Genomic DNA, 69,025 nt, shown 5'->3' with positions numbered 1-69,025 from the left:
GCCCAAAGATTTTACCTAGAATAGAAGTAGGTAGAGAATACGTGAGAAACTGTTGCTATTTTTTTATTGGATATGAATACATCATTCTTGTGATGGTCGGGTTATATATGTCTGTTGGGTATCGTGCACTTTGGGTTCTTTTCTGTTGAATTGTATTTAATTATTTTTTGTATTTTGCATTTGTTATGTTCTTGCTGATGTTAATGTTCTTTTGTGTTTGGTTTAGTTTGCTTTGTTCTTGTTTTTGCTGTTTGTCAAAGCACTTTGTAAACCTGTGTTTTTATATGAAAGTTGCTATATAAATAAAGTTATTATTATTATTATTATTATTATTATTATTATCAATTTCCACTATGTTTACTGGCCAGTTACAGGACTAATTATGACTTAAAGCATCCATTGTCTTATTGTACTTTGACAATTAATCAAGATAATATGTCTACACATGCAATCAAAACAATGATGCAGATGTGATCTCTTAAAAGGCCACAAAGCTAACAACATATTTGCAAACACAAAAGCTTGAAGCATATACTAAAGCTTACACCAGAGAAATTCATGGTCATCTGTCAATGGAACTTTCAGATGTTTCCAGTGAACACATAACTGCTGTGTCCTTTCTTTTACCCATGTCACCTTGAAGACGTGTGCTTGCGGGCTGTGGTGAAGTGAAAATCTCTCTGAAAAAGCGTTGAGCCTCTCACTCACAGGTTTCCAAATGGGCATTTTGAAGATTATGGCTTGGCTTTACCGCTCACTGCCTTCTAATCAGCCAGAAAATCAAAGTTTGCACAGCAATGTTTGATAAAGAAGGAGCATCCACGGTGGCTGAGTGTGTATGCTAGAGGAATCAGTCAGGCAAACATCACACACTAAATGTAGCCATCTTTACTTTTCAAAGTCTTTCTGTGTAATCATTTGTATTGTAAAACTGCCATTAACACATTACAGTTACTGTTCTTGGAGTAAAAGTTAAAAAGGTGCCTGGTGGAGTTAAATGGATAGGAACACTAAGTAGTGTCTTTCTGTATGAAACTAACCCAAATGCATTGTGGGTATACTAAAGCATAAGTCTTACAACACGTAGAAAAATGCTCCGTTTCAAATTTGGTCACTTTGTGATGTCACAGTGGGATTGTGGTAAAAAGAAATGCCCTCCCCTCCCCTGGTATCTACACCCATGGACTCCACCCCCATACTAGAGCAAAACTTTTGCGCAGGTCTGCCATTTTTATTCTCGCTACTGAAGTGAAAACTCCGGGGGGGGGGGGGGGGGGGGTTATACAGGGTCACAAACCTCCTCTGGTGCTTGATTCATGTTATATTTTGACCAAAGCACAGCACAGATGTTTCATTCAGACCACAGGGGACTGTTTGAAAAGGTAGAAAAAGAGTATAATATGTCCTCTTAAAAGAGGACTGTCATGCATAGGGCAATGTTCAACTGGAATAAATCCTGCTACATTTGATCCAGATCACGTATGAGATACATTTTAAAAACAGATTATTAAAATATAAATCATTTTTGGTCTACATATAACATTTTGTATATGAACTAAAATAACATTGGATTGATTGAAGGTAGAAAAAGTGATGCTAAATTACTAATGAGGTAGATTACTGGTTTAACCATGAACAGTGTTGATGGCTGTGATTTGAGGAGTAGGATCAGGTCTTTGTTTGTTTTATTCAGGTTTTTAATTTTGTTTCTTTACTGATGTTGATAATTGTTTGATCTCGTAATTTTGTTTGTTTTTGTATGAACCCCATGGGGGGCTATTTGTTACCGTAGTAACTGCTAATTGGGACCCCATATAAATGAGTAAAACCATTAAAAATTCTACTGCTTCCTGGGGAACATCATTACACAAGTGACAAAAAAACCCCACAATATAGTAGAGGATGTTGAAATAAAAAAAAAAGATCAACCTTCCAACGATGAATAAGACAAGTAGAAGTGCATGATGTTGCAATGTTTCCTCATATCCATCACCAACAGGTACAGTATTGATAATAAGTGGCTCTGGGTTCTTTTTCAGAGCTCAGAGTTTTGAGCTTGTTTAGTCCTAAAGATGGTTAATCTCCAACCTAAAGGTGATGCTTCGCCATCTCAAATGAACCCAATGATGAGGGTGTCATCCACGAACATCAGGGAACTTGACAAACGAATGACTGGTGGTGCAACTGTTTGTGGACATAGAAGAGTAGAAATGATGATGCAGCCTTGGAGGAGGAGAGCTGATGCTACTGGACCAGGAGTCAGATATATATGTTCTCTGAGTTTCATGTGCTTCCTCCAGTCAGAAAGAAAGTCCATGATATATCTGCAGGTGGTATCTGGCACATTCGGCAGACCTTGTTTTGTGATGATTACATTACAGGCAGAGCTGATTCCTGCTTAGTATTCAGAGCAGTCTATGTGCTTCAAGTAGAAACCTGCATTTGTTGCGCCACACTCACATTTCCCCCCTCTTTAAGCAGTTTAGTTCTGATACTTTTAAATTAAATTAAGGCCAATAACTCTCATTTACTACTGCTTTATGAAGTCTGCACATGAGGACACTTTGCCACTTGCAATGTCTACAGGTAACCTGAGCATTTTTCTGTGCCTGCACAGTTGGCCAGATGTTGAACTTGGTTTACTATTTTACAAGGGCCACAAAATGTTTTACCCGGCAAAATGACTGTGTAAAGGAAAACTCAAGTGTGACCTCAAACAAAGCTGCTTTTTTTCTCTTCACAACGATTTAGAGACAGTTTGCCGGGTGGAGGGTAAACATCAATTTTTAGGGCACAAAGAAGAGAGACAGCTGGTGCTGAAAGGTGAAGACATGCTCTTGTGACAGAGACACTCATGTCTGACTTTTTATTTCTGTCTCTTTTGTGCTGGGATGTGCACTCTGCTTTGAGTAATACCTTGGTTAAATCCGTTACATCAGTTTCTGTATAAGTCAAAACACAGCATCATGGAATCAGAGGCTAGTTACCCAAACATGGATAATTGAATATTGCACCAGCTTTACTCCTTATGTGAGACGGTGATAGGTTTTTGATTGAGGCTTTTACTGTTATTCTGGTTTCCATTTCTGGTGGGTTTTTTTTTTATATATCTTCCGTTGTGTTTGTATGAAATTCATGAATACTTAGGCAAGTGAAAAAGATTGAGGTAATGACAGAAAAGGGCCGTGAGCTCAAATAATAGAAGCATTTTGAGAAGTGTTATTGATTTGTGGGTGATCTTGTGCATGATTGTGTTTAATAAAATATGTGAGCACACATGCTACACACGACAAAGGATGTCTGCGAGCAGCTTGATGTAATAGCACGAGGAAGGAAAGATCATTTTTTACACATTAACTCCACTCTGACAGCTTCTACTCTCCAATCCCCCATTTAATATCAGCGTCTCCTTCCTTCTTTTAAATGTAATTCAATAGAAGGTTGCACAATTCACAGCAGTCACCCCCCCCTGAGGTGTTGTGTTTAAAAATGTGGCCTTCTACCTCCTGCACTGATAATCTGGCTAAATTACGGACATACTGCAACTGCAGACATGTGGTGCTCCAGTGATTAGCCACGTCCCGCTGGGAGAGAGAGAGATATTAGACTTGAAGCTGCGTTTTTGTATTACAAGTTAGATACAATGGAGGAAGATTTCTCCCTAAAAATATGTCTATTTTCAAACAAAGCCCCCCCCCCCCCCCCCCCCCCCCCCCCCTTATTTAAAGGAGCTTGCGTCTTTTTTTCCCCCAAAATAATATCAATATGGTGAAAGTGTTGACTTCATAGTCTTTTATTGGCAACAGCTCCTGAAGGTATAATGACTAAAGAAGGTCCTCAACCTTCTTTTTAATGGTGTCACTCAAATCCCTCAATCAGTTAGTGCAGTGACCCAACGCTAGATCAGGGTGAAAAAGTCAGCACAAAATATAAAGATCTGAACATTGGAGAAAAAAAAACTTAAAGTACTAAATACAAATAAATAAAATATGACACTATACATGAGACTGAATATTATATGTTTTTAAAGGATTCCATAACTGAATCCAAATTTGAATTGAATATAATTGTTTTTTTAATTCATCATTTTTCTTGTGTTTAAGATCAAGTTTGACTAATCTCTTAGCTCTGATTTATCTTCCTAGAAAATACACATTAAAGGTTCACAATAAGAAGGACATGTACTTATATATTCACTACAACAAACTTTTTTTCTATTAATCCCACTGAAATGGAAAAGAAAATCAATGGTGTTGAAATGCTAGACAAGATATAAACCTCCCCTTAAAACTTGAAGATCTTCCAAGTTACACTCTGCTGATGTACCTGTGATGAAACACAGAAACACACACACGCACACACTAACTGAGGAAAGAGCCTCCTCACCCTCCCACCCACTTTCCTCACATTCAGTACGTACTGCACACTCGTGGTGTAACTTCCCATAGGGGTGTAATTACGTTTGTGGTGTAAACTGGATAATTAGCCGCGTCTCCACTTAGCTCTCAGCTGGAAACAGGGAGAGGGGGCGAGCAGAGCGGCAGACAGAGACTTCACCACATCTGCTCACTCTGATTCCAACGCAGGATAATACAATACTGAAACAAATCATTACAAAACACATGCCAGCGTAATGAGAATTATCCATATGCTGCACGTACAATCACAAACTTCCTCTCATGCTCAGCTCCTCCGCCCTCCAAGCCGAACACACTGTGAGAAAACAAACAGCACACAGAGACATCTGCAGAATCATGTCAGTCTGGCATTTACGTTTTTCATTGAATTAAATTGTATGCATGCTCTCTTTTAGATTTGAGACAGAATTTCCCGAACTATACTTTGTCATTTCTCTTGTTCGGTTGATTATGTGAATCATGTTGAATTCCTAAAACATGAATAACAAGACATTCATTATGCTTCAGTGTTTTGAATTTGAACAAATTGCTTCAGGGTGTAATGAGTGTGACACTGATGATCGTATAGATTTAGCTTTCAAACCGTGTTCAGCTTACTGTTTCATATATTTGGCTTTTCGGGGGAATGTTGGTTGCTGCTATAGTTCTGTATGTTTCTCTTTTTGTCTGACACTTTATTCCTTTAAAAAAAACTTTTCTTTTGGGCCTTTATGCCTTTATTAATATGAAAGCTAGTGGGTCAGATATGCATCAAAGGGCCGTGGCCCGGAGTCAAACCAGTGGCTTATAAACAGAAGTTTTTGCCTCTGAATATGGGGTGCTTGCTCTACTGCCTGAGCTTAACCAGAGGCCTTTGATCCTAATTTTAAGAGTATGGATAATAACTTTTTGTACACTTAGTAGCCAGTGAACACACCATATTTATAACTTTCCAATTTGGCAATAGGTTTGCATCAGTGGCCCATTTACACATCCAGCAAACACCAAGTGATATATTTTATCATTCAGAGTAGTGTTTTAGCCACAATCTATTTTTAGCTCTATGTTTCTAATAGAAAGATGCAGTAGAGTAAAAACTTCAACATTCCCCTTTAAGATTTAATGGAGAAAAATAAAATAAAATGCTTTATAAATTGAAAGGTACTTCAAAGTACAAGGTCTTTAAACTTGAACTTAAATGCAGCACTTGATAAATAGATCTTGGACACATTTTCCCTCAGATCAAGTGAGACCTGAATGGGTTAAAACCTCAGCATTATTATTATTCATGCATGAGTCCGCCTCTGTCTTCCTCTTTCTACCTGCTAATAGAAAAGTGTCGTCCCAGTGGGGGTATCTAATCCTGCAGATAAGCAAAGCAAACAAGTAAGAGTTATCACAGCCATCTCTCTGCCATCAGATAGCCGGTTATGAAGATAGAGGCTTAGGACAGTTATCTACTGGCTCACACTGACACACTACAGGTGCTCTACGTGTGGCATCATGTGGCATCATGTGGACAGACTGAAAAAGACTGGGCCACTGACTGGGTACAGCTTGTGGACTTCATAGAAATACTAAAAATAAATTCCATTTTCATAGATTTGTTTATATCAGTATCTTTCATGGTTGTCAGCCTCCTACCTGTTAGTGGTGTTTGAATAAAATTGGGGGTTTTGTGGACTCACAAAGGGGGAAAAAATGGTTTTAGAGTGAGCACCTCAGCAAAATGAAGAGCTAAACAAACCGTAGGAACATACGTGCAAAAGAAAAAAAACAGATGTGTAGGTGGTTGTGTGGGTGGCAAAAAAACAGACAAGTCAGGACAACCTGACAAAAGCCAGCAGGCAAAATGTCAGGTACATATAACCGGTACATACAGTGCAGAGGCAGTGTTAAGATATGAGGTGAGGACAACCAACAACCAATGAGGGAGCAGCGACAGGTGTGCAGAGGTGTGGAAACACCAGAGGCGTATGGATGGGTGAGGAACAAACAGTGTTATAGTGTCAAACAGTGAAAATAGTAAAACAAACATTTAAAGATTTGTTTGGTATAGCCTGTTAAAATGGAAGAACAAATATTCCCACTGAGTCCAAGAATCAATGATCTGATCAAACCGGTTGATAGAACTCTTCTCAAGGCTCAAGGTTTGTGAACACTTTCCCAGTAAAAGAGGTGACATCCTCAATCTGCAAGTAAACGTATTTAGATATTCTACATTTTTTCATTAAGAAATCAGAGGTGGATGTGTCGTAAATTAGATGACAAGCAGTTCATATTTGTGGCTAACCTTATTTGTGGCAACAGCAACAAAAAAAACTTATAAGAAATTTTGAATATTTAAGAATGTAAACTGATAGGATGCACAAATGCACAAGCTTATTGCCAAAAAGTTGTTCATCAAAAGATCTTCTCTTTGCAAATTAATTAAGAGAGATACGACGAGCACTACCAGACAAAACAGGTTGAAACATTCTGCTGGGATAATATGCAGTTTAAGAAAACCTGATAAAATATGTAAAAGAGGCGGGAAAGTACGATATCAATTAGTGGATAATGATAATTCTGGCTGGCCAATGCACTCCTCGGAAAGGATGTTCTGTTTCAATTCATAGCATCAGATGTTTTTTTCACATTGAATAACAGTTTTCCAACAACAGCTCATTAGTGTAAACTTTAAATGATTTAAGGCGCCTTACACTCATTCATTCAGCACCTCACACAAGAGAACATCAGTGTCCTCTTCAGAGAAGCTCCAGGAATGAATCCATATCACAGACTGAGCTCCATAAAGCAGAAACCAATCTTTAAAAAAAGAAGCTTATTTGATTGATGATGACTGACGTGAGCCCCTACCCTGTCCTCATAATGTAGTTTTCAAATCACACCCTGTTTCCAAATGCACTTCAGCTGTGCCGCATGCCTTTAGCAATAAAATATCCAAAAGTCAGCTGTCTCACAGAGAGTGCAGCACTCTGCACCATTGACTCTATGAAACTGAGCCCAGAGACACCAATTTATCCATCGACAGCAGCCACAATGCACCAAAATATTACAGTGTTTTGAGTAATGCCTGCTAGTCATGCACAATTGTCTCATACTGCTTCTCTTGAATCTCTTGATATTATCATTGCTGTCTTCACTTACTTCATAAGTGCAACCCATTCTCAGCCTATCCCACCTATAAACATGCAATCAAATCCTCTGTGCACCAATACAGTAGGCAATTTTGAAAAGGATTATGAAGGGGATTATTGTTTATCTGTACTAACTATGCAACTGTGAGGGATTTTGCAGGTAGAAAGCACAGCATGCACTTCAAATTAAACACTAAAAAATGTTTTTTCTCCAACACAACAAATAATAACAAAACTGTTGTTGGGTGCTACACCACAGCTTGTGAGAAAAACAAAGAGTTTGTAAAGGAAAAAGTTTTTATTGTAAAAATGAGAACACACACAGTTTCTATCAGGGGACAACTGCTGCCATGGCTGACAGAAATCATGTTGACAGCCAGGCAGAAACAGGAAAAGAACAGTATGTGACCGTGTTGAAGGCCAACCATTTGTTGACCCATCCGTCCACCTCCTGGAGTAAGCAGCTTTTCAAAATAATGTCACACCACCTACTGCTTTGCCACAGACATAAAAGAGTCCAATATACTTTGTGCTCTTGGATTCTCCGTTTTATCCTAAAAATCCACCCTTCACCATATAGCACTTTATAAAAGCTATTTTGATGTTTCATTAATTGTGGACTGGAGGGTCTTTTACCTTCACTGTCAGAATGATGAATTTGGCCCAATAAATAGTATTCACATTAATTGTTCACAGTTTGCAAGTAAACCAACTTTACTTCTTGTGTCCAGTGGTTTTTAAAATGATTGGTGTATGCATAGATTCAGTATTTCCTAATGAGAGTTAGATTAGACGGGTGGAGAACAAAACATGTTTGATACATTTTAATTCAAGGCAGAGACTCTACATTTTAAAACATGTCTGCAGGGGATCTTTACAAATGTGACATTCATTAGTTTTTGGATACAAACTCAAAGAACTAAATATGTGTACACAGACATGGAGATGATCAGATCTGTGCCAAAATATCCCCAATAAAATACTGCATGCATAAACACATCAATGTATGTTATCCCCAGTGCAATATGTGCATACACATGTCCGTATCAAGCTCCGTGCAATAGGGCTGTGTAATCACACCAGCACGCTAAAGTTATAGACTCCTTCACAAATGCGCAATTTACATCAGTACTGAACATTCATGTGCAATACTTGACGCACTTTAACTGTGAAGGTCACTTTGAACAGCATTGCACTCTCTCTTTTTATGCTTGTGTGTCTCTGTCAACTTATGCACAGTTTATGTTGTTTTTTAGGATTTTGGTTACATGGTTAATGTCAATTTGTATACGTGTGTATAGCAACAACCTGCCAAGGGACTACAAATGGAAACTAAGCCTTTGGCTACAATCTGGCATATATTCATGTTTGTGTTCATAAATGTGCACTGTCCCTGTTTTAAATAAATAATTAATTATAATTTAAAGGATTCATTACAAATTAACCCCTGAATGACAGACTGATGATACCTGATATTATACCAGTAAGTTTTGACAAACCATATGTGCTGATAGTGTATAACAGCACTGGGACTTGTTAATCACTCTGCCTGGGTGGTCTTCATAATGTAAATGAGTATTACAAGATTGCCACAAAAGTGGACATGTTGGCTCAAATTATTTTTGAATTAATATCTGAACAAAAAGATTTGAACAAACAGAAATTAGCATAGCATTAGCAAAAGAACATTTTAGGTTTGTTCTGCTTTACTTCAGTTCCAGCAAAGACGCAAAACTTGTAGAGTTGGTGGAGCCAAATGAAAAATGTTCATCTTCGCTGTAGCTTATCACTGTTTGCTTAAAAAAGCTGCTTTTAGAACTGTTAAAAGCAATAACAGTTGAAAAGTCGTGCTGTTCTATTGAATTGTAGCATTTCTGTGATTTGGTAAGAGCAAAGATAATCAGAGCCGTGCAGATATTCGGTACTGTATCTTACAGTAGGTAAACTATACCTACTGGTATAGATCTACTTGTTATCTGTATGCATTCAATTCAACATTTAGGTCTTGAGTCATGAATTTCCTCAACTTGTAAAGTGGCTAACACTGCATTGATATTTAAAATCTTTGCCTCTCTGAGCAGCTATAATACATAAGTACAGCGACATAGCTTGCACAGTGCATACTGGCCTTGGTGTCAGCATGGCCTCTGGCTCTGCATGTGCAGCCGGCAAAAATGTACAGCAATGCCTTCAGGCAAAATCTGTTCCAGACGGAAAGAGAGGGCCAAAAAGGGTGCGTTTATTTAACTGGTGGTGGGTAGGAGGAAGAAAAGACGGCAGAAGATAAGAGGCAGCGCAGGGTGGAGAAAGAAATCGATCAGCAGCTCAGGAAGAAATGATGACGATGCTGGTGGAAACAGCAAAACAAAACAACAGCTATTGTAGGTTGACAGGGAGATATGGTTGATGAGCATTAGGGGGGCTGGGGTAATTTATGTAAAGAGTAGAAGGAGGCAAGGGAGAAAAAAAAAGAAGGAAGAATGGCCTCTTACAGAAAAGAAAGTTAAGAGAGTAAGAGTGAGGTATCTGCAGCAACAGCTCCCTGCCAGGAACGTGTGACATGAAAGTGCACAGCATGCAGCAGAACACCTGCACAGCTGCCTCTTGAGGCCCCTTTTAACTGGAATAACTGAGATCCTAACACTCATTCATGCACACACTCTTTCACACTAGCACACAGCAAACAGAGCCCATAAATACCCTTTTGAGAGTGAAGTGTCCTTGATAGCACGGTGAAATCCTTGAGCAGAAACAGGCAGTAAAACTGTCTATCAAACTGTTCAGTTAGACCAACAAAGATGAAGATGGACACAGTCCTCGCTGAGCTTCTTCTTTTTACTGCCAGCAAAATGCATATCGTGGATTAAACAAGCATTTTTAAGTTACATGCACATCAAAGCACAACATGTTGATACAGTAGTCGATGGGATTCTGCTGGCTTATTGAATCTGAAACCCTGCAGCACTTTTATGTTCCCATATTTGTTTGAGTCTTTATAAAAAGATATAAAAACAGAGACTGTGAGCCCTTGAACAAATCCAAACTTTTCATATTTGACGTTTCACATTTGCAGACCTGTAAAGATTTAAATGTGTTTAGACGATTATTGACTTGGACGATTATTGACTCCTTCCTATACCTCCTTTTTATTTCATGATTTGTAAATTATTTTCAGTGATTCATGGTTTGGTCCATATTTTTATTAGAACAATTATTAAAATGGAAATTTGAAAAGTGAAAAACCATTACCTGGATATGCAGCCCCCCTCAGCCTTACTCAAGTTTCAGCTTTGATATAGCTGTTCGGCTGTAAAAAAGCGTCGCATAAAAATCGTAGACATATTAAGCAGCTAAAGAACCAGATGTTTCATTCATACGTTTCTAGAGAGTGAAACAGAAGGGATTTGAACCTACATTTGGATATTTCAGCACTGTCCCTTTAAAAATGTACTTTAAACATGATGACCAAAAACTTATTAAAATAACTTACATGCTGCCAAAATTCTGATACTATACAGCTATAATAACACACACTTCCTTCAAGAAATCCCTGAAAACTCACATCTTCAACACTGCCTACAGCCACTAACTCCCATCCTCCCCAATTACATTACTTATTCGTTGTACTGTCCTGGTCGTTTTTGTTAACACACAATCCACTTGTGCTGGATGGATGCAGCATTCTTTTTGGTCAGGGCTGCACCTAGCCAAAGTGGGGCCCTCAGCAGAACTCTTTCAACCTGAATGATGATATTTCTTAAACATTCACCAAAGCTTTCGTTGTCTTATCTCACCCACATACTGAATTATTCGCTCTAATGCAGATTGCTTTGGATTAATGTGTAAATCAGTCAAATCCTCAATAAATGACTAAAACATGACGGGAATCTTTACACAGCTACTTAAAGCCTCTCAAAATCCAGGTCCTCTACAGTGAAGGAGACCTGCATACTAACTATCAATTTCCTATGTATATTTTAACCTTTATTACCCAGAGAGTGAACTTAGCAGGCTCATACTTCATCAGCAATGCAAAAGAGTTAATTGCCCTGGGAATCACACAGCGTTACATTAGATTTACACAAACTTAACGAGCACATGGCTAAATAGGGAATTAAAGAATCTATACTCAACATGAAGGGGTTTATTATCAGTTGATTTTACATTGCTTAAATATGCTTAGAATATATGGAAATCCCATTAGGCCATATATCATGAGCAACTCCTCAACATCCACAGCCCATATTGACACTTCAATGTCTTTGTGTGCATCAGAAGTAGATATGGAAAGAAAACTAAATACATCCAGGGACTTAAACTGGATACACACTCTCAAAATACACATGGCAGCTACTCATCAGTGATTAGGATATCTACTGGAAGCCAAGAAAAGCTGACTGACAGCCTTCTTCCACCTCTATTACTTTTCCCACATTGTACTCTGTACACATTGTTCATTCTTAGAGTTGTACTGATTTTTATATTTGTTTGGTAAAAGCCTCTGGTACAGCCTTAAATGTTTTTGGTTCAGCAACTATGCAAAGCAATGCACAGAGCAATTATCATATTACATAAGCCCAACAAAATTACAGTAATCTTTTTTTTTTTTTTACTGGAAATGAGAACATCTACACTGCTGAAGTACTGCAGATTAAGTCACTTTGTAAAGCCAATATACTGGATATTGTTGCCACGAGCAACAAGTGTTTAAGAGTTGCAAAAAGAGAGGATCCTCATTTTTCTGTGTCTTCTGAGAAATTTGACAGCATGATTTCAGTTGGACCATGTTTACATGTCTCTTAAATGTCCATTTCACAATCAACATTTTTTTTTTATAGTGTGATAACATACTATTTAGACTGTTGTCCTTGCATCGCATCGGAACTTGATATTTTTAGCAAATCCTGTTGCTGTTATTGGGAAAGAGAAAAATAGCAGGAACATCTCCAGTTATATTCCCATTATGTTGTTTCTCGCTTTACTTCACCCAACTTCACCCCTAAACAGAGGTCTAATCAGCCAGAGTGATTGAAAATACGTGTGGGGGTGAGTAGGGCCCTTCATATCAGTGTTATGTGTCTTTTAAACCTAATGACAGCATGAGTCAGAGATCTGAATCTCATGTTCACCAATCACAAACACTTACTAAATCTTTAAATATTGAGGAACATTATCCCTTCTTGTTTCCAAGGCCATGAAAGTGAACATGTTTTTCTTTTTTTTTGTTATTTTGTTTGCTGAATTTTTATTTTGATTATAGTAACTTATATCACTCGTTTCATGATCCAACACCATTTTTTCGGTTCTTTTTTTTCTTCTGTCCATAAAAAGAAAGTAAGTCCTCTTGATGGTGTTACAAATTACAAACAAGATTAAAAAAAAGCACTTAGGACTCTGAAAAATCCAAAATGGATGAATTGAGGAGTTGCCTGTACTGGTCCTTTTACAGTCTCGCACGCACGCACACACACACAGAAAGGCTTAACTGGACTACAGTGTGTTTTAAGATAAGACTACGGTCAGATAGACTGTGATCAGGGCTACGACCTGTGTGATAACAGCGGCTCATTTCCATCGGCTGTCCTTGTAGTGTCTCTCTCTCACACACACACACACACACACATATTGTGCAGATAGACACACACTGCATATTCACCAGACTGGAGGTCCCACATTCCCAAAGAGGAGATATGACAAGCTTACTAGGAATTCAGTTCACTACTGCTTAGCACATCACATTCAGATAAAGTTCTCTGAGGATAATACAAAAAAATGTATTTTTCTTAATCTCTTCACGATGTCCTCCGCTGTCCCATAATGCCTTGGGGTTATTCGGGCTGCAGGCCGACGCGTCTCCATCTTAAGTCTCAATCACCAGCAAGGCTTTAAGTTGGAAATGACTTTCTGATCTCATGGACCCGTTTTTAGGTTTTTTTGAACAAAATAAAGTTACACTTCCTGCACTTGCTTATGCCAGCAAATTAAACACTTCCTTGTTTCTGACCTGGTACAGCTGAAGAGTAAAGCAGACTTAAACATTTGGCAGAATTTAAAAAGATGATGGTGAATTTTTCTGAAGTATTTTAAGTTGGTGTCCTGTGCCACAAGTATCAAAATGAATCTCTATTTTTCGTATCACTTTGGTTTTGAACCCTGTTTGTTTATGCAAATGTTAGACCACTACACCATACTGTGTTGTCTTGAAAATGATCAGAAGCTCAGGCCCTGGACAGCTGGAACAAAGACAAAGCAAGTTAGGCAGAGGTAATGAAAAGTTAGGAGAAAGGTGACACTGGGATGAAAAGATCAGTGTGTGAGTGTTTTCTAATCTCCCAAGCCTCCACACACACACACACACACACACACACACACACACACACACACACACACACACACACACACACACACACACACACACACACACACACACACACACACACACACACACACACACACACACACACACACACACACACACACACACACACACACACACACACACACACACACACACACACACACACACACACACACACACACACACACACACACACACACACTAAGCTCGGCGGGCAGGAGATGGTACTGATGGAGCTCTGAGTGAGCGGAGCAGGCGGCTTGATAACGACATAAATCAGTCGTGCCCTTGAGCCACACCTTTTGTGGGGAGACAACGCCTCGGAAACACTGACCTTGCTTCCCCGTCTCTAAATGTATACTCGCAGTGAACGTAAAGAAGTGTGATAGATGTTCAGACAGAGATTTAAGTGCAGAGTGACTCCCCCACTTCTATGTAACACAGGCATGAGTGGTGCAACTTCGGATGGAAAAATGCTTAAATGATCTGTGAAATGTGTAGGCTACTCAATGAGGGCAATAAATGGATGGTTTAACCAATGACAAACAGTTAATTAAGGTTTGCTCAGAAGACAGCCAATCATTAGGGACTTTATTTGCCACAGGACTGATGATGTTTAAACTCTAATAGCCTCCTGTACACACAATCAGATGATATAACAATCTGAATCTGCTCACTCTTATTGGCTGCTGCTGGTATTTAGATGGAGGAAGTCCGATCTGGAATCGTAAATATCAAACATTTCAGATCAGGGAGGCTCCAACTAGACGAGGAGCAGTAAAATAATTGTAGTGACACCACACACTGGAGGATTGTTTGGACAAATAATCGGTTACCAAAAACCAGAAATCCACCATGCCCCCCCACGATTGTTGGAGGGTGCAAATCGACACCAAAATCGTCTAGTGTGTAGCCAGCTTTACTTGCCCACAACTGCTTATATTTAGAGAACATCCAGGAAGAAGATAACATAATTTTTGTAGGAAACTGTTGAAACAGTGACACAGCTCTACGTGAACTTTCTTTTAATCACTCTTTTCTTGTATGACATTGTTTTGGAAGCCCACAAAGCAAACCCACAGCCTCAACACTCAAATAAAGAATAAGTTGAACAAGCATAAAAGATAATCAGACGTTAAAACAATTGCTAACACGTGCATCTCCCACGCTGTCTTTTTTTAAACAATAAAAATTAAATAAATCTGACTCATCTACATCTCACATATCTCACTCTGGGCAACAACTAATCTGAAACCAAAGACATGAATCATATGAATCAAACAAGAGAAAACCCTGATTTTAGAGTGCATATGAAACATGATAAAAATAATGTATATACATTAAAACAGTCTTATCAAACCTCTTCTTTAAACGGTTATTAAATTAAAAGGTCAAAGTAAAAATTCTGGTGTTTTACAACAGGCCAGTTAAAAAAAAAAAAAAAAAAAATTTAATGTTAGTCTTTTGCTTGGCTGCCATTTAAACATGATGAATCACTGACTACCCATCTGCTGCCTCAGTCAGATATGCTGTTATCTCACTGGTGGAAAAAGTCGAAAACCAGTCAGAGATCAGCGGAAGACTGGTTTAATCATCAGGCGGCTGTTTGGATGACTGGGACCAGTTTACCCGGCCAGTTTGCGGATATTGCTGAGGAGTCTCCTGCTGTATTCCCTGTGGTCGATGGGTTGGACTTCCAGTGCAGTTACCTTCAATCGGACCTCGTCCTGAGGAGCAAAGAGACATCTGGATTAAGCAAAGGCAGTTTCTAATTTACAGTATGTAAGAAGTATAACAGCAAATGTCACATGAGAACATAATTACCGGATCCTATAAAGACAGGGGACCAAAGGAAATACATGATCTTCAATCATATAACAGATTTCCCTAAAGTTGGATCCTCTGCAGTACACTTCAGATTCATGTGAAGATACAGTTCATTGAGGAAGAAGATAGGCACTTGCTTAAATGCCAAAAAAAAAGGTTATTATTAATCGCAACGTTTCAACCAGAGGTCTCCTTCAGGTGATCATTTTTGTTAGTCAATAGTTTTTGCCCTGCTCTGCACCTACGTGATGCGCGTATAACTACCTAACTCAGACTATAACTACCTTTTTCTAAGGTACAGCTCGTTGTCTTCCTTTAGAAGGAATATGTGAGAAACCTGCCTGGAGTCAGTAAGACACAATCCTAACAGGCTCAGGGCTAATTAGACTCAATGTTAACTCTCCAAATGTAAGGATAGCACAACACACACAGGTGAATGCCATTTGTTTGAGGAAAGGAGTGTAACAAGATAAACACTAGGATGGTTGTGATGTAATTTGACTTTTACACGTCATTCTTTTTTTTAAACATACAAAATACTGATATAAGGCCACATAGGTGAATGCATGTAAAAGTTAAGGCCAAACAATTTCACATCATTCAATCTAAAACGTGTGTTTTCTTCAGCCACATATATGTCTCATGATACAATTTTTTCATAGATTGAAGCACTTTCTCCTTTAGACATGAAGCCAAAAACTAATTTCCATTATAATCGCAAGCACTATAAGAAGAAAACTAATTAATCAATTAGGAATTCAGTCAGCACACCCGGCATCAAGGATTTAACAATTCCCCATTATCTCAGTGGTGATTCAACACCTCGATTAGTGTTTTCAATTTGTGCCTACCTGATTACAGCAGGTAAATTAAAGTAATTCAGGGGCACCGAGACAAAGGCTCCACTTGACAAAGGCTGACAACATATAGAAAAAAATAACAGTCTTACAAAGGATGGGGCTACAGCAAGAAAGAGGGCTTCATTTAATGAGCGTCGAATAATATTCTGAACACATCAGGTGAAAACAATTACTCAGTGACGTAAGAGGAAGCTCTATTCTATTACTGGATGTAGAAGGTGGTGATCACCAATGTAGACACACACGTACACATGGAACAAAGAACCAGCACACACCTGACTTTGACAAGGTTCTTTGGTGTTGTTAACAATAAATACATACATTACACAAGGATCCCTGCTGAGAATTATGAATAATGTAATACACTGATGGGGAGGATGTTAATGAGAACTACATGAACATTTCAAATGTACCTTCAACCTTCAGACTCGAGACATACTGGCTGTACGGCTTTATGGTCAGAAGTGTCCAGCGCCACTTTGATCCGGACTGAAATATCTCCAAAACATGAGAGTAAAAACCAGCACAAACATTTACCCTGCACAGGATAAATGTTGACTGAGGCAGTCAAAAAATTCTGGTCATCTACCTCCATGGCAGAAAGATTTTCTTTGATTAATAAATACTTAAAAAAGTTGAACAGTTTCTGTGTAAAGTATTCAGGGATTGATCTGCTGTCAGGTAGCACTGAGCATCTTTTGCATACATTTCAGAGGCTGACAGAATGACTAAGTGGTAATTAGAGGTTTTCAACAACCATCCTCAGCAGCAAGCGAGAAAAAAATGAAATATCAGACCCCTCCAAAATAAAAAATAAAACACATTGAAAGGATTTTTGATGAAGCACTGACATTAATGGTCCCCACAGGATAAATACTTTGGTGATCCACGACTTTTCACCACAAGCCACCGTGCACATTATGCTGGTTGCATGAACAAATATCCGATAGTTTGTCATGAACTTTGGTGCTTTCATGGTCTGCTTAGTATGAACTGAATTCACGCAGCCATTGTCGGCATTTTGTAAAGCAAATGACTTTCCCATGAGCCTCAGCTGTACTTTGTGTCAAGTTGATGTCTAACTGTTGTCACTGTCAACACTGAACATCTACTGCACATACTAGCACTTTCATAATAGCCCTCTGCACTTTGAGATTCCCTGCAGCAAACCTAAAGAAGCTCCCCCTTTGCTCTTTTACATTAAATCATGCAAAGGCATAACACTGGAGTCTTGGTGTGTGATTTTACAAACCCATTTCAGCTTTGGGAAAACATGAGAGGCATGTGTAAACATAGCTTCACATAACACACAGCCTTAGGCCGGCACTCACACAGCGCTGTTCAGCCATGCCAGTTTCAACTGAACACAGTGACGCTGTTTTGCCTCTTTAACATTTCTTTTATGCCGCCGAGCAGCAGAAAAACCTCGCCACACCATTAAAAAATATTAACATTAACAGCAAGGCTTAACAACCCCTCTTGAACCGGCAATGTAAAAGGGGCTACTGTAACATGTATCTGCATTGTACCTAAGAGCAGGCTCAATAGGACTGTGACCCTAGTCTTATACTACACATATTTTATAGTTACATAAAACTGTATTGAACTCGTTAAACGTGTCGAGAACAGAAGAGAAAATACAGAAACAGCATGGAGACTTATTTCTATAGTAACACTAGAAAGTACCTTCTGGAGTTGACATTCCTGTCTCAAAGAAAACCAAAGAATAAAGAAACTTAAAGTCTGTACGTTCTTAAGACTGCGAAAGTTATCAAAGTTTGAATAGCAGCTTTCAGAGTTATTTTAAGCATTTACCTTCACCTACTCACACAAAAGACCTGAATGTGATATTGACACGGTCTGCTAAGAGTGTGGTTTGTCCATGATTTTTAATGAATGTGGCAAGTGTGCGTGCGTGCGTGTGTGTGTGTGTGTGTGTCTGTGTGTGTGCGTGCATGTGTGTGTGTGTGTGCGTGCGGCTTTCAATAGCCTGTCTGTTAATATAAGGCCGGAAAGAACAGGTCCTCTCTGACGTTAATGTATTCATCCAGACAGAATCAATTAACCCACGTCTGATGGGTAGATGTGCACCCCACACAGGCATACAGTTGATTGCCCTTCCACAGACAGCAGGTATACAAACATACACATTTATCACATCTGAACATAATTTATTGAAGCATTATATCACAGATATAAGAAAAAACATCACTCCTGTTAGGAGTAAACTGAAAGACTTTTGATGTGCAAATGTTGCATCCAGTCACTGGTTGGAAATCAGACCGTCTCTCTGAAAGTGCATCAATTGTCTGAAATCGTCTTTTAAACAAATGCAAATTTTATGTTTATGAAGAAAAGTGCACACAGTGAATCCGATCTTGAAGGTCAAATGGGATCTTCACCATCATCTAAATTCTATTAACTCCACCTGTGGCAGAGTGATGAGGGCCTCTACTTCTCTGCAGCTCATTGCACACTCTCCTTTCTCTGAGCAGCTCCACACTGTCAGTACTAAACTTCACAAACTATCACTGCTGAAATTGTGATGTATTTGCTGGTCAATCGGTGTTTCTTTTCGAAATCTTTTGACTGTAGCTTTCTTTTCCCTCTACTCCTCTTCTCTTAAAACACAAAACAAACACGGCCTGAAAGCAAGACGATCACTTTGAAGAGTTACCAACTATGGAAACTTTCAAACCTCTGAATCTAGGGTCACACACAGACTTCAGTGTGACTTCCATCATAAAGTGCTGAAACTAATCTTTCATAAACTATACTCAAACAGTCAATTTAAAAAAAAAAAAACGCCTGAAAATCAAAAGTAGCAGCACATCCTGCAGCAGAATCTGCAGCTTTGTGATTTAATATTTATAGTTGATGGCAGTATTTGGTAGTTTATCTTCTCTGCACTGAACCAAAATATATTCAATAAAGAGTTTATATGCGAGAAGTTCAAACAACAACTTTGAAATATGATCCCAACCACAGCTGTTCTTTCTCCACTGAGTCCTCGTTATGAAAAATGACAAAGCACACATTTTGTAACGTCATTAATCCTGTTAAGCTCCGACATTTCATTAAATTGTTCTATTTTGGTGAAAACACCGAGGTGGATGTCTGATCTTTGCGTCTTGTGTCACACTCACAAGTCTACAGGAAAGAACTGAGGCTGAGGCAGAAAGACGCACTGAGCAAGCGAATCACACGCTCTCCTCTGTGTTCGTCGCTTTGAATTAAAAAGCTTTGAAACAAAAAGTTTGACAAACACCCCGCTGAAAATAAATTCAAGATAATTGATAAGCCCTGGGTAGACTCAGAGCATGTTTTTCTACATTGTGGAATACATAAATGATAAACTTTGCATCTTTCCTGCTGGGCTTCCAACAACATGACGAAAATGTGACACTAAATAGATTAGATATGTAAATCAATCTCAAGGTGGCTTTTCTAGAAATATCACCAACAGCTGTTCAGCACTTCATTTACAGTTTCTCTTCACATCTTCAGTATCACATTAGATGTGTGTTAACATGGGAGGGTTGTTTTTTTTCTACTAATGAATAAAACTGGAGTTGATTTTTTATTGAACACATTTCAACCGTTAGATAACTCGAGCTGACAGATGTCTACAACTCTGGCTGTAGATTTGATATAACTTTATCTATCTGTCTCACTCTGCATTAGATTAAGACATGAAAGCTGCTATAATGACTTGTTATGAAATCCACTAATGAGTTGACCAATTCAAGACCATAAATATCAATGAAAAATAATTATCTTGCGTTAAGGGGGCGTGTCACTCACTTAGAGCGTAACACCGGGAAGGTTATTTGTTCTTTTTGAAAGAGGCATTTTCCTTCTAATCACAGTAACGACTTGGAAAAATAGCCTATCAGTGGCGGTATTGATTTAAAATCCGGAGTCTGCCCCGTCTCAGACCGAGACCGAGACAAGACCAAGTAAAAATGCTTTCGAATCCGAAACTAGACCGAGAAATTAAAAAAGTAATCCCAAGACCGTTCTTGAGACCAAGACCGATCTACTTCTCCTACAATTCTTTCTTTAAAAGAAAACTCAATAGATTGTTGTCATGACAACACGGGATGAACTCACACATCATCTGCGTGTGTTGGTAAGTAGCACTGATACGCTGATCATATCTACGGTCATTATACTTAAAGAACTGAAGACTGCTGCTATACAGACAAAATGCATTTAATGTAAAACTTTTCTGTTGAGGACTTAAACAGTTTTTGAGTTTTTGAAAAGCGGCTTCTGAACACTGCTCGGCGTTCCTCGTAGGTTTTCTGGAGGTCAGGATTCAGCCCGTTTAGAGCTCAATCTACATCTCAATCATTCCACTCAGACTCTCGCTATGTGCCCCAAGTAGCAAATTAGCCTCTGAATAATTACACTAATTAGGCTTAGACAGACAATAGTGAAATGCTAATTAGTGCCTAATTAAGAGCAATGAATTCACAGCTGTATTTGTTTTCTGTAATCCAAAGCACACTGGCTTTAGAACAACTCCCTCGTCACTGAGATACTAATTGAAATGAGTTTGTTTCCTGTGACTGACATTGTGCCGGGGTTATTTAGCATTTTGTACATCTTGTTGTGTGGCAATCGGTTGTTGTTGTTGTTTTTACATTTTGAAGTACGTCCTCGTGCACCTTTATGCAATTCACTATTTGTGAAGCATCCCTCCGCCTCCGCCTGCAACCAGCTCGTCTTAAAGGTTGCTGCTAATCAGAGCGTGGTTTGTGCCAATCAAAATACTAAATCTGTAAACACTGCAGGCTCTGCCATCTCATCTTGTTCAAACCATCAAACTTCATTTGTCACCGAGTCCACAAAGGAGGTGTTACTTGGATCTGACAAGAACAAAATCCTGTGGGGTTGACAAATATGCAGTGCAACAATTTCAAACCACAATGTAATGACTGAAAGGTGTTCTGTGTTGCATGGTAAACTCTGCTTTTACACACAGCCACAGCTGGTGTCTATGTACAGTAGTTGGCTCCCGCTTTGTGGATTTGATTGTGAAATTGACACTAAAGGAGACCATTTACAATTCTTAAAATGCCACTTGTTTGTAACCTTGGTTCATTTGAAAACCCGTTTTTCCAGGACCATTCTAAAAGTCTATGAAATGAAATGCCTGCTGGCGTATTTGTCAAGAGCAGAAATAAGTCAGCCGCAGGTGTCCGGTCATTCTTCCTAGTGTGCTTGCAGCGCCTATGTAGAAGAGTAAATGCTCTTGAACAATCAGACAGAGACTATGGCTTGTGAATTGAGGATCTGTTTATTTCTCTTGGAGCAGTTCTTTTATAGCATCCGAATCATCCCGTTATTGGCAACTCCTCACACTGGGCAATTACAACATTTGTGCTATATAAAGACCATGTCCTAGAAGTTTTTTTGGCCGGACAACTGGTCTATTACCAGGAAAGGGTGGGTGGAATGTGTGTACGTGTATCAGATCATGACCTTATGACCTGGCTAAAGTCTGATGGCTGGTTAGATAACTATTGGTTTGTGCCTGTTGCTGTCCAGATTGCGTGTTTCCGTTATGATTCAACCTTTCAAACTACAACAGTAACAGGTTGGAAGGAGCCAATGATGGGTCGAGGATTCCAGTGAGGCAGAGTGCACTTAAAAAAACAAAGATGAGCGCCATCACGTCATTACATTCTCGTCTATTATTCCTGGAAAACCAAATTGTATTGTATTGTATCACACTCTATTGTGCTCCAGGTTTATAGTCACTTACGTTGTACGTCTCCAGCTTGACTCGGTTTTTGAAGATGTGAGTTGTGAAGTTGGCTTTCTGGAAGACTTCATCAAATGCAGCCTCGTCCTTAAGAACACAAACACACACACACACACAAGATAAGGAAAAAACACAGCCAGGGCCAGCAGTTTACAGGAAGTAGTCCGTTACGGTTAACCCTCCAAACTCAATCGTAAAGGCAATTTTCTTGTCAGATGTGGACAAGCTGGTTCAAGGAGAGCTGTGTGTGGTTGTTAATTGTTTGTATGTGTGTGAGTGTGTGTGTGTGTGTGAGTCTCTCACTGTGTCTCTGAGCTGTCCCAGCGTTTCTGCGCTGTGACCTAACAAGACCTCAGCTGTCTCCTGGAAGCATGTCACCCACTGGTTATCCCCGAAGTCTGCTAAGTTGGCCTGAGAGTCAGACAGACAGACAAGATGATGAAGGGGCCAGAGATTATTCATGTGTATATACGATCACAGAAGTGGCAATTCCTCAAAGTCGGCAGCGCTGTGTTAATGATGTGCAGTGTGTGGACTTACTGAAAGAAGGAGCCTGTATTTGAAGTTGGGGTACTCTCTGTTACACTTTTCGCAACGGTAAAATCCATTCTGCTGGTCTATGACCTTTTTGTTGCAGTCACCGGACGGACAGGCCTGGTACAGACAATTCTCCTTACGAGTGTACACCACGGTTGCCACACAGCTGAAATAGTCCGCCTGAGGAGAGAGCAAAGGATGGGAGAGGAGGAAATCTATTTTTAGGAATGGAGCAGCAAGATCAATAAAAACTAACAATTCAAATCCAACTGAGGCAACTTGAGCGTCCAAGGCGGTGGTGGTTAAAATGCAGGTGCTGCCCCTTTATGTTCTCTATTCTGCTGAAGTGAAACCTAACCTGCAAACCAAATTTCAAAACACTAAATAATATCATATTATTGAAGATAATTGTTGCACTACATTGCATATATTATTTTCTGTACAAAACTGGTGGTTCCTGTCTTAATGCAAAATAATTCAACCCTGAACATTATTTCCAGCATGCTGCGTTAAATGTACCACTTTGAAAACTGGAGCTGCATCTGTGAAACCACCCCCACCGGAGCTGGAAGAGAGAAGACAATGTAACAGTATGATTCACCAGCTTATTACCATTGGCCCTCAAAAGCATGATTCAAGTCACTGAAAATGTGAGATATTGATAGAAGACAAGACAACAGCCGGAAGGAGGAAGGAAATGATGATAGAGGAAGAGCTAGGGCACCAGTGTGATGGATCGTCTCATTCCCCTGTTTAACAGGCAGTTCTCTTCTCTGTGCTTCCTGAATATGTGGTTCATGCTGGTCGTACCAGCATACATTAAAAACATGAAGCTAGCTCTAGCTGTTATGGAGACGGCATTGTTTAATCAAAATTTTAGAGTAGACTCGTCTAGTTACTTTATGGGAAGATTGTTTCAGTTGCATTTCAAATGAGAAACCAAATTAATTTGAATGAAGAGTTCAAGCCCTTACCACTGCACATAGGCAGAATCTCATGTTATGTTTTTATAATCAAGGCTGGCAGACTACAACACAAAAAATACAGCCAGTGTGTAAGAGACTGACTTTCTATTTCATACACAGACCCTTTACCGTTTAAATTAAAGAACCAACACTCTGTTTTAATCTTCAAACTATTTTACTTTCACATACTAATAAAGATCATCGAGCCTGGAACAAGTCCCGTCTCTGTCTCATTTTGACTTGCATAACAAAAAAAACGGTGAATCCTCTCTATTCTCGGTGTTGAGAGTATTGCTAGGACTGTCACTAATCTTTTCAAAAGGTATGAATCCTATAGAAGGTGTACACAAAGTGGACAAGAACAAGAAACTTCAGAGAACTTGTTATGGAGGAGGCTGCGACTTGGTCGATGTACAAGACGCCAGGTGGCTCAGGCAGTAAGAACACGATGAGTAATCTCTAGTCCAAACTGAAGAGTCAAACTGCATGACAATGGTCGGGCTACGATGACCAATTTCACAACAAGCAATGTGTCAAGCTATTTTTGTTTGGGTACAACAGACGATTACTTCAAAGGGTAGCTCCATGGCCCACCATAATCAAAAACATGTTTCATGTGGGCTTAGAAACTTTAGTAAAAAAACAGCTGATTTCGAGGAAACTTTGTCTGCTCTGATGGATCACAATGTGTTGATTTTTTATTTCCACAGGTTTGTAAAAGTATTTGGAAATAGAAACTTAGCGGCAGTACACATAGAACAGTGGTGCACTAGACTGTCACAGCCAGTAGTGAAACTTCAGCACAATGATAATATCCAGCTTCTTTGAGCACTCGTCAAGTGCATTCAAGTATAAAGGTAAAAAACAGTTACCGGTACCCAATTACAGTGTTTGCTGGCCTAGAGGAGGGAACCTGGTTTATTTCTAATCCTCTATGAACTTGGACAAAACGTTTTAAACGTTTTTCACAACTGTCGAGCCATGGTCGTTCATTCATGACTTAACTTATTGCTTCAGGTGATGGATACGATGATCAAGGTAATACTATCATCAGAACAGAAAGTATGTAGGACTTTTTGATGACATATTTTTAATGAGTCCCATTTCAAATTTCTGGGAGGAAGTAAAATGAACAAATATTCGAGAGAAAAATCATTAAACCTTTGGGTGAGACATCTCTGACAGATGGTCTGTTCTCAACCAGATATCTTGGTATGATCTGGCATTTTTCTTGTCTCGTCAATATTGGTATTTTTAAATCCTAACTTTGTAGTAAATGCCATGAAAATAAAGTCGATCAAACTGGAGGGACACAAAAATGAAAGAGAGATAATGGAGCAAAAGTGCTCGACAGTGCACATTTTAAAGAATACGAATAAGTAGCTTATGGTGAAAGAGAAACATAAAAATAAAAGGAAAATAAAAGGAAAATACTTCAGATGAGGCTTGGCATCATCAGTAAAAATGGTGCCAACAAGTCAGTCCAGCTGGTAGATGCATGCTGTTTACACATCTCTATTTGACTTCCAAACAATCTTGGAACAGTTTAAAAAGAGAGCAGAGGGAGTTTGAGAATTCTATGCATAATAGATGTGAGATGAGACGAATTTCTCTCTCCCCCTCTAATACATAAATTGTGCTCATATTCACACACACCACACATGCCACACACACAAGGTTATATGCAAAGACCCAAACTTAAACATTTGCAATACAGATACAATGAGCCTCGTTTGAGTTCAGAATTTAAATTAGCGTGTACGCAGTCAATCAGAATGATATTAAAATGCAGCAATGCTACCATAATTTAAACAGATATTAGCACCTTAAGCGTCAGAACTCACACTGCTAAAATCAACAGCTAAGAAGGAAAGAAATGCTAATTCCGATGGAAAAAGGCTACTCTCTCATCCTGTGGAGGGGCACAGCATTCCATCTCTATAAATATAAACATAAAGAATGCACACAGCAGATGAACCGGGTCTCACTGGAGGGGAGCATGCACGTGTACACGCCTGCATGCACACACACACACACACACACACACACTGTAGCAAATTAACTGACACACGTGCAAGCACAAAAGAATAAATGTGCTACACATGCTCAAATAAGAAACCCCAGAAAAACCCTTTTTCCTTTCCTCGAATCACCAAGAGAGTATTTCTGCTACCAGGAGAACCGGCCTTAGACAAGATGTTGGAATTACAGCCAGAATTTCAAATGAAATGCTTTAAAATGCATTCTAAAACAACAACTACAAGCTAGAGCTGGGCCAGACTCATTACTAATGTTGGCCTAAATGAGTCTATCAAAGAGCCTCTCTAGGACGCTGGCCAGAATTCACAAACACACTGTGCATTGCTGTTCCTTGGTTTTGCAGCCCACACTTCATGTTCAGAGTTCAGTAAGGGTGGTAGATGCGAAAAGGCCATTGTGTTCTCTGCATCCCTTGTGAGATGGATGACGCTCTTCTTAGTCCCCATGACCTCCACAGATACTGTCAGTCAGACTTAGAGCTCTGTGACACTTCCTTCCCGCTAGCTAACAATGACTCACAGCCTCATAATCTGTCCACCCATCCATCTACCCAGTGCCCATGCCACACAGCAAGAACCCCCCCTTCGAAACACTTACTAAGGAGCTTTTTTTAATTAGGAGAACTTTTCCCGTTAGCAACAGCCCTCTACCCCGTCAGCGTTGCACTCCCATGTTTCCGCCCGCCTGCCTGCCTCATCATATTTCACAAACTTGGGTAGATTGGAGCGCTGCAAGGCTGGAGAGGTGGGAAGGCGACGGGTAGGGAAGGTGGTAAGGAGGGAGGGTGCATGTGGTGGGGATTGTCAAGGGCTCATGATGTTGGCAGAGGCTACACAGAATGTGAAGACAGAGGTCAGTGGGATCTGGACCATAGCAATTCAATCGCAACTAGACCACTCGAAATAAATCCCCCTGCATTTGCCATCATCTCTCCCCTTCTCCCTGCTCCTTCTGTGGTGTTTTCTCTCCCCCTCTGTATTCCAGTGTGTACACAGAAGCCTTGGGGCAAAGTCTTAACCTTAAGCACACTGAGGAGAACCTGGAGGAGCAGCATGACTAATGCTGCACACAAAAACAGATACACAAAAACGCTCAGAGACACACTTACGCACAACTACGTGCCCAGACTTACCTAGAGTCATACACACACACCTCAGATATTCTGAAAATATATTTTTTTATTCTTATCACACCAAATCCCTGTGTCACCTCTGGCACCTAAATGCAATTAAAATTTGTATGTGGAAGGGCAACCAAGTGAAAATCTACTTCACATAATTGACGTGGCTGCACATGCCAACCCTAATGCTTGTCCCAAAACCCCAAAATACACACACATTGGCGTTTTAATTAGAAGTGGGCTCGTACACCTTCACACACCCAAAAAGAGTCACAGTCACGTACAAACATGGAGGGAAACAGGTAGAATGTCAAATTAGGTTCCTTCAAAAATATAAGCTAATGAGTTGGATTCCATAAATAGAGGCAAAGCTGCAGCCTCAGAGTATGTGATAGACGGCCTCCTCAAAGCTGTTCAATTACAGAAACGGTTGGGGATACACAGGCACAGAGAGAGAAAAGAGGAGAACACAAAGAGAATAAGAAGAGGGGGGGAGGCATGAAAAAAGGGAAGGAGAAAAAAAATCATAGCCTGAATCATTTACACATTCTCACCTTTCAGCCTACTTTTCACACATCTGCCAGCTGATCTGAACTGTGTGCTTTTTTTCTCCAATCCCCAACTTCCTTTTTCTGTGGATCTTTTTCCACTTCTTTTCTTTTAGTTTGACCTTTTCCCCCTTCCATCTTGTAATGTAGGTTTGTAAGTGACAAAGTTCTCAGCCTGCCTTTACTACCAGTAATCTAAACAAGGAGCGTTCTTGAGCCGAGTGTTCGACCCTGTAGGGCGTCCTCCACCTCACACACATAATTAGAAGTTTTTTTATTAGAAACAAAACTGATCTTGAAGCTTCTTGTTAGTGGCTTCTAATTAAACGTGAGGGCCGAGAGAGACTAGCTGGAAGTGTACCAAATTAATTAGACAGAAAGTTTGGAAGTGGTGTACCACTTACATGCAGTTTACTTTTACTGCAGCGTAAAGATAATACTCGCTGATAACACGTCGTTAAATAGGACAAGGATCAATTTCAGAGTTCTCACGTGTTCCTGAAAAAAAGATCTATGGCAGTTTAAATTTGTACAGCTAATATGTGAGCCTCTCTATCAGCCTCCCACAGCTAAAACAAGAGAAAGAGAACTCTAATCCATGAAGTCATAGTGAGGCACAGCCTGGAGCTGCTCTGTTTGAAACGAGCAGGAGACTGACTGGATTTGTGTTCAGCTAAAACACTTACATTCAAATGAGACAGTGTTTGAAAAAAGGCTGAATCCATGTCTGCTCACAGAAAAGGCTTCCCAGATGGCTTTAAAGAAGACACTTTGTATTGTTTATGGTAGTAAGGTTTGATTTTGTAGAATGAATCATGTAAATCTCCTTTTTGATTTTCTAAAGTGTTCTTAATGCTTGTTAACAAAGAAACACCACCGATGGTTATAAAGTAAGTGATCGTTACAGTTAGGAAAGTAAGGAAAGGGGGGGAAGTGAAATAAGTCAAGAAAACACGAGAGACACATTTCTGCTGTAAAAGCCTGTCACCATGATGGATCTGTTCCTGCTTGGCGTCTAAACTTTGTGTAAAAGACCGTGAAGCTCAGGGACACACGCCCAAACCTGGTGTTTACTGTGTTTGTCTAAGACCACTGAAGGATTTTCTCAAACTCTGCCATAATCTGTACTCTTCTTCCAAGTGAAGAAGGTTTTCCTGACTGACACTTTAATCTGCTTGCAGCCAAAGTTTTCATCAAGAACCGGCTACAGGATCCAATCAAGGATATCAAGGTTTACCTTTGCAGCAAAACACCCCCGGGCTACCAACTGTTCTACGATACAGGCTCTAGCTCAGATGCATGCATTGTCTTCTCAAAAGCCAAGAGTAATTTAAGTTGTTAAAAATACTAAAACTCCACGTCATCCGACTGAAGCGGCTGATAAATAAAGATTAATGAATGGGAAATTAGCCATTTGTTGTTCCGTCCTAACTTCAGAAGATAACCAGTGGCGAGTTGTTGTCATGTCCCTTTGCATTAACTTTCTTACAAGCGTCTCACCTCTGTGAGCACATAGGATAGCTAGCGAATTAGCTTATGAGTTTGTGTTATGAGCATTCAGGTTTTAAGGAAAGATATCAAACATCAGCAGCCGTCCCCAAAAAGTGGACTGCAGTGTTTAGATCCAGTCAACCACAGATATTTGTGTCCCGTTAGTGAATATGTTGGTAGAAGAGAGCTGGTGATGTGATCACTGATTAATGTAAGCCTGCTAGCGTAAGCTGCGGTTTGCTCACATGCAACGTAAGTCCATTTATGTTTTTTCTTCCGCAATGAAAAGTGGGAACTCACTGCAGAATCAGCAGTGTTTAAGAACTTAAAAGGCAACCGTTGCACCCAGTGTTTTTTTTCAGTGTTTGTTTAATGTTTGTTTAGCTGCTCTGGGCGCGACTACTCAGCAGCTCACTCGGTACTGTTCAGCAATGTGCTGATGCCGCTGTTGTGGTCGCCCAGGTAACAGAGAAAACAGACAGCTTGTCAGATGATCATCACAGAAAATATGAGTTTGTGGGAACAGATCGCCTTCATGTAGCAGCTGAATGTTTGACAGATAGAAAATCAATAGATTTCTATTTGACCTTCAATTTGTAGTTATGTGTCGTATGTATCTTTGGAACGCTGTATCTCCTGTCTGCACAATAAATGTACCTTTTTAGGTAACAATAAAGACACCTTCAACTTTGAAATAAAGACTGACGAACATTTGACGTGCATTGTTTTTAGAAATGCAACTCATGACATTGAATTTTTCTCCTATTGTTTGAGGGAGCTTCTGTTTTTGATTAAAAAGGAAAGAAAGGGAACAATTTGCATGAATCGCAATGCTTGTTGTTGTATAACAATACACTTATCTTTGGAGTCGAGGCAGAAGCATATTGTCCCAGCTGTACGTTAAGTGCACCACGTTAAATCAATTCTTGTTTTTTTGAAGAGCAACATCATTCAAAGCTTGTATGAATACAAAATGATTTAAATCAGTGGTTCTCAAACTTCTTAGACTGTGTACCACCTCCGAAAATATTTGGCTCTCCAAGTATCACCATTATGGTAGACGTTAAAATACACTGTGGACCTATTTCTACACACATTTTACGCAGGAGGCAAATATGTTCATAAAAAGAATATTATTTATTATAGGACTAGTAAGGGATAGCGCTAGAACTGGCACTTAAACTCCACACAACACTGACGTTTGCCCAAATCAAAAAAGTGCAGAACAATAAAAATGACATCTTTATACCAACAACCTGTTTGAGAATATTTAGTCTCCAGTGTTTCCCACACAAAGAAGATACCTGGGCCCAAGTATATTTCCGGCCTGTTGTTATTTAATTTTTCATTTATTCATAAAATTGCTGCGTGCCTGAGAGAGAGACAGAGAGAGCGGGGGAGAGTGCAGGCTACGTGCAACCAGAGCCTCTGTATTATAAGGCTCTGCGTTCAACAGAGCAAAACTCCCTTTAAAAAAAAATCCTTCTCGACTCCTGCACATAGTTAAGACACAGCAAAAGAGAATAATTAATGTAGGCCTACAGCTGCTTTCTGTTGATTCAGTACTGAATTCCTCTAAATAATGGAATATCGAGTGGAACTTTTCAAAACGCGAGGCGTACTCTATGGTGCTTTTGTCGGTGCGCGCGCGAGCATAAATTGAGAAGATTAACGTTGTTTGTTGCAAAAACTAGATTAATTTATAGGGGGAAACCCATTTGATATAAATACAACCCAATAAGAGTACGGCAAAAAGTATGTTTTTTTTTTTATATTGCGGAGATTTCTTTGCGTACCACCACAGGGAGCCCACGTACGTACCATAGTTTGAGAACCACTGATTTAAATAATGTAATAAATGAAAAGTCATCTGTTTAACGGGTATTTGTCATAGTTTAAATCTAGTAGTTTAAATAGTTTAAATCTGCAACTTTTTACAAGCAACGACTACAAAAAAAACAAAAACATATTTTTTTGTCACACATTGAAAATATCTTTGGGTTTCAGACAGTGGGGAGGAAAACTGATGCGTCTTAATAAAATGTTGAGCTTAGAGAATTTCTTACCAGCATTGTTGTCCTACTTTATTTCTGACATTTTAGAGAATGATTAATTGCTTACCAAAATAAAAAAAAGATTGTTATCAATAAAAGGGAGAACTCATTAGTAGCAGCCCAACTTCCCTGTGAGGCCGATTATCCTTGAGAACATAGTTTCTGATTTCAAAGAGGAGCAGAATATCAAAAGAATACCAACTTTTAATAGTAGTCTTTCACTAAAACACTTTAAAATGTTCTCACTTAAGTGTAAAAGCCCTTTACCAGGGAAGTAATTTAGGTTTATTCTTCTCAATGTTAAAATGTTCTGCTTCTGGTTTTCATTGTCAATTCTGTCTCCTTCATTTAAGTGTCAGTGCTGATAATACTCTCTAAGAGATAGATGTTTTCTGCATGGCTGTGTGAGGCCTTATGCATGTGTAAACAGAGTATACTGTATGTACTGCACCTTCTCTCCATGTCCCATGTGTTCCTCTTTAACATCGCTCAGTGATTTCCAGTTTGTTTTTGCTCTGCTTCCCGATGACCTCATCTCTGTCAGGGATTGGCTGTTGAGCTTACAGCCTTCCTGGTCAAACCTATAGAAACACAGCACATATGTTGGATCAATGGATGTGGAAACATAGCTGAACACCACAACAACAGCACATACATGTGAAAAATGCCATGCATCATTTAAAGAGAAGACTGAAAGGAGGGTGTGTTGAGTTAAATAAAAAGACAAACAGAGCGTGCCTAAGAGCGCGGCTAATGATCCGTGTCTAACGATGAAACTACACAAGATACAACATTAATACAATTCATCTGTGGCATTTTCAGGGATGTACCTATCTCGAAGCATGTGTGTGTTTACAAGTAGGAAAGTATTTTCTATTCATTTTTTATCTGCAATGAAGAAGATTCTGTGCCTTCTAAACCCTGCACCGGCTGCTATTATCTAAAGAAACCTTCTTCAGCCATGACTAAATTACTCCCTTAATCCCTTAACTGATTTAAATCCACTGCATCTGTCTGTATACTGCTAACTTTTCTCACCAACATATGGCTGTCTATCAAACAAATACCTTTGCATATCAATCAGCTTTAAGATCTATTTTTTTACATTTCTGTCCACACACACACGTTTTATTCACAGAGGGGGAAAAAAAAAAGAAAAACAAAACTTATCCGTCTTTGTTCTTTTCTACCCACTCAATCTTTTCATTTATCTACCTTTTTAATATTCTCTTTAAAAATCTTAACACATCGCTGTGACTCCTGCTCTGTATTCAAGCCGAGCCGAGGAATCTAATCAAGGCATCATCCAAATTCATCGGTTTCCTTCAATTATGCGAGCAAGCCTGGTCCAAACAATCCCACAACGCAGCACGTCGCCACAGGAGCTCGAGTCAGAGAGGCGCTCTTTGTCTATGTAGAATGCTGACCCAAACTTTGAAAGGAGTCAAAACAGTGTGTCTGCTTTCTGAATAACATTTATTGTGATTTTCTCGCACTTGTCAGCATGTACACCAGAGAGAGGACCAAACAGCAGCTCAGATCAGAGACAATGTTTTTTTTTAGTTATTTAGCTCTTTGACTGTCAGGATGAGACGGTGTATTGACCAGAGACTAATAAGACCCAAGATTAAAGCTGGAGCAATGGAGCTGCGTCCTCCTCTCTCTCTCTCTCTCCCTTTTAACACACAAACACAAGTAACTGCTCCTACTAATGCGACACACACAAACGTGGCAAACTAAAAACTACAGCTCCTTGAAGAGTAAGACAAATTCATGAACCAAACATTTGAAAGTTTGAAAGATATAACACAATAATGCCCACAGGTACTTCAAAACACAAGCTGTGAGTGCCCTGCAACTTTCAGCCCAAGAATAGCTTTCAATTGAACACACAGGCAATCATATGCACACTCAGGCTTTGTTATGTACACACACACACACAGACACACAGACACACAGACACACACACACACACACACACACACACACACACACACACAAAGAAGAAAAACTGCATTTATATTTTAGCGGTGAAACTACTTGGGGAACAGCCTTAATGAGTGAATGAGTCATAATTTAAAATCCCTCCACAGGAGCTGCTAATAAGAATCCAGTTTGATGCAGCTCAGTGTCCCCTCGTTTTCAGTTCATATAAAGAAAAAAAGTTCAGAGAAGGAATCCAGATTTATCCGTGTTCTGCTTTCCGTTTTTTTCCCCCCTCAAGCTGGTCCTGTCTACACCTTCTCCCACTGGGACCGAGGAAGCACATGTAACCAGTCTCCTGACACGTGATCATCAGCGCGTTGCACCGTGTGCCTTTGGTGTGTATATGCATGAATTACCATATCATGTGTTTGTAATTTGTAATTTATTTCAAGGATAGCCCCTTGAGATGCATCATCCCATTTTTAAGGGGGTCCTTACAAAACATAAATTAATCATAATAATACAAAATCAAAATAAAAGGTAAATCCAAAACATAATACCAAACATTTAAACACAGAGACACCCACACCACAAACACACACACACTCACATTCACTCACACTTAATGTTCCCCCAAGCCTAGCCACCCACCAACCAGCCAGTATTACACAATCAGAAAAAATCTGAAGAGAAAAAAAAAAAATATATATAATAATAATAATTTAAAATTAAGGCACAAGGTACAGAACAGTACATACATGTAGATATGAGGTACACGAGCGCAAGCAAGAGGAGAGCAGGTCCAGACAAACTAAGTCCAACAGAGAAAGAAAATCAAAAGCAAGAGCAGGATGTTTGACAATGAGTAAGTAGAGGTGATTTAAAGATATGAAAAGAGGTGATAGATCTAAGTGAGCGAGGGAGGTTATTCCAGTCTGATGGAGCTTTAAATTTAAATGCACGGCGACCAATTTCTTTCCTGATTCTTGGTGTGAGGACAAATAGATGATCAGTATGCCTTAGGCTATACTGTGAACTGAAAGGGATTAGAAATTGTTTCAAGTACGGAGGAAAATTAAAATAGATACATTTAAAAGTAAATAGCGACCAATGAAATGTCCGTCTGGACTTGCGAGCCAGCCAATTCAAGGACTCATACATTAGGCAGTGACGGGTCCTATATGGACACCTCAGAACAAATCTACAGAGACTGTTATATAAGACAGTGAGAGGTCGAAGATTTGTCTCTGAGGTGTTCCCATAGATAACATCAGCATAATCAAGGATTGGCAGCACCAATTGTGTCACGAATAGAGGACCTGAAGATGAACCTTGTGGCACACCTTTATCAATAATCTTGAAGTCTGACTGGCTGCCCTGAAAAAAAAACACATTGACTTCTATAATGAAGAAAAGAGTTGAAAAACAACAAAGAGTCTGTAGAGAGACCAATAGCATGTAGTTTATCTAAAAGTAGATAGTGATCAACCATGTCAAATGCTTTAGCAAGGTCAATAAATATAGCACCTGTAGACATATTGCTGTCAGATGCTGACTGTATGTCATTGGTGAATTTTAGGAGAGCAGTGGTGGTCGAGGCGTTTGGTCTAAAACCAGATTGGTGTGTTGATAATAAGTTGTGATCATTAAGATATTTAGATAATTGATTAAAGATGAGTTTTTCAAATATTTTTGCAATGCTATTAATAATTGAGATAGGTCTATAATTATTGATGTCTGTGGGGTCACCCCCTTTATGGAGAGGGGTTAACTCTGGCACATTTCCAGGAGGAGGGAGTTTTACCAGTTGCAAGAGATAAATTAAATAAATCAGCCAGGGGAAATGATAAAATATGAGAGGCAAGTTTAAAGAACTTAATCTCCAGACCATCTGGACCAGCACTGCATCCAGAGCTTAGACCATCAGTGACCTGTTGGACATCGGTTGGTGTGACAGTTCTGCAGGAAAAGGAACTGCCACATCTGTTCTGAGTCGGGGTAAAGTCAGAGTGAGACTAACCGGACAGGGAGCTACCAATTGTTGAGAAGTGTTGGCTAAATGCCGCTGCAATTAATGATGGTTCACTGACAGTTTCATTGTTTATTCTGGTACGAGTAGTAGGATTTTTTTGTGGGTTTATTGGTTATACTATTGAGTCTCTTCCAAAATTGCTTTGGGTTCTTAAAATCAGTTGACAGACGGTCTTTGTAATAATTTGACTTTGCATTTCTAGTATTGGTTTTACATTTCTTCCTCAGCTCTTTATAAGCATTCAAGTCAGAAGAATTATTTGTTGCACGGTATTTTTTCCAAGCATTGACTCTTTGTTTGAATAAGTGTATAAGATCTCCTTTTATCCAATGTAAATGTCGACCCTTGACTTTAATTGTTGTCCAGGGAGCATGTTTATTAATCATCTCAACAAGCTCAGTATAAAAGTAATTCCAGGCATCTTCAACGAATGGTATTAGTTGAAATCTTTCCCAGTTGATGTTGAAGATATCTTGAATATAAAGTTCAGAGTTAATATTATTAGTTTTCCTTACTTTGATGAATTTAGGAGGAAGATGAGGCACTTTGATTTTCCAAACACAAAAAAACAATAGAATGGTCACTGAAAGAGTCAGGTAATACCCCAGATTGTATGATTCTGTCGGGATGGGAAACTAGGATCCAATCAAGTAGAGAAGACGAAATGGGACCAACTCTGGTAGGTTCACTTATAAGTTGGGTTAAATTTATGCCGTTGAAGAGATTGCGATCATTACGAGGTGAGCGATCTGCCCAATTGGAGTTGAAATCACCTAATATGATTTTTTCACTTGTGCAGTCTAAAGAATTAATGGTTGATAGGATACATTCAGTTGTTTCAGCAGGAGCATTGGGAGGTTTATAGATATTTCCTATGATAAGTCGTTTGTTCTCATGTAAAATAATTTTAACAAAAAGGCATTCAAAACGCGAGGGATTCTCAGTTGGTAAAATAAGTTCTGCAGTCAAATTTGAGGATACATATGTCAAAAGACCACCTCCTCTTGAGCCCCTGTCTTTTCTATAAAGGACATTGTTATCAATTGTGACTTCATCATCAGACATATTGCTGTTTAACCAGGTTTCAATTACATGAGGTTTATTATAGGTGAGCCAGGCTCTCAATAAGTACATTTTAGGTGACAAACTCCTAATGTTCAAGTGAATAACATGCATACCTTTAATAGAGTTCATTATTCCGAGATGATGCGAAAATAAATATGCATATGTTTAGAATTTGTTGTATGTTTGTTAATGTATATGGACAGTTCAGCAGTAAGACGATTCATTCCACATGTGTAGTGTGAAGACATTAAATATCGATGTGCACACTTAACTCTGTAAAAAATGAGTGTGCGCATGCAGAACACTGACTCACCAGCCCCTCAGTCTGAAGGCCTCGGGTATGTCCGGGTTTACCAAGACTGTTGAACTGAACAAAGCGGAGAGAGATCTCCCCCCAAAATCAGACACGCGAGCTGCTTTGATTGCAACCACTGGCTGCCCTGAGCCGTCAAACTTCTCAGCCTGAAGGGAGAAGAGAAAAAAAAAAAAAAACGACGTTGAAGACAGTAACAGAGACAAGAAAATGAAGAAAAAAGAGACTACAAAAGCAGTGGTATTACTGTTCCAGATATGTTCAGTCTGTTTCTGCAGCTTGGATAGACCAGAAAGTGATACAGGGTATGGTTTTCTTTTATAATTGGACAACCTACGAGTTAATTTGAAAGTCATTTTTGGATTTTGGCAAAAAGGAGGGATTAGCTCTTACAGATTGAATGAGCTTAGAGAAGAATAGTGCCATTTCATGCACATTCGAGAGTTATTTAGCCGGCCGTCTCAAATCAAGGACTCCGGTCCAAAACACTCCTGAAGGTCACTGGAATGACTCGACCCATCCAAATTTTACAGCCCTGAAATCCCCCACCCCCCCTAAAAACAGCTCTATGCAGCAGCACACAGAGACTCATGGGCACATGCACGGCTGGGCATCTTCATGAACACACGACTAATTATAGCCTGCTCTGCATGAGTTTTTTTGTTAAAATCCCAGAATCCATTCCTGGATAGAGAGAGAGAAAAAATAGAGTGAGAGAGATTATAGTTATTACCTCCTCTCCCCACAATGTGGCCGTCACCACTTTGCCAGTTGTGTCTATTAAGCTGAGGGCCCTCTTGGAGACTTCTCTGCTGCTCTTAGTGGTGATCCGGGACACGTCCTCTGCACTCTTACACACTCCAATCACATCTGCAGGCAGAGAGAGTCATTTTAAATCCCCAATCTATAAATGGCTTATGAGCACGACAGAGGTAGCTAACTTAGAGGTAAAAAAAGCATATGATGAGAAAGTAGCCGCTTCAAACGTCTCGATATGATGTGAAGTATAAAATGCATCCGCTACATAATATGAGGTAGTATCACGTTTTAAACTGTTAAAACATGCAACCCAGCAGAGGCATGACATCACTCTAATTATACTGAGTCATAACAGACAGACATTCAGTCACACGGTGGATAACAATAAGGCCCATCCTCCAAATCACAACAAACACAGTCCCTCCTCATTCAAGTTTCCTGCCATGCTCAGGGCCTGAAAACTTCATTCAGGAGTGCTGCCCAGTAAAGGTGAAGAGCCTGGCGTACGCTGACGAACATTCAAATCAATGGCAGAACAAGGAAAATTTATTTAGGGAGTGCTTATCGTACAACAAACTGGATTGTCACAAGGACACTGATAACGAAACGAATAAAACAAAAGGCAGAATAAATATGTCCAGGTGATAAGTGTAAATGTTTGTTCAGTTTAATTTCAATGATTCATTCTTCTACTTATGAAACAATAAAAAAATGAGTTTTCTTGAAAATAAACAAACTGTTTACTCTCACTGTTACCACCCAAACACATTTAGTGCAAACATACGACTGTGTTTAATACAGCCCCTTTATCATACAAGGAGCACATTTGAAATACAGTAAATGGTGAATTGTTTCCAATCATGTTTTCAAGGTTGCAAGCTGCTGTGCTAGAATGAAAAGGTAGCAGATGTCTGCTGCACCTTATTATGTCTGTAAGAGACTCTATGGTGAAAATATTGTTCGAATGTTTGAGTCTTTACTGCTGGACCTGCTGGGTCACAATCCAATTAACACTAGAAGAAATGATGACCCTGCGCATTTAAACATTACACTTTTGATTTTCTTTACTTTTATCACTTTAGCAAAATAATTGCTCTGTTTGGTCTTCATGAGCCATCTATGTAAATCTGTGGCACCATGCTCAGGTTCAGTCATGGTTCACAGTAACCATTGTGTTTATACTGACTCACATAAAAGATAAAAGGGGTCTGTTCAACAGTAAACCTGCGGGACCAAAGTCCTTCTAAAACCTGTAGTCAAAAACATGACATCATCTCAGTTCTGTTGTTTGACTTTCTGTCCTTCATTTTATGATGTTTGAAGTAGTGCCCATGTCCTAATATGGGACCATCACATAAAGTTATTGGTCAGAATTGCAATAAAGATTTTGTCAAACAGTCAGTTTCTGAACTGTCTGCTACCTCTGCTAACCTTTTTCCTTAGCTCCTCCCCCCCCCCCCCCTCCTCCTCTCTTACTCCTCTCTCTCTGTCTGTGCTCTCTCTCTCTCTCTCTCAGCCCTCCTTAATTCCATTATGATTGAGACGATGTCATCCACCTCTGAACTCCATTATCACCACTGGAACAGGCTGACAGTTCTCATTACCATGTTATAATCCCCTATTTAACAAAGGGGCAGAGAGAGAAGCAGCGCAGAGGGAGAGAGCGGAGAGACAACAGATGACACACACATCATGTAACACTGCCCTCTGCCACAGACACAAACACACTCCTGCAGGTAATCTGTGTGGTGTGTTCATACATGATACTAGCTTTATCATGCATTATTACTTCACAGCTCTGAACGTAACCCTACATGAATGTTCCACTCTGCAGGTTGTAGTATGATGTTTACACTTATTTATGAGCAGTCATCTGTTCTCTAATACTGTGTGTCCGACACTTAAATGAAGTGAGAGCGCTGCTTGTGCTTCTACTCTGCTAACCCAAAGCAGTGCAAGCTCGCATTACAGACCAATTCAAAATCACATCTGAAGTATAAGTGGATATACAGACACCGTGCAACTGGATGTAAGTAAGAAAGGCAACAGATTTCATAACTGAAACTCACAGAGGTCAGTGCATTATTTTTTATTCTAAGAAAGATTCAGTGTGAAATTGCTCTTTCATTTTCAGCTGCAGCTCTACTGCACTCTACAATTACCATCCCCTTCTTTTATAAAGACTGACATGTGATTGAACACCTCAAAGAATCAAAAACTGTCATCTCATCAGGAAGTCTGGTAAGACTTATTTTTTAATTATTGCTGATTCTGTTATCAGATACTCACTGATTTAAATCTCTTTGTAAAGTTTAAGTTTGTATGCCTTCTTGAATTTGGACTACTTGGACTATTTGGACAACTTAATACAAAGGAAGAGTGAGAAATAAAGAAATGTATACTTTTGCAAATCGTTTTCGTTTATGATGGCTCAACTACTGAAACATCACTGTCATCCCACAAATAATATCGAGCAGTCGGCCGAAAAGCATGATGTTGAATCAGTAATTTTAACCCCAATCTACACTTGGACCATCCCAATTTACATTACGCAGAGATAAGACTAGCTGTCTGGCACAGAGGGCAGGCACGGCAACTAACTTTTAATAAAACAGTGGAATGAGCATTATCCTTTGTTTTATCTTTACACGTCACTGTGTGCTTGTATTAACCTTCACTCTGACCCTGTCATAATATTTCCTTCAAGGACACCTCAAACATGACTGACATACATGTGAACACGTCTATAAGCGCTGTTTCTTCCCTATCTTAATCTGAAACATATAATTGAATGAGTTTTTAGAGATAATGAAGCTGATAACTCAAATATTCGTATACTGTCAGCTTCTCTTATACTATCCTGAACATGCCAGCCCACTTGTTGGTTAGCTAATGGAGAGTTTGGTCATAAGAGTGATGAACAAGTCATTTAAAGATCAGTGTTTCCCACACATAGACGAAAGCGCCCTCTCTCTCTCTCTCTCTCTCTCTCTCTCTCAAGCTTCTCATGGCTTAAAAATGTAATGTACGGCTGCTTGCTGATGATGCTGTGCTGGACTCCTATAAATAACGGAATATCGAGTGGAACTTTTCAAAACGCGAGGCGTAGTCTTCGTGTCTGTGCGCATGCGTGGATAAATTGAGCAGATTAAAGTTGTCGGTTGCTAAAACAAAATTAATTTAGAGGGCAAAACACATTTGATATAAATCCAAACCTTATATTAAAATGAACCGTAAGATAAGAGTAAGAAAAAGAGTATGTCGACCCCCCTCTGCCCGTATTTTGCCCTCTGCCATTTTCTTTGCAGCCGTCTGTTGGGGCAGCAGCATCAGGGCTTGTGACTCTAAAAAGCTTAACAAGCTGATTAGGAGGGCTGGCTCTGTGCTGGGGACTGCTGTGGAGCCCCTGGAGGTGGTGATGATTATGGACAATAACATGCTGCAAAAAGGACAGATTTAAAAATACTTTTTTACCTACTGCAATTGCACTTTATAACGACTCCTCTTTAAGTAAGGACAGAAGACATTTAAACTTTTAAACTTTAGCCTGAGTTGCATATATCATATATCAAACTGTATCGTGGGCTCATGTTTTTTTGTATGGGTGGGATATGTATGTATATATGTGTTGTGTGTTTGTATGTATGCTGGCTGCTGGAACACCTAAATTTCCCTGCTGGGATGAATAAAGTATATCTTATCTTATCTTATCTATTCCACCGCCCAGGTATCTCGTCATTCTGTGGGAAACACTGAGGATGTTACATTTTGGCTCACAAACACGGGCTAAAACATTCTCAAAACACTAAATTAACGTGTTCTACTGATTCACTCTGTGTTTGTGTGAAAGCACAGGATTACTCAGTAGACTTTGACAACTGCAATTTTAATATTTTATATGATTTTTATGTAACAGTTTCAAGTCCTCAAAAACCACTTCTGTCAGTTTTGAAAGTAGGACTTTAGGCTCCACAGTGTGAAATTCTTCTGTATCCAACATTACAAGCAGCAGCATGAGTCTTGTGTAAGAGTGTTTCTTCATTGTTTCAGTGATTTCAGTGTACATCCTATCCTCACAATAGTTTTCTAATGGGTTTGATACATGCTTATCAACCTCAGTTGATCAATGTTTTTTTAGCTTGATGCAGAAATTAGAGTTTATGATATTTATTCTGACTCTGAGAGTTAAACATTCCGGTATCTATGTCTTCTGCTTTTCCCTTTTGCCCTTGCTCCCCCATCCATACAGTATATGATGACCCACTGTTAGTTGTTCTTCAAATGGTTAAATCTAAAAGTGCAAAAATAAATTCTCATCAAGGAACTCAATCTCTTACCAACAATGTCGTTATTGTCTCTGTTCTCCAGCTCTGCGATGGGCACAAAGTCACAGTGCACCGCAGGGATGCCCTGACCATCATCACATGGCACGATGGACGAGTTGGAGTGGAGGGTCATCTCGTAGTCGTTGTTCAGTGAGCTGTACTGTTTGTTGGCCACCTTCAGCGTCGCCTTGGTGATGTAGTACACCTACAGAGAAAGAGTGGGCAATGTGTCTGCATTGTAAAATTCAACCTAATGAGACTGGTTACAAAACAACTATAGAACAATATGCAATGTTCAATTACATTTTTTTAATAGTGCTAAAAATATATTAATAAATCTGAAAATGTATTTTTTCACCGCTTAATTTTAAAACAAATCTGAGGTTAGCTGACAGCTAGCTTAGCTTCATCTGACTGCATCAAAACAGTGTGAACTTTCAGGTCCAACTAGGATGTGGTGTCACAGCAGCACAATTACTTCTCTTGTTGACCAGATAATAAAACGAAGCTGCGATGGACTCGGCTAAACTGGCCAATTTAAACTTGATATGCAAGGCACACTTCTTCATTTACACTTTACAACTTTCTCTCTCTCTCTCTTCCTCTTGTCTTTATAGCTGTCTTTATTTCCTCTCCTCTCCTCCTCCTTCTCTTTGATTTATTCCACACAGAGATAGTAGCATGAAACTAATGTGATGAGCATTCAGAGCACTCAGAGTCAGTCACACCTACTCAATGTTCTGTCAATACTCAGATCACGACAGGAAGACAGATTCATTCCTTTATTTATCTTCAGAGGGCAGGGGGCACAAATTGGATCCAGGGCTGTGTGAGGAGTCACTGCAAGTGGCTGATACCTGAGCCGGAGTGACTAGCAGATGATGACCGGGGTTAATTGACTTATTATGCTCAGTGGAACAGACTGAGCAGAGTGTGTTCTACCTTTCTGCAGCTGAAAAGGTAAACAGGAACATGCAGAGGGCATGTTTTGGGGGGGGGTAGACAAGAGCATGGTCTCTGCATGAATATTGAGGACCTCTGTTAAAGCTTGAAAAAATTAAGACCACATTTTTCGCTTGCGTTGACAGTAAAATGTAGATGTTCTTTTTAATTTCACTTAAATTATGTTTTATCAGATAAACCAGATGAATGTAATATATAATTGAATAACTCGTACATTTCATTAGAGGCTTGTACTTAATCTGTGTCCTGCATGAATGAGGATTTTTTAAAATATGAATCATACCTTAATATTTATGAATATTTAAAGGATCCCAAGGAATATGCTTAAGTCCTTCCATTAAAATCTCCTCATTTGCAGCCTTGCAGCAAAGGGCAGAGGTCACCGTCTGTGTCAGTTATGAAAGAAGGAGCTGGAGCTGCTAGGCATCACACATCGCACAAAAAGGGCAGAAAAGCAGATGCTTGCTTACACGAGGTCTTGAACCGGGGGCCCTCCGGTTGAAAGATGATCCTATTAACAGAAGTTACATCTACGACCCTTAAAGGGCAAAAGTGGGCCAAGTGTAATGGCTTTTGACTGAATTATGAATGAGTCTCACTCTACAAATAAAATTGCTTTGTGAATATCTGAACTGATATTTTGATATCAAAATGATTCATCAATGGTGATCATCTCTTTTTTTCCCACCAAGACAACTATAACGATCATGAGGAAGTGAAATCTGTTTTCTTTGATCTTTAGAACCAGATTATGTAAACCAGAGCACACTTTTTATTAAGCTATTATTACAGCTTCTGCAAAAAGGGTTTAACTTTGTCTAATTTTGATATCTCTTTTTTATTACATTTTTTTGAGAAACATAAAAATCTACAAATACAAGCTAAGCTTAAAAATTGGCTGCTCTCTCCATTTTAAACAGTTAAATGGACTCTACCAGCCATGACTCCTTCATGAAGCATGCAGGCTTTCGCTCCTTCCAGTTAAAAAAAACAGCAGTCTTTTTAACTGAGAGACAGCCCAACGCCCAAAGGTGTGAGACAACTGGGCTAGTTATGCTCTCAGGCTTACTGCCTAAAATGCAAACAGTAAGGGATAAGGGATCATTTTGACAATATCTCAATTATATGTTAAAACTTTTTTCCACAGTGCTGAAATACAGTATGGCAGCCCTGTGATTGACCGGCGACCAGTGATTGACCGGCGACCAGTACAGGATGTACCCCGCCTCTTGTCCAATAACAGCTAGGTATCGATAATGGCTGGATTGGATGGATGGTCTTTCTTCTTATGTCCTACTTCTGAACAGAACTGTGAGTGGACTTTCAGCCAAAGCTTAGTTTCAGCAGTCAGAGTTGCTCAAACAGAGTGGATATATTCCAAACTCTGGACAGTCCCTTTCGCAGCTGACACGATGAATCCTTGTAGAAACATTGCCAATGCAATAACACAGAGTTTTCCTAATTAAGTCTTTTTTTTTCATGTAGGATTATTATCAGACATCTGAAGCGTTTCTCTTGCTTTGGCCAAACTTCGAAAAACATTCTAGCACAGAAGACTATTGTTTCCATTTCATACACTGTTGTTACTAAAATGTGATTGCTTTACTTCCAGTATAAAGTTTGAACGTATCAGTTACTAAGCCAGAAAAGAAGCTTTACAAACACATCTGACCACAGCTTGTAGTTCTTACAGTCATTTCTAATAAAATGTAAATAAACCATTAGACAAGTTTTCTTAAACTGTTCTCAGCAGCGAGCACACCCTCTGTCTCATGTACCCCCCCCCCCCCCTCCCCCCGTGCAAAATATGTCTCAAACATATACATTTCAGTAAAGTATGACTTAATAAATCCCTTCTGCAAATCCTCTAATACTTGCCTCCAGCTCATTCATTGGCCTAAAGTCCTGCAGGCAGGAGAAGATTTTGTAGAGGGGTTTATTAGGCACTACTTTAACAATGATACAATTATTTGAAGCGCCATGAGCTTACAAAAAGTATACCTGAGAGTAAGTCTTATGTCTTATAGCCTTTAGATATTGTTTTACTATTGTCAAAATAAGACATAAGCCAACCTTAAAAATGACAACCATGTTTCGGAGCTTCCTTTTAAAGAATGTGAGAAAAAACATGTCCCTGCAGCACTTGAAGCTATTGTACAAAATACAAAAACGATAACATGTTTCGGTGATGGTTTCAGGAGCCTTCATGTGAGGACTGAAATGGGTGAGTAGGATATGCTAACCTTGCCTTGCTCCACTAGAGAGTAGAACTTGTCAACTTCCTTGTTGAAGGCCGTGATCTTGATTTCCCCCTGTTGACCGAAACAACAATTAGTTCTGGGATAAAAAGTGGCCATGTGTGACGTACTGTACTGACGGATATTCAAGCCTCTGCACTCCTCTACTCACACTCTCGTCCACTGTATCAAAGGAAAAGAGCTTGCCCTCTCCTTTAGAGTTACTCCAGTTGCGGATGCTGGACTTGTTTGTGACTCGGGCTCTGATGGTCCACCTACAGATAAACACAGTAGATATTTGCATTAATGAATCAGCATATGTAAAGTCGACACAATGACAATATAACCCAACATGAAAAAAAGAGGGTTTGAAGGGAATCTAAACCAAGTACTTGGACATAGTTGTTCTGTTGCCAATACCTGCACCAGTTTCAGTCTAAAATGCAGTACAGGCAAGGCATCAACCCCATACAATAACCAACAAGCCCCCCCAAAAAAATGTAGCGGTTGTGGGTAAATTATTGCATGACTATAACAAATATCAACAGTGTGGTGCTACCAGAGAGCAATACTAGTCAAAATGTTAGCAAACAGGGTTTATCATGCACGTTATTTAAACCGTACTTGCATGGGACAGATACTCTGTATTAGCCAACACTCAAGTATCAGAATCCGAATTGGGAAAGGGGAAAAATGATAGCAAATGTCTGAAAAGTCAAAATCAAAACAATTCCAAAAACAATCACTGAACAAAATGTTATGTTTTGCAGATGTTTTGCCTGAAAGAAGTCAATAATATACCTTCAATCATGGAATGGTATTTCTCCAAAAACATCTGCAAATGACTATCATGTGTATGGACAGTGAAGCTTCTTTTAATTAGTAGTTCAAAAGAGAATTACAAAAAACATGCTTGACCAACACAGTTCTGTTCAACTTCACTTAAGTAATTGCATTCTAGAGGTCTGCACCAGGAAAGCTGCAGAGACACTTCAAAAAGCTTCGTCTTATGTTAATGCGCATCCCAACTTAGCTCACATCAGTCACGAATGAGAGACCCAACTGTGCAACAGAACAATTCCCAAGGAGATTGGATGAGTGTCTTTTTAGTCTTTTTTAAAGTTCCATGAAAGCAAAACGCAAAATAAAACATCCGGCAACTTTCTTTTCAAAGAGTGAACTAGGTGTTGCATCTGCCAATTCCTGGATGCATTCAAAATGTGCTTCTTGTTTCTGTTTTTAACACCAGCCAGCCGAGCTCGGCAGTTTATGCAGCAGTGAGCTTTTGACTGCGTTGATAATTGTGCAGCGGAGGATATTCATACTATAACTTTGCCTGCAATTAAATCCCCTATCATGAGAGCAGCTGCTGGCCCAGAGTGAACCCCATTCCCTGCTCAGTATGGATAAGACTGCTACACCGAGGTTTATGGCAGCCAAAAGCCAATTATAGTCTGCTCTAGATGCTATGACTTAACAAAGGGCGAATGGGCTGAGAGTCATGCAAACAGCAATAAAAGACCTAGTGCACATGCACACATATCATCCCTATACAACCTACTGTATGTCACACTATGTCACACACACAGGCACACAACTCCACTTTTCATTTGGCACAAACATACAGAGAAGAGCAGCTGCTGAAGTCATCCCTTTTTACTCACTGTAGGTACTCCCCAACTTCAAAGTTGGAACAGTCATCAGTTTATTACAACACCTAGAGGCACAGTTATCTTTACAGCTTGCAATTTCAAACAGGGCTACGTTATCAAAGCCCAAACACTGAGAGAGTATTGACGGGGTGCCTTAACTCAAATCTGGAACACTACATCTTGTAGTGCTCCTGTCTATTTCTGGACCACTTTAAAGGTCAGAGACAGAGACTTAAACCAAATGAAATAATAAGAAGCGAAAAGGGGGGAAAAAGCAGTAAAATTGAACCCCGAGGCAGGGGAAGAAATTGTGAAAGGGAAGGGAAGGAGGGAGGGGAGAAAAAACTTGGTAGGCCAAATCCCCACCAGGCCAAATCAGAATCAAAACCTCAGCAGTCATAAAGACCCAGCAGTACCTGCCATTAAAGTGCCCCATTTCCCAGGCAGGATCGGTCATTTCATTTCCATGCAGATGGGCTGACTAACATGCACCATAGGAAATACACACAGCCACATGCATTGATACCGGGAAAAAAAAAAAAAGTTCACATGTGCATACAAACACACACCCACAGATTTCCAAACATGCCCTAAAGAGCCACTCAAAAATGGCAGCAAACAGGGAAGCAGCAACAGCTCGAAAATAGATAGTTTAGCTGATGAATAAGCAGAGAGGGAGTCAAATCTGAGCTAAATCATCAGTAAACGTGAGCAGTACTGTACTGAGGTGCTTGAAACTTGGGATGAAATGCATGTAGGTCAGGTTCTGTGCGTTTTAGCTATTCAATATAAAATCCAAGATGTGTTTAGATTTCCTCACAGATCCTATACCAGTGTTTATGGCAGCTATTTTAGATTTAGTCAGTTATTGAAAATATTATGCATTTTCAATGTCCGACAGCCAACCTCTAACATATAGTCCGGTCTCCTCTCATCAAGTTAATGAAAACAAAGCGTAAATGTTTTTATTAACAGAGATCTATTTTTAGCTGGCCAACGTCTCGTGTTCGTCATGGAGAGACAGTCATGGATGAACATTTATCACCATTTCTTTCGTGAATGAAATGAACACTGTACCATACATGTACTGCATGTTTAAGCAGGCGCACACACACTTTGACACACACATTTTACTTACTTGCTTTGGTACGGGTTCAGTTGAGCGATAGGAATCACTTTTGTCGAAGAGCCTGGAGAAGTGCTGGCAGCCTTCATGGGGGAAACTTTCATTGGGGAAGCTTTAAAGGGTGAAGCCTTCATAGGTGAAGCTTTCATCGGGGAAGCCGCCATTGTAGAAACCTTGATTGGTGAAGCCTTCATGGGGGAAAACTTCATAGGTGAAGTCTTCATTGGTGAAGCCTTCATGGGGGAAAACTTCATAGGTGAAGTCTTCATGGGTGAAGTATTCATGGGTGAAGTATTCACTTTCATGGTTGACTTTCCTGCAAAGCCTCCTCCGTGACCTGGGGAAGAAGAAAAGAACATTTAAAACCAAGTCAAATACTTGAAGGATAACTCTGAGCAACAAGATTGTATATCAATACTGCTGAAATGTGTTCAAGTTAATCATCAAACGTAAAAAAGTTATCTTTCTTTAATTTTACTTAACAACAGTTCATTCAGTAAACTGCCTATCTTGCAGAAATGTTGCTGAGAATCAAAGAAAGGAATTGTCTTTAAAGTAGACTCTTAACAGACTCGGATGTGTAAACAGATGGGGTTCCATACAAACAGAGATTGCATATACCTCAAAGTCTTCTAAAGTTCTTAGTTAGAGTTGATATGGACACATAACTTTACTGATACAAAACTGATAGAGCACCTAAAAGTTTGCCAACAGGAAGTAAAAACTTAAAGGCTTAATATGCGATTTTTCACACTTAAATGTAATAGAAATAAAGTATATCCTTATAAAAATAACTCTGTGAGTAATGACTGTCGACAATGGGTGTAACACCCGAGTCCCATTGTCTGTGATGCTTTACGAGTTTTCCGAGTCCTATCTTCACTTTGTTTACATCGCCAGGACGGCGGCTGACTCCTCCCCTCGCAAAGTTGTTTAATTGAGGGACTACAGAAAAGAATAACATTCTGTACTCACTGCTTAATTGAATGTCACATAAGCGTTTCTAGATCACGCTCATTTCAGGTAAATATACATGCAGTGTGAAGATACGAGCATAATAAAGATCGCTAGCATTAGCATGCTAACACAACAATGCAGCGCGAGTTGTTTTGGTTTCATGCTGGTGCTCAAGGGCGACATCTGCTGGATCAAATTTTTTTTTTAAAAGCATATAAAGCCTTTAATTGTGCCCTGAACAAATGTCTCAGCTCTATTTAAAAAAAATATTTATCTGATCTTGTGAGCAGCCCAAAACTCTCCCCACAGTCCTCTTTGTGAAGTAACTAATTCACCTGTTAGATCAATGTGTGCCAATGAACATCTCCTTGACTTATCTTGAGTAAAACGTATGATTAGTTATTAGAAGTTATTGGTCCAAAGCACCAGTCATAAATCAGTAAAAAACTACTCTTAACCATATAAATGCTTCATGAACATTTTATATTCAGACTGAGAATTAATGAGTTTCACCTACTACGCCTTTTTAAAAGGAAGAGTGATCACTGAACATTGGAATGATTGAACATTTTTCATATTGTGTAGGACCTCACATATAGGTAAGGTATACACTCTGAACGCTCTTCAGCCTCTCAAGGTGCCGGCCACAGGATGCATTTTTCAGACATTACAAGATGATTGCCTGATAATATTTATTAAAGTATAATATTATATTTATTATCAGCTCTCAATGCCCATGGCAATGATTGACAAGAGAACAACATGTCCTACTTTTTCAAAATTATAATCAAAATGCTGATGTGGTAGTAGCAGCAATTGTGTGTTTGTGTGTGTGTGTGTGTGAGAGAGAGAGAGAGAGAGAGAGAGAGAAAGCCAGTCTACACAACACCAAAACATTGGATGAACCAAAGCTGGCCTTAAAACAACAAACAGCCAATTGATTGAAGCAATTTATTGTCGTATCATACACCAAAGATAATCCAGAGGAATGGAAAATAAAAGTCGGAACTTCACTTGAATCTAGCCTGCAACATATTTAATGCAAGAGTGTTTAACTTGTGTGTCATTTAATCATACTGAAACATTATAGGGCCACGCATAGAGACCTTATAGAATACTACATAAAATGGCACAAATGTCTGGACCACCAAAAAGCAACAGATTATCACAAATCATTTTGAACATAAAACAGGAGTCCAGATTGTGTGAGTATGAAGAATTTTGAAGATCTGAAATTCTGTTGTAAAAAACCTGTTGTTTTAGAGGTTTTTCTGTGATTATGTAAAAATCTGCTAACGTAAGAAAAACAGGCGCTGTAGCCTTATACCTTGACGGATCTCAAAACTTTGAATTGATTTGTTCTGAGCTCAGCTGGTACTATAAGTACTGTAAAGGAAATCATCACATTCCACTGTGAACATTCATGGGTGAATCATTCCTAGTGTTTTTATTATTATTATTAAAAAATAATGCTGTGATGTTTTGAACAACTGTGGCTATAATTTACAAGATCAATCTTCCACTTACTCAACTCATACCAGAAATATAAAACTCACAAACAAACTTTAGCTTAGAAATACTGCGGTGAAAAAAGAAAAGTTAAGAATAAGCTCCTTCTGTTTATAAAGCAACTGTTCAGCATTAATCACTTTTGTTTCAAGTTTCAATGCCAGAAAACTTGAAAAGTTTGGACCCATCCGCAAAATCACAAGGTGTTATCTCACTTCCCACAATACAGACGCATCGACCCCCCCAGCAGTGATTCAGGCCAGAGAGTTGTCTGTTGTCAGGATATATTTTTATGCAATGGATGACGCCTGGTTTTGGCATGAATGAGCCACCATATTGAGCAACAGCATTCAAGAGGAGAATTGTCAGGAATTCAAAAAAGAGATGTGATTCCATGGAGACCCCTTCCTCTGATTTAAGCTCCAACAAACACTACCCTCTGTGATCCCCTCTTTTGCGGGTGTGTGTGTGTGTGTGTGTGTGTGTGTGCAATGAGCAAATTCATCTGGGAAATCACAGACTGAACTGCTTTTTTTCAGGTAAGGGGTAATTAACATCAATATTCATCCACACGCTGAGAGACGCTGAGAGAGGAAGCATTGCAAGACAAAAAGAGGAGATGATAGGTGTAGTTTGGGTGGAGGCAGGGGGTTGAGAGGAGAGATGGGTGCGAGAGGTTTATAAAGGATCCTCATTTTATATGATTAAGATCAGTACAGAGTCCTAATATGTATGCTGGTTACGTCTTCAACAGCTGCTGTGTGTTTGTAGAATGGTTGTGGGGAGAATACTGTAGCAGAGAAAGATAAAGACTAAAAAAAAGATCATAAATAAGGGAAGTGATCAAGGAAGCGAGTATGTAAAGAAAGAGAGAGAGAGATTGAGAGAGAGAAAGGAGGAGATGGAAAGAGTTGTGAAGACAGAAAACCTGCAGAGAATGGTTAGTGATGAATAATGAATTTTTTGTTAAACTGCACTTCAGCGAGGGCAAATCTCTTTTTGGAATTCAAATGGATCATCCACAAAGCAGTTTGAAGGTAGTCCATTTCAAGGAGAGCTGCTGATGAATATTTAAATGAGCACATAGAGATGCTGGTGAGTGCTGTGACATGACCTTTGATTCCACGCCTGCTGCCGAAGGACTAATTTTGGAAGATTCCTTTTTTAATATTGTGATGTATTTGCCTTTCTTTTTGACGGCATAGTAAAATATCATCTGATCACATCTTCCCACTGTGAGGATGTCAGTGTTCACTACTTTAAAGAATACCGGGAGCAGAATGAGGGGCTTTTCATTCAGCTTATTACACATCGCCTTTGCTTTGCTCCTCTGTCCTCTGGTCACCATGACCTGGGAATGGATCAAGGTCCTCCAGAACTTAAGGTGTTACAATCCTCAAATGTGTCTAGAAAAGACAAGAAGGTAAAAGCAGAGAACCACATGGACTTCCAACGTGGACATTTTTCTCTGGACAGTAACTACCTATCACCCATTCAATTTTCATTTAGCAAAAAAGAGCCATAAGAATCATCAGTAGAAGTCGGTATAGAGATCCATCAAACCCACTATTCATTCAGAAAAAGTTGTTGAAATTTCATGAATTAGTTGATTACAGTATTCTGCAAATTATGTTTAAAGCTCACCAGAAAACGTTGCCAAAAAACATCCAAAACAGATTTGAAAAAAGGGAAAGCCGTTATAATTTAAAAGGAACAGAGATCTTTAATAAACCAAGATTCACAACCAAATTGAGGGAATGTTGTTTTACTATAAAAGGAATCGGTTTATGGAACAATCTCAACAGAGAAACTAAAGAATCCAAATCAAACAAGATATTTAAAAGAAAAATTAAAGCCAGTTTGTTGAAGAAATATGTGGAAATATGTCAATGAGATGTATTGTTCTGTTTTGTGATGCTGTGACAAAAAAGTATAGTGATATGCTTTGTACGGTGTAAAATAAATTGAAAATGAGGACCTATGATGGGGCTGCCAGTGGCTGTGTTTGCCTGCAGCCAATTTATTTGATTTGAATTGTTTTTGAATTAAGTGTTTTGTTTTGTTTTAATTAATGCTTTGTGAAAGAGGGGCAGATATTATAAGAGTAGTCTTCTTTCTGCTCATTTTCATTCAAAATTTTAGATTTTATGTTTGTTTGTGTCTCTTAACTTTATTGTTTGAATTAAATAAAATTTACAAATAAAACAAATAAATAAATATCAAAAAGAAAAAAGTCATTTTACTTACCAGGAAAGTGAGTGCCTTGACTGATGTATTGTTGTAGAAACATCAGTCTTGTATTATGAATCCTTTTGCATGGTTGCAATATTTAGACTGAGAGAGCTAACAATAGAAAAACAATAACAGCACCAACAGACGCTCGTGTTGATCCAGACAATATCTACAATTACCATCCGGCTGTTGTTTGTCTCCAACAACAAGTTGAGTTAAAATCTATCAGCGCTCCCACAGAATAAAAGTGTGAATGTGGCACAGACAGACACATATATCTGTATGTTCAAAATAATTAAAATAATAAATTACCCTATAAACTAAAGGCATACACGGGCTACATTAACACAAGGGGGGTCTCAGCACAATCATTTATAGGAGGTAATAATAACAGAGAACTTCTGTCTCTGCGTTTGATTATGAAGAAGGTTCTATAAAATGCCCTCAAACAAACAAACTATCCTAAAAAATAAACCTGATGTTAAAAAAAAATACCTCCAGGTGTAGCTAAGATATGGTCATTATGGAAATCATTAAATAAGTGTTAAGTCAGAATAAGGCTAGAATCATTCAAAAATGTTTTCATTTGCTTCACCACAAAAATGTTAAAGGTCACATATTATGCAAAATATACTTAACCATGTTTTTTTAACGCTAATATGTGTCTCTAGCCTGTCTATGAACCCCCAAATTATGAGAAAAGTCCATCCTCTCTGTCTCCTGCCTGCTCCACTTTACAGAAAATGTGTGCTCAAACAGTCCGTTTGGAGATTTTCCCTTCATGACATCACAAAGGGCAGTAACCCCTCCCCCTGTCAAGCTGGTGACACTCCCACAGCTCAGGGTTTGTTCTGCACTCTGAGTCTGCCTTCTCAATGTAATCGATTGGGAATGGTTTCAAAAGAAGCCTGAGCCACCAAAGTTTTTCTAGAGGGGTGTGGTCTTACACAGCTCATTTGCATTTAAAGCTACAGAAACAGAAACAGCCTGTTCTGAGCACCCTTATACATGTATTTGTGCTTCAAAGTTATTTCTTCCATTCTCTGACACAATAATAGATTTATGTTTGCTACTAGCAGCAGGCGGTCTCTTCGAGCCATCCAACATGGCTGCTACGTGCATCAACAGTAACGTTTAAGCTGTAACTATTTTGTTTATTACAGCTGAGTCCTCTTTTTGTATAATCAAATCAATAACACTGAAAGCATTGTGTTGTTATTTTCACTATCACGTAGTGTGTTGTCATCATCTGGTTTTAGCTAACAAAACAAAGCTACTCCTGGAGGTGTGCCATGTTGCTTGTCCGACTTGCAATTGGAACGTGGTTAACACAGGTGTGACTTCATTCCCAGCTCTGAGATCCCAGTTCCGAGGTAAATGTAACGCACCATAAACATTGACGCGGTATTAGTGACGTCATCCATCTGACTTTGGAAGCCAATCAATGGCGGTCACCATTTTTGAAATGCTGCCTCTATCTAACTTTCCGTCAATCTAGTAACAAGCAAAGAGCAGAAGCTGAAGCGGGCCTCAAGTCCCCAAACAAACACCGACCACACGCCAGCCTGTCACCCAGGGCAGCCACGTGCCTTATAATGTCGACATTTGTTGTTGCAGCTTGGTCACGAGTAGGAACCATCTTGTGTAAATTGCACTGGAGTAAGCGGAGATGTCCTATTTTCTCTTACAGGAACTGGGAGGGGCCAAGATCGGAGGAAAAGATGCAGGCAGCCTCCAAATTCTTTTTTTAGCCCAAAACTATCAAGTACCTGGATTTGTGATTTCAGATGTTTCTATTTCAAGTGACAGAAATATCAATAAACAAGGAAACATACCATTTTAGTAAGAGACAACATGCAGGACTGTTTCATCAGCCAGACAATTAAACAGAGCAGAAGGTTCTGTGTATCTGGCAAAAACCTCTGAGGTGACGTGATTCAAAGGGTACAACGCAGAGAGCGTTGCATGGACTATTTAATGCAGCGCCATCATCTTTGCTGAGTCAAATGAGTTGACTTTCCCTCCCTCTCTTCCTTCATCTATGCATCACTACGAGGGGATAGAGTCCACAACACAATATTCATGAAGCCATGAACTAGAGGAGCCATCGGCCCACACAAGCTCCCTCAGTCTCAACACGCACATACAGACACACACCTACACATGCACAAACACACAACATATACCGAGCACTCATTATCCACCCACATGCCTACATCCTCCACTGAGGTGGACTGTTGGTATGTTTCTGCCACATAACAAAATCGATGAGGATGCTGGGGGCAGTCGGTGGAATAAAACAACTGGGTGAAACAAAGGCTAAGCTAATAAAAGCAGATTCAATAAAGCTGGGGCTACTTTAGAAGTGATACATGGCACCGGCTATTCTGGCAGAAAACCAACAATCATTTGGAGGTCCTTTTGTTAGAAGAATCTGGTCGCTGGTAAAACATTGAAAGATGAGAGTTATGGACTCTAACAGCCACAGTGGCCAGCGGGTAACAACATAGTTTTCAGTGCTTACAGCTGAGCAGTAAATATAATAAAAAAAAGGGGTCACTCTGACATGTTGAATTATGGCACTTATAATAAAAGAATGTCAGAACCCCATTAATCTAGCCCACCTTTGTGGCTAACTTATAATGTCTGAAAACCCCCCTGAGCCTTATTATCCCCTTTAATCTAGTTCTTAACCCACACTCAAGACTACAGGCTTCAAACACTGAAGTTCTGGGAACATCAAAGGAATGAAAACCGGGATTTACTTTTCAGTCCATAGCGCTGCTCAAAGTGTGGTACGCTAAATGAGATTGAAAAACCAAACACCAAAGAGTTCGTTTGTCCCAAATTTTTGGCTTCAAAACAACAGTATCTAAGAGAAAAACCTTAGAGGGGTTACTGCAAATCATTCATCAGCCCTCTTCAAAGGTAAAGGGCTCCCTCTGTTGGTGGGATTAGGCGTGGTCAATTATTTAAATGTTTACTACAATGACTGGGCCAGAACCAAGAGATATTTTACCAGCTCCTACTAGATCATTCTGTAACAGCCAATCAAATCTTACCACAATGCAAAACACTTATTTTGATCAATAATAATTTACACAAGTTATAAATCTGTTAGTATAACATACTAACAGATTTATAACTTTGGGGATTAAAGGATGAGCCTGAGAAGGCAGAGGGTTTGTAAAAATTAAAAGACACACAAACTGAGAAACTCCCATTCTACAAAGTCCATGATGACTTAAAATAACTTATCCGGATCTTGAAAATAAATCCTATTTTCAAACCTGGGATCCTGTTATTGTTATCGTTAATATAGTGTTAACTCCCTTCTGAGAACTAACATCATACATATATATATATATATATATATACACACATATATATATCTGCCACAGGCTGCTAATCTGTTCATGTATAAGCAAAGGTTTAGTTTTTTTTAACTGTTGCAATAACTAAATGTCAGCGCTAATATCAATTAGTGCTTGAGGAGAAACACACATTAGTTTGTTTATGCTTATTTTATTCAAGTTGGAAACTATCAGTATCACTGGTGCTGAAAATAAGACAACCTTAAAAACATTTTTTCCTTGTAAATGACTGATAAACAAGGAAGACAATATAAATTTTGTCCTATTTAAAAACAAATTTGGAATGAAAAAGTAAACTTTCTATAATTACGCTAACATAACTGTCCAATTATGATGTATTTGTAAAGACAAAGAGGAGAATAACTTATAAAGAGCTCATTTGCAAAATATATATATAAGCATTGTTTAAGAAGATAAAACAACATTTGGATTCATGTTTCATTGTTTTTACTAATTTATGAAAATGAATACATTCTGTGACACTTCATTAAACAGCCAAAAGAAAACCTTGTTAAATATTCCCTGGCTAACGCACAATTTTTGAGGAAAATAAATCAAAGGGAGATATTAGGGACTCTCACACATCAATATGAAATCATATAACAAAATACAAAAGACATGTTACTTACTGCTGTTGTTCCTATAGGACGGTCCAGGTACTGCAGCAGGTGGGGGGGAAGCTGAGACAGAAGAGTCCGGATCCTGCTGAGGTGAAGTCATACCTGCAGATTAAACAAACAACATGAGGGATTTACAGAGTCTCTTTATTACTGTTTCTCACATCTTGCGTGCACATTTTAAAAGAGGCATACCATCTGTATTATATGGAATGGGATCGCCAATCTTCCCTCCTGCTTCCTCTGCAGAATGCAATATCTCCATGTCCACCACGACTAACACAGATCTGGGAGAGGGTAAGACGATATTATGAAGTTTACACAAACAGAAAGAAGGGGGATAGAGGAAAGACAAGTGAGAGAAAGAATGAAAAACATACCGGCCATCTGACATTGTGTTGCGGACAGCCTTCTTCACCTTACACACACAGTTTGGTTCCAGGAGGTTCTCCTCTGGCAGATGGTTTAACTGTGTCGCTAGCAGGAAAGCTGAACACAAAAACATATTCATCGATTCAGAAATGAATGAAGAAGAAAGCATGTGTATCCTTGGTGAACCAAACTCATGGTCCTACAGGTCTCTGGTATCCGGGAGATACTTACAAGCGTACGAGTGCCGACTGTCGCTCATCATGAGCCGGAACCTCGGCGGACCAGAGGCATTACTGACCATTCGCATTTTCTGAAAAACCAAGAAGGAAGAAAGGCTTTTACAAGCAGTGCAACAAATAGTTTGTTTCCAAATGTATCTGCAGTTCCACCTGAATCTTCATTCTGTATTGAAGCACGATGCGGAAACCTGAAAACATGTGTTAATGCGCACGCAGAAAGGTAAACAAGTTTCAATTCTAATTTTCAGTGAGGTGCAAAAATGTGGTCCCGGGAAAAGTTTTAACTATTATAAAGATAATTTTGAATCCATTAAAACATGTTTTAAAGGGTATTTAAAGTAACATCAAATCATCAATCATAAAGTAACTCATCCAAAGATTTTGTGAATTCCTGACTGCTTTAATTAAGATACTTGATTTCAACATCACTGAGATGAAGTACCCCATCAAATGTCCCTATTTGGATTCACTGCATGGGTCCAAACCGGGTGACCGGGCCTTTTCAGTCAGGGCCCCTCGACTTTGGAACGACCTCCCTGAGGAGATAAGACTTGCAGATTCCCTAAATTCTTTTAAATCCCTTCTTAAAACATACTTTTACAGACTTGCTTTTATGTGATTTCGCCTTCTTAATGTCTTTCCTTACTGGTTTTACTATTTTTATCTTCTTTTACTTCTTACTGTTCTTTTATTTATGGTCTTATCTCGTATCTATGCTCATATCTTAATCTCCTCTTGTGTTTTAACTTGGTAATTTCTTATCTTACTTACTTAAGTCTATTTATGTTTCATATTTATATTTACTTTTTATTTTTATTAATATTATAGTTTTGGGTTTTTTGATCCACTTGTTTCTATTTCTTTTACTGCTCGTACCTTCTTATTGCTGTTATCTTTTTATTTATTTTCTTCAGCTCTTTTAGTTTCTTACATATTTTTAAATCTTTGGTTCCTCTTGGTCTCAGCTCATGTTGTTGGGTTCTTGTGTTGCCTGGGTTCTTATAATGGTTCTTGTGATGGTCGGGTTATATATGTCTGTTGGGTATCGTGCACTTTGGGTTCTCTTCTGTTGAATTGTATTTAATTATTTTAGTTAGTTGTTAATGTTCTTCTGTGTTTGGTTTAGTTTGCTTTGTTCTTGTTTTTGCTGTTTGTCAAAGCACTTTGTAATCCTGTGTTTTTAAAAGGTGCTATATAAATAAAGTTATTATCATTATTATTATTAATAAACATTACATTTCACCCGGTTATTTTATCCATAAGCAGCTTCTGAAACTAAAGTAACTCATACTATGATAATGGAATGATGTATGTGGACTGTGCACAGATGAAATGTACTTACCAGCAGCTGCAGAACAGGATTGGACAGCTCAATGCCTCTGATCAGGGCCTAAACAATAACACACGTGTTGTTGTTATTAGCTCCTCCCACTTCCCACCTTTTACAATAACGCTTTACAATGTGACATGGTTATACAAGCTGGAGAATATACGTGTAGAATTCCTTTTTTTACCACCACTAACAAGTGTATTACTGAAAAACAAAATCAGATGGTGTTTGATGGTTACATCTATGGATCACTATTTTTGGGGTAGTGAGCCTTGGTGAGGTGACACCCTGTCTTACCACAAAATGCAATATTCAGTTTTATTATTCCAGTTAATAAACAACCCTGTGTATTTCATCATAAAAGTACAGAAGCGTCCTATCAAATTAGAAAACCATAAACAATTTGATGACGAATGCATCTGTGACACTAAATCGCTGTAGCCCATTATGCTACCACCCGCAGCTGATGGAGCCACATTACCAAAAACCAGCCTTCAGAGATCGAGTCAAAACGAATCACTTTGATAAATTCCTAACGAGGCTTACTTGTATTGCCCCAGGAGTAAGTTTTATAGTCATTTCTCCTGCAAAAAGTGGTCGCCGAAGCCAGCACACCTCTTCGCTTTCCTTTGGTGAAGCTACGTTGAAGTATTTGACTTATCGCGAGAACGCTAAATTCTGTAACCACAAGGAAGTATGGTCAAGTGACGCGATCTACGCCGGATGTGGCACAATTTGCCTCAAAAAGTGGAAGCTATTTATCGGTGCGAAAGCGCAACACACTCCCACAAACTTGTCGTATTTGAAGATATACGAGCGTAATTTATATATTAAATGTAATTGGTGAAGTTTGTTTCTTGGTTTTTCCAGGACATTAACGTGTTAACGCTAACGGATTTATTTTGAAGGCACTAAACCGGAAACTCTTCTACGATTCTTGCGAGCTTTACAACAGTTTTCTAGCTGCATGGAACAGGCGTGTGTGCAACACAAAACATACTCACAAGAACTACGGTCCACATTTTGCTTCGTTTGTAGTTCATGATGGATCTTCCATGCATGCAATGGCAAGACCATGTCGCCCAGAAATGGACCGGACTCGACCCGGAGCGAAAGGAACATTTTATATCCCAGACTGAGATAGATGATGTTTTTAAATACGCCCTTACTCTGACAACGTGAGTAGCTAGCAAAAAAAAAAAAAAAACTTGAGTAGCTACCATAAACTTATAAAATTACTTATAGAAAGAGTAGAACTCATTCTGCTCAGATGATACACATACCAGTAGTTCATTTTTGAATCATATGCATCCATTTCCTCACATGTCTCATATTGCAGAGTAATTGTTTACATTGAACATTGTTGGCTACTTATTGAACTTTGCTCAGTGTGTAAACATGTTAAGATTATTACCCATCTATACCCATTCATTTTTGTTTTTATTCCATTTCAGTGCCATTCCTCCTTTTTCTTGTTTTACCTTGTAAAAAAGTTTGAATCTGTTAATAATTTGTTTTTTAAACACTTTTTACATCTGTTTTATATTCCTACCTCTGTGAAGCACTTTGTATCTCGGTTTTGGAAAAGCACTCTATAGATTCATTCAGATTAGTATCTATTTGTATTATTACCACGTTTCTTTTGCACAATAACAATATGACTTTGAACCATAAAAACAAACTATTCTTCTGTTGGGGAAGATTTTGAATCAGTGTATTTTTTTTTAAAGAGAAACATTCCCTGTAATATACAATTGTCTCCATTTTCTGTTTTATAGCCAAGATGATCTGGACTTTATGCAGTCAATCTCGGCAGAAAATCCTGTACTCAAGGACACAGAGCAGGCGGCCAAATGGAGGGAGAAAGGCAACTCTAGCTTCAAAACCAGAGACTACACGGCTGCTGCTCTGCACTACTCACAGGTAAGGTATCAATAAGTCATGTTGTATGAACAGAAACGTAACCCTTAATACTCTTTGTTAGACCCCCATCCAATCAAATATAAAGTTTGAATCAGTGGTTCCCAACCCCTTTTCCTTGAAGGTTCCCTTGTACTTGTATCTAACAAAAGCTTAGCCCTCCCAGGACCCACACTTAAAAAACAGTGATACATCACTTTAAAAAAAAAAAAGAACATAAATAATAATAGCTTTATATATGCTATTGCCTACACACTTGTTCTTACCAAAATGCCTTTGTAAAAACCCCCAGTGATGTTTTAATATGATATCATTTAATATGTGCGAATGTAGTTTTGACAATCTCAGGAAAAAAATCTTTTACAGACTGAGATAAAATGCATTTTATGGGGCCGTCATGAAACGTGGATTCTTTTGTCAGAACAATTGTAATTTTTTAGTTCCATTCGGATATCCATGCACTTCTTCATTTCTTCACTTATAAAGTTGTTAGTTTAAGAAAGTTGCCTCTTGAGTACCTTTGTTAGTTGTATCAATGCAAATCATCTAACAATTCACAGACAAGGTCTATTTTTTATTGAAGATATAATGATTTAATGATTATCATATATATATTAGTAGTCTGTCATGTTTTCCCTTCTGATATTGTCATAGCCATGTTCTAAAAAAAAGGATCCTGTATAGGTTGGGCTCCAGAAAATGATATCTCCCTAGACTGGTCAACAATAGATTTTACAGTAAATATAAACAAATTATTTTTTATTTGAATGTTCTTTTTAATGAGCATTAGGGTTCAACTGCATTTGTGAGCAGTAAGCCTTAAACATGGCACGCCTCCCAGTCCTGATTAATATGCATCAACATCAAACTTCTCTATCTCTGTCATGACAGGGCATATGCTTCGCTCCCCAAAGTTCGGAGCAGCTGTCTCTGTGCTATGCCAACCGCTCTGCTGCGCTCTACCATCTGCAGCACTACCAGGTGAGCTGGCTCCATCTTCAGCTATTAAATAATGAGGTAGTGTTGTTCTCGTGCTGTCATTAGAACCTGTTTAAACTGGTTCTGCTGCTTAGTTGTACACTGAAAACGGGTCCGCAGATGATGAGCAGATTGTGTCATCATTGTGTGATCCATTTGAACAGCAGCCTCACTGCAGGGGAAATGATCATGATTTTTTAATTATATGTACACAGTACCCTCACTTCATTATGCTGTTTATAACAGACTGTGATCAAAGAATTAGCCAAAAACAGAAAACCTTAACCTTCTCATCTGTATCTTCACTGTACCTTCCTGGTAATATATGATTCAGAGATAGTTATTTAGCTTTGACCTCAATCAGACTTGTGGTCAGAGAGCAGCCTTCACTCTGAGGACATCCATCCATCATTATTAAGTTTTTACAGAACCCCATGACATATCATAGAGAGATCATTGTAGATGTGTTTCTGAAACCAGGGCTCATCTCTTATCAGGAATTAAGCGTCATTTGAGCTGGAACTTTCTAATCAAAGCTTAAGACATCTGTTTTGTTATCCGTCTTCTTAGAAGGTTATACCCTGAAAACTTCCGCTCCTGTGGTTATTCATTTTAAAGGGCAGAGAAGCTCTCATGCTATGCAAACCCTAGGACATTTGTGAATAATGGTACGGGTGTAATCGTGAGTTTTGATGAGGCTCACACTCTTGTGTTTCATTTTATTTCAACAGGAATCACTTGAAGACATAGACAGAGCTGTGAAGAATGGTTATCCGGCTCATCTTTCACACAAGCTCGAGGAGCGTCGCACACAGTGCCTCAAACACCTCTCTGTGGTTGAAAAGGCAAAAGAGGATCATCCCGGGGCTGCCGCAGAGAATCATAAAAATCCAGACAGACTAAAAAAAGCATCTGCTGGGCTCCTAAAATCGGGGATTATTCCTCAAGCGGCTGTTCACTTCAGCGAAGAGAAAGGCCGACACCTGGTGGCTGTGGAGAGAATAGCAGCAGGGGAGGAGCTCCTTAATGACAGGCCGTACAGCTGTGTCCTTATACCGGGGATGGAGGCGGTGAAAGGGACGGGCACACAGAGAGGGGTGCTGTTTGGGACGGAGCACAGACGTTGTCACAGGTGTTTGACAGAGACGTCATGTCCTGTGCCGTGTGAGGGCTGTAGCTACAGTCGATACTGCTCCACGGCCTGTCAGCGGAACGCCTGGGACGAACATCACCGCTGGGAGTGTCCGCTGGGAGCAGAGCTGATGGTGACGGGCGTGATGTCACAGCTGGCTCTGAGGGTGACGCTAAAGGCAGGGTTAAAAAACGTCCAGATTGCCAGGGAACCAATCAGAGACCAGCATAGAAAGCCAAAACCCAGCTGTGTAAATCAACCCGATCCCTCTATTTCGCACCACGGTGACTCTTACCTGAGTGTGTTTCACTTATTGCACCACCTAAATCGCCACAGCCCTGGTGTTCGCTTCTTGTGTGCGGTTACTGCGGCGACGCTTCATCAAAAGCTCAGAAAGGCCGGACCTCCCCCCGCATCTTGGCACCTCAGCAGACCCTCGGGGGCAAACGGCAAATCACAAGACGAGGAGAGGGAAGGGGACGACCGGAGCTCCGAGCTGTGGCTTCTGGGAAGTGCAGTTCTGAGGCACGTCCTGCAGCTGAGATGTAACGCCCAGGCTGTCTGCACGATGCAAGATACAGGTGGATCTCGGACAGATTTCACAAGTTGTATTAACTCTCTGCAATGTGAGCTCTTTTCTACAGTGAGAGGTCAAATTTTGTCTCAATGTCAGGACCATGGAAGCAGTTTATTCCCTCTTTTCATTCGACAGTTTTACAATGAAGTGCTTCAGTGAGTCATTATAAAAAAAAGATGGATGACACAACCAACAATGACTCATAAAGCATGGATGATAGAAATACAAATAAATTCCCATTTTCCATTTCGGAGAAGCACTTGCAGATATGATTGCAGTAATGATGTTTTCTTTATTCTGTTTTATATGAACACATTTACATAAGCATGCACTTCTAAAAAAAAATAACTAGGGGTGTCAGTAGCCTAGTGGTTATTGTGGATGCCCCATGTACGGAGGCCATAGTCCTCCAAGTAGTCCATCCGGGTTCAAATCCGACCTGTGGCTCTTTTCCGGCATGTCTTTCCTCAACCCCCCCCCCCTCGTCTCCCAGCTTTCTGGCTCCATCCACTGTCCTATCTTTAAAAAAATCTTTACAAAAGGAAAATCTTTCTGTAATGCAGGTCCTTAACTAACAATATATTCCTCACCTATAAAAGGATAATAGTAAAAAGTAGTCATCTTGAGACCTCACAGTCAAAAAGTAAGTCAAATTTCAGTGTTTTTGTGCCTACAGTCAGTCAAAATTCATAGTGATTCAGTTCATTTTCATACTAAAAAAAAAGGAAAGAAGAAAGTAATATAAATATATGAGAAGCTGGAGACTTTTGGGGACCGTTTTTTTTTTTTACAATTTGCTGTTGGTTCATTTTGTTGTAATGGACTAATCAATATAGCCGAACATATCCCTTTTCTTACTGTGACGTGATCCATTCTGTTTTTTTTTCCCCCCGATTTCACATGTGAATGCTCTCAAGTCTCTAAACAACCTTCTGCTTTCCGCTCATTGCATCTCACAGGTTCAGCAAACTCTCTGGTGCAGTCGAGCAGAGAAATCCGCATTGCTACAGCGATGTTCCCAACTCTCAGTCTCCTGAATCACTCCTGCTGTCCCAACACCAGCCTGGTGTTCAGCACTGGGACCAGTACTGATCCCTCTGGACCAGATCTGTCTGCAGACTTAAGTGGAGGAGTAGCTGAATACAGAAGCACCTCAAATGGGATCGCTGCAACTGTCAGAGCAGCTAGAGTTATCAACGCTGGACAGGAGATCCTGCACTGCTATGGTGAGAAAAACGGCCACTTTCCAATGAGTGCAAAAGTATCGTTAGAGTGCTGACAGAGTTTTAAATAAAGGGATGCATAGAACAGAACTTTGCATATAGTGTAATGTAGATAATAAATGCTGTTAGGGTACAGACAAAACATTAGCATTAACCAGCTTTACAATATTAATTATATTGCCAAGTATATGTTGCACTCTTAATACAATCTAAATGTACAATAGATATTTACCTTAAAGCAGGATGGATTTATTAAAAAGAAAGTAAAGGACAATGATTAAATTACTAGTATGTAAAATGTTCAATTCAAAAAAGATCAACGAGTTGCTGTTTTTTTTGATACTGTTAGAGAGTTCCCTTTTTTGGGATTTCTTTTCCTGTAAATGGTTAAAATATGTACTGTTAAGTTTTTAACTACATCCTCCCCCTCCTTCAGGTCCTCACAGCAGCAGGATGGGGACCAAAGAACGCCAGCGCCTCCTGCAGGAGCAGTACTATTTCTCGTGTCAGTGTGAGGCCTGCACTCTGCAGCAGGGGAAGGAAGAAGAAGGCACGGAGGGCAGACAGCAGCGGTCAGGTGATGGAGAAAGTTTGCGACAGTCTAGACTCCTTTGTGGCAAGTGCAAAGGATCCCTCAAAGTAGGTATTCTTTTGTGGGTTTTTTTTTTTTTGCTGCACATTTGGGTCCATGATTGCTCTTTCCAGATTTACCTCATACAGTTGATAGCTTTATGTGTATCATTTAAGACGCTTCCTCTGATTTTCAGAAAAGCGAAGATGACAAAGGAAAAGGATTTATGTGTTCACAGTCATCCTGTGGCCATCATGTTTCTTCATCTGAAGTGAGTCGCAGGCTGCAGGAGATCCAGGTTGACCAGGAGAGAGCTGTAGAGCTCATGGAGAGAGATAGGCCAGGTAGTTGTGACGTATGAATGCACAGTTTTTGTATTACTCGTGATGAGCGATGTTACATCTCCATCTTCTTCTGCTCTGCCCTCTCCCTCAGATGAAGCTCTGAAGCTGCTGAAGAAGACTCTGTCTCAGTCTGGACTGATCCTTGCCGAGACACACCCATTACAGGGGCAGCTGGAAGATGCTGCAGCCAGAGCGTATGCTACAATGGGTGAGTGTGACAATCCCACCCAAACAATTGACATGTCAATTATAATAAGTGCATTACCATGCTTAATGAAAGGATGCACATCAATATTCATACATTTGTCACCACAGAAGCAGAAGATAGTGCTAACCCAGACTTTCATGTTGGTGGTTTTGTACCAGAATAATATTCTTGTGGATGATGGCTTTCCTTTTTTTTTAATGTGCTAAAAAACATCGCTGACTTGTTTATTTTAAAATGCCGTATTGCATGACAATGTGTGGTTCTTAAATGCAAGTGCACACTGGAAATGTTAGGCCTTACATATTTTAATTAAGTGCTAAAAGTGGCTCACTCTGATTTGTAGCTAGAGCCATAAAAACAATAACAGACTTATCAGACACCCTGGGGTGTCAAATCAATCATCCTGACCTTTAGCTCCTCTGCCTTCTTATTGTGATGTTCCTTTTTGCTGATCCTGCAGGTGACTGGAACAAAGCAGCCTCCCATCTGGAGCGAAGCGCTGTAGCCATTAGCTCCCAGTACGGAGAAGACAGTATTGAACTGGGTCGACAGCTCTTCAAATTAGCTCAGCTCCACTTCAATGGGTGAGTAGAAGTTGTGACAGTATGGGCATTTTTTAATGGCGTGCTGTTTTCAAATTCCAAGTCGTAGCGTTTTATCGTCTTGAAATTTGAGTGGACCCCAGGAAGAGTAGTTGCTACTTAGGTGGTGGCTAATGGGGATCCAAATAAACATTTAAAGTAGAAATAACAGCCCTGTTATCTTTCTCCTCTCGTCCTCGCAGTGGAGCCCGAGGGCCAGCGCTCTCCGTCTTTCCCAAGGTCAGGCGGCTCCTCTGCCTACATTTTGGCCCTCACTGTCATGAATTACAGGAGCTAGAAGACATGGAGGGCTGTCTACGAGGGTAGTCTAATCTTATGAATAATTCAGTTTTTCACTGAGTGAAATGTATTTACATCTGTGAAATGCACTGTTTTTTTTGGCTGTACCTGTGTTGAGGCTCTGTACTGATATCGAATAAATTCTGTATAGAATAGAGGCAACATGCAGGTGTGTGTGTGTGTGTGTGTCTACAAAAATGTCCACAGGTTTAAATGCAGTTGTCCGTGGCTCTCTGACCTCTTGGTGTCAGAATGTATCCGTCAATAATTTCAATTTCATGCTTCAGTTGCAGTCTCACAGTATGAGTCAACGTATCCATCAGGTGCTTCTAGGTTGACTGTACTCCTCGGTGTGAAATTGCAGTAAGTGAGTGTTTTCTTTATGACAGTGATTAAAAACTGATTTACACTGTAGCAAATTAATACATCCATCTATTTAATCTACAAATGGCCTCAGCTACTGCACACACATACAGGTACCCCACTGACCTTTAGGTGGCAGCAGTTATCCACTGACAAATTCAATTTCATGCTTGAAAGGCAGGGAAGCAGGATGTAACTCTGACTCTTGAACCTACAGTCCATATCTGCCAAGACCTGTATATCTTCAACTTAAAAATCCATGGAGCTACAAAATGTTTGTTTTTTCCCCCCTTTCAACATTGAATCAATCAAGAACCCCCTAAATGAGTAGGGATAAAAGCCACCATGCAACATAAACAGAATAAGATGTCGATGCTGTGAAAATCTGACGTAGTGGCTCATTGGTTTTCCGGAGATGAGCGGGACCCCGTGTTGAGCAAAGACAATAACATCTCAAACCACAGCTGGAACTCCTGTGACATCTGACAGCTACACATCATCGGTATCTGGAGGGCAGCCAGTCCCAAAGACGTGGGTGGGTACTTACAGGAAGTCAAGGTCAAGACAAAAAACTCAAAGAGAGGCAGCTGGTGAAATAAGCTAAGGAGACGCGTGACGGTGACTCAAAATGTCCTGCAAGGAAAAGCTACTGCTGATTATTGCTGAGTTAAAATTGCCACAAGCACGGGACCAAATAAAGCAAAAACATCTACTATAGTAAAGGCCCAATTCAGAGTCGTAAGAATGCCATTACGTCTTTTAGGAAACCAAAGAACACAGTGTTCAGGGTTGTCACTCAAAAATATTTTTAACTTATTTCCCTAATAAATCATTTGGTCTTTAAAACATCAAAACCTAATTTCCCCCTGGGATTATTAAAGTACTTCTGATTCTGTAAAAACAGTTTAAGATGCTCTAAATAAGAGAGTTAATGTCTTCTTTTACTTAACCAACATTTCAAACTATAAATCTACTATTGTTTTGATACAATTGAGAACCTGGAAACATTCAATACTTATCCACTTTGCAAAAATCCTGATTTAAGATTTTAACTGATCATCACAAAAGTGTTTTTATAATGTATTGATCATTACAGTGTAACTGAGATGTGCCAAAAAGTTGACACACTCTTTTTAAGCGCACAATTTAACAAAATGATTCAATAACACCAGAGCGGCAAAAAGAAAAAGACACTTCTTTGTTTTCTGTTTATTGATACAATGCTTAGTTTATTTTATTTCCATTCATATGCTTCAGAGTAGATGTCCATACTCGCTGCTTTGAACTATGTTACCGCCCTGAAGAAGGCCATTAGGCTGAAACGCGCCTTAACGTTCCACCTTAACCTCTACCACACAAGTGTGCCTATAACCGCTTCAGAGACCACTCCACTACCAAATGGAGGTAAACTGGTCCACTGTTGTTTAATAAAGCACACCTTGTATTACCCAACATTACCCGACACACAGTGAGCACGTCAGTTCAATTTGTAGTCCGTTTGGCCACTTGTCAAATTTGCAATCACTTCATGCAACATGTTTGGTTTTTAGACAAACTAAGATAATATATATGCTCAAAGTAACCTAAAAATTATTTTCTGTACCAAAAAGATAATTTGCTTAACACAACATAAATAAGAGAATTTACTTTATCACACTCATGAACAGTCTGTAGCAAAGAAATACATTTTTAAATTCATATAAACTCCACTCCCTGTTCAAATCACCTTTTTTTAAAAAAATAAGCACTTCCTATTTGTGCAGTTTTTCCTCTAATGAGCCACTTTATATCAACACAATGTTAACATGACATGTCAGATAATGACTTCTAACACTGAGAGTCACTGATGCAGCTTAAAAACTGCAAATGTTGAGCCAGAGATAACGTTGCTTAAAAAGACATGGACAGCTTAACACCGCAAAAGTAGTGCTAGCGTAAGCATAGCTGTCATTTGAGTAATGGAGCTAATGAAGCTGCATTCATTCATTAAAGAATAATAATATTCCTCGCTCAACACACTGATTTGCACTCCCAAGAAAAAAATTGATGACATCTTAAAACCCAAGATCACACATACCACATTCACGTTGTCTTTTGTTTGCTTGTTTTCCTTTTCCTCTCTTTTTTGTAAGCAAGGCCATGTGTGCTACTACATCAGTCGGAGAGCTCAGGGATAAAATGTGAGCACACGTTCAAAAGGAAAAGCACTGACAAACAAATGCTGTGAGGCAGGGAGGGAAATGTGGAATGAGAAAGAAAAACACAGCCAGCATGAATAAGTCTGCAGACATGCCCTCTCTGCTGCAGTATCAGATCACAGGCTCCACATTTGACTGTCCAATGCCATTTGAGGCAATTTCCAGGCGCCGTGATCCCTGGCTTATCAGATGTCTTGCTATACATAATGCAATCAAAATCGGCCAGACCACAAACAGAAAGCTGTCGCGTGTGTATTCTGTAACAAGGCCTGCGTCAATATCTGTAACTCAGACCGACAGAGTTACAAACAGCTGGGTTTGCCTGAGTCAACGTGTCCCCTGTAAGTTGCTGGTCAACGATGTTATAAGTGCATGAATTATACACACTGCTGTAACCATAACAATGACCTCTGACCCACACTGTGAAGGTGTGGCTGCAGTGCGAAAAATCCACACGCTTACTGTGAAGCCTACAAATGACATTCATTTTAA

The 69,025-nt window shown here is 39.4% G+C and overlaps 2 protein-coding genes across 5 annotated transcripts; one reads left to right on the top strand and one right to left on the bottom strand.

The window, feature by feature from the left end:
- Positions 1–14,905: 14,905 nt before the first annotated feature.
- Positions 14,906–58,812, bottom strand: LOC132988009 (replication protein A 70 kDa DNA-binding subunit-like). Of its 2 annotated transcripts, XM_061055072.1 has the most exons (18): positions 58,685–58,812; positions 58,151–58,198; positions 56,801–56,879; positions 56,578–56,686; positions 56,393–56,484; positions 56,210–56,302; positions 47,808–47,845; positions 47,521–47,741; positions 44,903–45,005; positions 44,737–44,805; positions 41,543–41,735; positions 37,180–37,316; positions 36,447–36,595; positions 31,562–31,691; positions 22,896–23,072; positions 22,659–22,766; positions 22,356–22,442; positions 14,906–15,622 (listed from the first exon to the last, which is right to left on the bottom strand). In XM_061055072.1, the coding sequence occupies exons 1-18, from the start codon at positions 58,715–58,717 to the stop codon at positions 15,521–15,523; spliced, it is 1,968 nt and encodes a 655-aa protein (XP_060911055.1). In that variant the 5' UTR covers positions 58,718–58,812; the 3' UTR covers positions 14,906–15,520. The 2 variants fall into 2 exon arrangements, with proteins under 2 accessions (XP_060911055.1, XP_060911054.1); XM_061055071.1 differs by having other exon boundaries at positions 47,521–47,845.
- On the top strand, positions 58,555–66,134 carry smyd4 (SET and MYND domain containing 4). 3 transcript variants are annotated; one of them, XM_061055070.1, is made up of 10 exons: positions 58,555–58,700; positions 59,917–60,061; positions 60,950–61,039; positions 61,768–62,749; positions 63,705–63,971; positions 64,405–64,607; positions 64,736–64,883; positions 64,975–65,091; positions 65,552–65,675; positions 65,876–66,134. In XM_061055070.1, exons 2-10 carry the CDS (start codon positions 59,936–59,938, stop codon positions 65,997–65,999), a joined length of 2,181 nt encoding a protein of 726 aa, XP_060911053.1. In that variant the 5' UTR covers positions 58,555–58,700; positions 59,917–59,935; the 3' UTR covers positions 66,000–66,134. The 3 variants fall into 3 exon arrangements, with proteins under 3 accessions (XP_060911053.1, XP_060911051.1, XP_060911050.1); XM_061055068.1 differs by lacking the exon at positions 58,555–58,700 and adding an exon at positions 59,034–59,316 and having other exon boundaries at positions 64,778–64,883; XM_061055067.1 differs by lacking the exon at positions 58,555–58,700 and adding an exon at positions 59,038–59,316.
- The last annotated feature ends 2,891 nt before the right edge of the window (positions 66,135–69,025 follow it).

Source organism: Labrus mixtus, chromosome 14 (assembly GCF_963584025.1).
Source record: "Labrus mixtus chromosome 14, fLabMix1.1, whole genome shotgun sequence".
Classification (NCBI taxonomy): Eukaryota; Metazoa; Chordata; class Actinopteri; order Labriformes; family Labridae; genus Labrus; species Labrus mixtus.
This window is presented reverse-complemented; position numbering and strand designations above follow the sequence as displayed.

Excerpts from the sequence above, each read along its gene's own strand:
- LOC132988009 (XM_061055071.1), bottom strand. The coding sequence starts at position 58,717 with ATGACTATAAAACTTACTCCTGGGGCAATACAA. Across the intron at positions 45,006-47,520 it reads CTGAACCCGTACCAAAGCAA|GTGGACCATCAGAGCCCGAG; the intron begins GTAAGTAAAATG and ends GTTTATCTGTAG. Across the intron at positions 37,317-41,542 it reads AGACAATAACGACATTGTTG|ATGTGATTGGAGTGTGTAAG; the intron begins GTAAGAGATTGA and ends CTCTGCCTGCAG.
- smyd4 (XM_061055067.1), top strand. The coding sequence starts at position 59,180 with ATGATGGATCTTCCATGCATGCAATGGCAAGACCATGTCGCCCAGAAA. Across the intron at positions 59,317-59,916 it reads TACGCCCTTACTCTGACAAC|CCAAGATGATCTGGACTTTA; the intron begins GTGAGTAGCTAG and ends TCTGTTTTATAG. Across the intron at positions 64,884-64,974 it reads CATGGAGAGAGATAGGCCAG|ATGAAGCTCTGAAGCTGCTG; the intron begins GTAGTTGTGACG and ends CCTCTCCCTCAG.